The sequence below is a fragment of the Lactuca virosa genome, chromosome 4, assembly GCF_052849685.1.
Source record: "Lactuca virosa cultivar CGN04683 chromosome 4, Lactuca_virosa_CGN04683_v6, whole genome shotgun sequence".
Lineage (NCBI taxonomy): Eukaryota > Viridiplantae > Streptophyta > Magnoliopsida > Asterales > Asteraceae > Lactuca > Lactuca virosa.
Window position 1 is genome coordinate 183,421,808 of NC_136429.1, and position 72,089 is coordinate 183,493,896.

Sequence of the window (72,089 nt, forward strand, 5' to 3'; positions counted from 1 at the left end):
GCTATGGAACGGCATTCCATAATACGATCCATTGCAGATTAACAACGAAAATACGTTCCATAGCCACCTTCCCTACCAAAATCACGTTTTTCTTGTAGTGATATATATATATATATATATATATATATATATATATATATATATATATATATATATATATATATATATATATATATATGTTGAGAACTTAATGATTAATGAGAACCTGGGAACTATTTTCCACCCAATGTTTTTAAAAAAAATAACTTAATGGTTTAAGACGATATAAATTTAGCCTATTCTCAAAAGAAATTGATAAAAAAAAAACTTGTGTAGGCATATTAGATGTGAGTATATGCAAATTTGATGTTCATATGTGTAAATCAAGCTTTTTTGGCAAATTTTGTTCCATAGAATAAGGTTCTTAAACTGTGTTTGGATGGATTAGGTTACTTTTTGAAAAATGTTTGGTGGAAAAATAATTCCTAAGTTTTTATAAATCTTTCGGTTCTTATATATATATATATATATATATATATATATATATATATATATATATATATATATATATATATATATATATATATATATATATAGACACAGAGATCAAAGTTTTATTAAGATCCATAATTATTTTAAGATCATTAGGATCATTTTTTCACCACTTTCCTTAAAGCTTATCTTCTATCAAAAAATAACTGAAAATATGTAAATTCTTCATTTTAGCCTCTTTCCATATTAATAATCGAAAAAAATTGCATAGAACGAAAAATGTGCATCATATACACATTACTTGACCAAATGTTTTTTTTGTAATATTTTTCAACAAATTAACTTCTATAAGAACGATTTAGACAACTAAGACGTTTTTTAAATATCTACAAAAAAATATGCATATATACACAAACTCAAATATGCATATGTATATTTTGTGATGTAAACATATGCAAAATGTTGTTTATACACATTACAACAACATCAACAAAACTCTTAATCACAATTCAAATATATTAAATATTAAACAAAATAAACATTTTTTTATTGTCTGCATATATACAAATATGCATATATGCACATTAAGGAGCAGATGGAAAATATCTTAATAGGTTAAGAGACAACTGTACAAAGTGATTCGTTGAAAAAAGATCAAAACAACATTTATCTACTAATATGCATATGGTGCACATTGTGACAATCCCATTTTTATGGTCATTTTAAATCTTTTTGTTTATGCTTATTTAAAACAGAGTTTATTTGTAAATGCAGAATTTGGTCCCCTAACAGTACTTCCGAAGAAATGTTTTTCATTGTTTTATAAAAGCTTGGGATGTCATAACTGATACAAAACATAATCATAAATAGGCCTTACATTATCTTAGACTATCAGTCTACATCTCCTTGAATCTCTCATCATTCATGTACCTTAGTACTGCTACCTATGATAGAAAGAAAGTGAGTGAGTCTGGTTAGGAAACCTGGTGTGTGCATAGGGTTTTCAACCCATAATAACGAAGTTAATATATTTAATTATCAAACAATTAACTCGATTACCAATACCCATTTTCTTATTTATTCTTCCTTAAGGTTCTATACTAAGGGTCATCATAGTCATCGTTGCTGACATTATTGTTATAGGGATTTGTCTGCAACACATGCCAATAGGTTTGTTTCTATTTTCATTCCTGAAGATCTGTCCTAAGGATTATCTTAATCATCATTGCTGACAGTACTGTGATAGGGATTTCTCCGCAATACATGTCAGTAGGAAGTAGAGTACATCAAATGAGCATAAAGTCCATCACATACATGTTATAAACCTGCCTGTGTTCCATGGTGTAGGATCTCATGGAAATGATATTGCAGAATTAAGAACAATCAAACATGAATCAAACGATAAAGAAGTCAACACAAGGTGTAAATAATTTTATTTAAGCTCAATTAGTCTGGAAGGTAATCTTAAGTGTACAAATATGGAAATAAAGGAATTGTATCTCTCTAAGACGTAAGACTACAACACTATTTATTGAAATGCCCTCAACAGACTCAAAATACATAGTTACTAAGGCCTAAAGTACAACCTCAATGTTCACACTAAAATAGATAGATATATCAAGGGTTCTTAACCTTTGATATATACAACACAACTTATCTATCTATTTCTTCAACACCTTCTCCATAAGAAATGACACATCATTAGATTCAATATTTCTTAACTCACCATTCTCCCCCTAAATGTTGGATCTGATGAAGAACACACTTTTCTTCTGTGGAATTCTCCCCCTAAAAGTATGAGAATCATCAGCATTTGGGGATATAAAAGGGAGAGAAACAGATCTGAAAAATATCTCCATCAAAGCACATAAATCTAAAAACTCAAACTCCCCCTTGAACGAACAATTCTCCCTAATTAATCTTCGAGATAAGCATGAAAAAAAATCTCTAAATTCTTAAACATTTTCAAAAAAACTTCTCAGATCTGAAAACATCGACCCTCTTAATGGTTCAGAAGGAATGTCGAAAACGAGTCTAGCGAAGCTTTGAATATGAAAAGTAACTCCTAAATGAGTCAAGGGTGAGATTTGACCATTAAACTTCGATATTAAACATCAAATGGAAAGAGTTAATAGTAACTTCAGCATCAAACACGATAAATCTTCTTTGATATGAAAGCTTCGACTTCGTTATCAATGACAAAGAATGAATAGTACCTTCACTATCAAATGCGAAGAACAGACATTACCTTCTCTATCAATCGCAAAGAATGAACAGTACATCGACACTCAAGTCTTTAGAGTTTCGGCACTTCGAAATTCAAGTCGTCAAAGCTTTGGCACTCAAGACTTCAGAGCTTCGACACTCAAGACTTCAAAGCTTTGATATTGAGGTCTTCAAAGCTTCGATACGTCGACCTTTAAATCAAACACGAAGATACCTTCGATACTCAATATCATTGAGAAATGTTCAGCATTCAAAACCTCGAAGAACAAACTAAATCACAATAGTTTTGGTTTTTCAAGTTTTTTTAGGCTTCAAACAAAAAGACGATCAAAAGAAGATATTTTTGAGTTTTCTGGGTTTCTCTGAGGCTTCAAAGAATAAAGAACAAAGATGAAATTTTTTTTGTGTTTTTCAATTTTCTTGAGAATAAGACCAAAAGAAAGATAAGAAAAAAATAAGACGGAGGAAATGTTCTATGAGAAAGCTTCGATATCAAAATCGAAGGTCAAAGTAGAAGGTTTTAGATCAAATTCTAAGGTTTTGACAAACACATCTACCCAAACACCTTCCTGATAGGTTCGATTTGCACTCTGATATTGAAGAATAAACTTCGATATGCAAACACTTTGTCGAAGACATCGATTTACACACCATCCAAAGTGAAGGTTGAACAAAAACCCAACTCGTTCTCTTCCATGTCAAAAAAATTGATAATCAAAGTGTTTGTCAACCAAAAAAATATCCGTTGGAAAATTTTTCACCTAAATCCCATTTTCTCAATTGATACTTCGATAGGAACAGCGTCCAATATGTACAATACCCAACACATTGACAACTCATGCACTCTTCTCAAAATACACTTTTCAGCTGTAGATATGGTCTCTAATTCATTTTCTGATGGATGTGATTTTTCAAGGTGTCATGATTTTACTGGAAACGTGAACCAACACATAAGAAACGATTGGACATGTCTCTGTCATCTTTTTCTTTTTTAGACTAATCATTAATGCATGCGTCTTTCAAGGTTGTCGCTATCAACAAGAATTCTAATAACACGTTTTTTAGAGAGCCAAGAGCGGTCAACATCATGTGTAAACAATAACATCTTCAATGTATTGAAGATCAACGAATACAGTATATGAAACAACAAAGAGTTGTTGGTTTTTAAGAAATTAATTCACCATCATCATCTTGTTGTCATGTTGATCAGTTACCATCATCATCTTGTTGTCACTTTCCCATTTGATCATAAAATCAACAGATGTGCTTCCTGTTGTTGTGCTTTGATGAACCATGATTTTGGATGAGTCATACTCCCAATCAACATTGTCTTTTACTGTAGAGAAGAAAAAATAGCTCAAATTTTCAGACTCTATCATCTTTTCAGATGCTGTCAATTCATAGACCATCATAACAAGCTCCTGAATTATTGGAAATAAGTAAACACATCTCAACAGTTGCTTTTCAAATCTGTCGCTTTCATTTTTTCACATCGACTGTTGCTGGAAGAAAGGAGACCATCAACTTTTTTTTAGATATGTTACCGATGTGATGTCACTGTTTCCTCCATCCCTTTTCTTTTACTGAAATTCTGAAAGTCAAACAACTATGAGTTGTCGCTATTACACTCATTATCTTTAGCTCATCTATCACCATCAACCTCTTTTTTTGCATCTTTAATTATTTTTCAACTTAAAAACCCATGCTAGGAGACAAGTCACAATCAATTATTTTCTTCTCAATTTCCAACATATAACAACTCATGGTTTTCCATACACACTTTTGTAAGACTCGATGTATTGTTTTCTTTCATAATCAAACATGCGACTTTTTACAAGTCCTTTTAACCAGCTCGAAATTTCTTTTTCCAGACCAATAAACTCTATATCCAAACAAAGTTATTTTTCATTAAGCATGATATACAAGCAACAATGCATTTCCAAAATTCTATTATCATCAATTTGATATTCCAAACATCTCAAATCTCAAAATATGCATGTCGAAGTTATTTGCTCCCCCTCAAACATAACTTTGATTTTAACAAGACATTTTAGGAACCCACTTGAGATTGAGAAGTTGAGAAAATTCCTTGTAAATTTGTTACCCTTTTGAAAAATATGAATTGAATATAGAAGAATCATTTTCAGGAATCTGAGAGTAAAATGAACTTTTAGGCTCTTTGGTAGGAAGATAAAAATTATCAAACATCACATTATGCCAACCATAAGACTTTTTCACACTTCTCCATTATCGAACTTCATCATCATGAATTTAAGAACCTTCAACATTTTTGGCATTGAAATTCGATGTCATAGCAACATTAGAGGACTTTTGCTTAGGCACCTAAATTTTCTTGGATTTACTCTTCCTCTTCTTCTTCAACTTTTTCGAGCATGAAGTTTTGAAACCAAGAGACACATCATCTTGCTTTACAACTTCGACATTGCACTTTTGTATCATATCCTTTGGAGTTTGACATATTTGAACATCTTGAATTGTGGGTTTTTTGTAAGGCAACATTCCTTCAAATGAATCATAATAACATGGACAATCTTTAGTTTGAGTTCCAACAAAACAAAATACTTTCACAACTTCAGGAGATTTGCCTTGAAATTCTTCATTTGACACATCAGATTCGAAGTGTAAATCTTCTTAATCACAAGAATTTTCCAAAACACCTAACTCCCCCTCAACATGAGCATTTGGAGTTATCTCCTTTTCTGGAACATCAAGAACATGATGAACACTATTAAAATCTTTAGTAACACCATTATGAACTTCAATAACATCTTCAACACTTTCAGGAACACAAACATCTAATTTCCATTGTTTATTTTTGCAATCTAAATGATCTTTAATAACACAAAATTGCTCCATCAATCTCTTATTATCTCGTACACAACAAAGATACATATCACAAGATGTGTCATCATATATCTCTCCATCAACATAAAGATTATACATCTCACTACCATTCTTCAAATAATATCCACCAAAAAGTTGCCAATTATATCCCTTATCAACATTATAAATTGGATTTTTAACGTTTAATCCAAGTGATTTAATGGAGGATAACAACAAATCTATAGACTGCATTAAATCTTCGACAAGAAATTAGAATTTGAAGATAGAGAAAATAGATCTGAAGTGAGTTCTAGAGAGAGAAAGTAGACATGAAATGAATTTTTGAATAAGAAACAAGATCTGAACAAAGTTATAAAGAGAGAAAATCAAATATGGATGAATCAAAGAATTGAATTCGATTTCTAGAACAAGAATTCCTTCCAAAAATAGAATACTTGCAACACAGAAGAACAATGTAAGATTCACGAGATCAAATTTTTATTTCGGATCGTTGTTCTTGAAATAGTTGCTTAAACCTCCAAGATTAAGCTCTGATACCAGATATAGGATCCCATGGAAATGATATTGCGGAATTAAGAACAATCAAGTTGAATCAAACGATAAACCAACACAAGGTGTAAATAATTTTGTCTAAACTCAATCAGTCTGGAAGGTAATATCAAGTGTACAAATATGGAAATGTAAGAACTCTCTCACTCTAACACATAAGACTACAACACTATTTATAGTATTACCCTTAACAGACTCGAAATACATAGTGTGACTAAGTCCTAAAGTGCAATCTCAGTGTTCACACTATAATAGATAGATATATCAAAGTTTCTTCACCTTTGATATATACAACATAACTTCTCTATCTATTTCTTCAACACATTCTCTATCAGAAATGCCACGTCATCAGATTCAATATTTCTTGACTCACCACACAGGACTGTTATCAAATAGTTCGGTGGTCATCACTTATACTCTGTTAGGTGACTACATCATTGGTACACTAGTACCATTCCTACATCGTTAGTACACTAGTACCATTTCTATGTCGTTAGTACACTAGTACCACTTTTAAAGTCATGGGATCCTATCGCTTCCTACATCTTTCGTCATACTATGTCATCTTATCTTTCATCATACTATGACATCTTTCATTACCCTTTGTTACCCAATGTATTATATTTATAAAATACATAAACGATATATATCATATTAAACCTATATTTATAATATTTCATCTAACACAGAACATATTTGCACCTAAGCACCTACTTTATTCAATTATCTAAATACTTCATATCTATATGTAAGATGAAAGTAACTATGCAGTCACTTGATAAGGGTAGATGTATCAAAATTTGGACAGAACTTCACATTGGTGTCCTAGGTTCATATTACTAAGTCCTAGTCTTATACTCATGGCGACTAATGACAGTCTCGATTCCTCACTAATCCCAATGTCTACATGAAGATCTATCAAGTAAGGAACAACCAGGTAGGATCATATCGGAGGTAAGGTCTGTTTTGAATACATAGTATACTTTTTGGAAATCCCACTTTAAACACCTCACTAAATCCAGCCTAGACATCATCCCCATAAGTAGATCAATCAGTATAATGACTTGGAATTCCTAATAAATCTTATTTACAGGTTCATAATAACGACTATGAACATAAATATAAGTTACAGCTGAAAGAAAATAAATGTAGCTTAACTTACAGAGATTTTAGCGAAAACCGGGAAACTACGCTGGTAGAATTGTGAAACCGAAAGCTCTATTTGTTTACAGGCTCTTAGATACTTCAAAGACTAGCTAAAATACTCAAAAGTTCCAAAAATATTGAATTCAGAGAATGGGAGGTTTCAAGAGAAATTTGAATGATTTTTGAGTGGAAAATGAAGGTATTTTGAAGCATATATATGTATAGAGTCCATGTAGGGCGCGCCGCACCCAGAAAGGAGGCGTGTCCTGCCTCAAGAGTGAGGAGTCTCCATCAGCTTTGTACCACATGCAAGCCTCTCCTTCGTCCGTGTCATTTTCTTAGAACAATGCCACGTGTCACCATTTCATGGTGCCACGTGTCCAAATTTCATGGTTCCACTTTTCCTTGTCTATTGAAGGAGGGGGCGGACAACCATGCCACATGGCGCAATCTAGTGCCGCCACATCACCAGCCCAGGCGGTTTCATGCGGATCTTTGCAGAGCCAATACTTTCATATACGAGCTCTGTTTTCGATGTTATTTATATCCCTGGAATCCTCTCGGTGAGCTCTACAACTTTCATTAAGGTCTCAAAATCGAATTCTTTCTCTAACAAAAATTCATATTTAGACCGGTATATATAGTTAAAGTGCATGCGAAATTCATAACTTCTTCATACGAACTCCTTTCTCAATTTTATTTATATCGATGGGTTCATATTCACGAGATCTTCAATTCTCCTTTAGATTCTTTCGACTAATAATCAACCGATTTAAATTTCATTTATGTGCCCACACTTTTGCGTTGAAACTTCGAAAAATCATAACTTCCTCTCACGAAGTCAGATTTGAACGTTCTCTATATCCACGCTCTCGGTTTTACGACTACTACGACTTTCATTTAGATTACTTAGGCTAAAATTAATTTATCAAAATTTCAATTTTTACAATCCATAGAGTCACCGGTTTAATCACAAAACTTCAAAGAAGCATACCTTCTTCATACGATGTCGGATTTCAGCGTTCTTTATATGTTTGGAATCCTTGTCATATATACTACAACTCTGGTTAAGGCTATTTATCATATATAATCATCTATCAAAAATTTGTTTTATTGGTAATTATATATTAATCGTCTAGCCCGCATCAACGGGCATTACAATTATCTCCCCCTTAGGATGATTATATCCCATAATCATCAGCAAAACATGGCTTGTATAATGACTCCGCACGTTACCTTTCCATCCTAGGTATAATCATAATTCTTATGTCCTTTCAAATGAGTTTCTAACTTTTTGACTTATTGACTGTTGGCGGTGCTCAATCTTGCACCCACTCTCCATTCTAAATTTGATTTGCATCGGAGACTCTTGCTTCTTCTTGATAAAACTTAACCTAATAATAAGATCTTTACTTTGACTACTGTAACAAACTGATGAGTCATGTTCTAATGACCTTTCATCGTATGATGCAATGGCTAGACTCAGGTCTCTTTGAGTCAGACTATATCATGAAAGATACATTCTTTCATGTTCTAATGTGATATAATCACTTTCTAGAATGTAGCAGTTCTAGCTATGGGCGGCTTAATTTTAACGGTGATCGTGATGATTCTATTGATCACTTCGATTATCTTTTCCTTCAATCGAAAGTCGGATGTTATGTCGAACATACTTCGTAGATTAGTCTGACTCTATTGGATATGACCACTAAGGTCGGAATAGCATTTCATCTTCTTTGTCATCACCGAAACAAAGGTAATGATGGGAGTGAACAAAAATGAATTCAACTATTAGTGTCATGGGTAACCTTGTGACTCTCCCTGATCTAAGTCTGAGTCATCTGCTTCCGGTAGTATAGGCCTCTACTACCTTTCACACGTACTCATACTTGTCCTAAGAATTTCCTCACAGTCCCTAGGTCATCATACAATAAAATCACATAGCAACTTATCACATTGAGTTATATAACATAATTAGGAATTGTGTTACTTTTTGAAAGTGGTTACATGGTTATTCAAGTTCCTAATACATTATGCCTCTTTCATCAGGCTACATCACATAATACTATCTATATGACTACTTTATATCTTGAACTTCAAATATGTAGCTTCTTATTCTTGATTCCTTTCACCTTCATCTGCCTCATCAAGGATTATCTGGAATGCTCTTGCCTTTGGCTTTGGCGGAACATTTAGCATTTCTGCTTCATTTTTCTTTGGGCAATTTCCTCGAAAGATGTCCTTATCTCCACATTTTTAGCATACCCAATCATTTAACATACATCTTTGGAATAGTGACCAACCCTTCCACACTTGTAGCAGGTCACTTCTCCATTGCATCTCCCAAAAGTGCTTCTTCTTGCACTTCTCACACCACACGGCTTCACTGCTACCTCCAGGCTTCTTATCATTTGGGTTAGACTTGGAGAATCTTCCTTTCTTATTGGACCTTGAAGATTCCTCAAGCTTCCTTTTCTCTCCTGCCTTAGCTTTTTTCAGACCCGTCTCCCTTATCTAGGTCTCTAAATTCCTAGCCGCCCAGATGGCTGCTTTCAGAGTCGTTGCTAGCTTCACCGTTGGGCCAAAATCTACCAGGAAGTCCACTACCAAACTTATTTACCTTAGAAAGCTCGGTAGGAACCAGGTAAGGAACCAGGTAAGGAACCAACTTCATCTTCTCAGCAAAGGCTGTAACATACTCGTTGACACTCATCCTTCCCTTCTTCAGGTTCTGAAATTCATTGTTGATCTCCACAAGATCTTGTTCAGAGAAGTACTGCTTCTTCAGTTCTTCCAGAAATTTTTTCCAAGACATCTTTCCTGCTTCTCCCTTCAACATGGAGTCATCCATTAACTTCCACCAACTTAACACTCCAGTTTTTAGTTTTCTGACTGCTAAGATGGTCTTCTATCGATCGCTGCAATTACAACTTTCAACCACCATCTCCATCTTGGAGATCCATTCTATAAATTCTACTGGTGTCGGGCTACACAAAAGACTTGGTGGTTTGGCAGCCATAAAGTCCTTGTACTTGAATCTATCTCCTTCAATTTCTACTTCTGGTTTATTCCTCCTAACCACTTGGGGTTCCATATGACTCACTGTCCTACTGTAATTTCCTTCCTCAAAGTGCTCCTCATTGATCTCAGGCTGCATGACAGGCACATGGGGCTCTCTTTCATTTTTACGAATGAGATGTATCATTTCTTCTCTCTGTTCAGCTAACAGAGTCCTAATTATCGCCGTCATGACAGGTTCAACTATCGACACTGCTTCAGGTGCACGTTCATTCACCTGAGCCTCAACCTGACTGTTTCTGTTATCGTTTCCCGATTCGCTTTGTGTCCTTACCATAACGTTCTATACACAAAATCATGCATTCAGTGTATCGAGACGAGAATATAGATATGGAAGGTTAAGACGCGTAATTCTCCTTATCACTTTGAAAAGTTATATGCTAGTTCTAATACAATAATAAAACATTTAGAAACCTTAACACAAAATTTCATAAGTCTAGGTCGGCAAATAAATTAATAGAAATCTAGGTAACCTATAGCATGCTATAAATCATTTAGCACATAACAACAAATTAAGCATCTTATCCGAAAGTAAGCTAGTGCTTGTGTCATTTTAGGTATACTACCTAAAATAAAATAGAGACACATCTCACCATCATCACTTAGCATTCTAAGTTCAAGTCTAGAAATCCTCAAATATTCCTAGTTCGCTTAAACTAATGCTCTGATACCAACTGTGACATCCATATTTTTACGGCCATTGCAAAACTTTTTATTTATGCTTATTTAAAACAGAGTTTATTTGTAAATGCAGAATTTGGTCCCGTAACAGTATTTCTGAAGAAATGTTTTTCATTGATTTTTAAAAGCTTGGGATGTCATAACTGATACAATACATAAGCATAAGCATGCCTTATAGTATCTTAGACAATCAGTCTACATGTCCGTGAATCTCTCATCATTCATGTACCTATGTACTGCTACAAGTGATACAAAGAAGCTGAGTGGGTCAAGTTGGGAAACTTGGTGAGTACATAGGGTTTTCAACCCACAATAATGTAGTTAATATATTTAATTATCCAAAAATTAACCCAATTACCCATCCCCGTTTTCTTCTTTATTCTTCCTTAAGGTTCTATGTGACATCCCATTTTCACGGCCAGAAAAGACCGATTTTGTTTATGCTTTATAAAAATCAGAGTACTTCCTTTAATAAAAATGTTGCGGAATTTGTTCCCAGAAAAACGTGATAAATGCATTATCAAAGCATTTCCGAAGAAATGTACCTTTATTCATTTTAAAACCTTAGGATGTCATCGTCAATACAGAAACATAAGCATAAACAGAACTTACATTCATTATCACTAGTGATTTATATCTCCTTAATCTCTCAGTGTAATGTGACTTCATATCAACACCTGTGATATAAATAAACTGAGTGGGTCAGGTTGGGAAACCTGGTGAGTACATAGGGTTTTCAACCCACAATAATATAATTATTATGTTTAATCATCAAACAGTTAACCCAATTACCCATCCCCCTTATCTTCTTTACTCTTAAGGATCTACCCTAAAAATCAGCTATTTCTCATTCATTCATTCCTAAGGATTATCCTAAGGAATAGGTACGAAGTCCATCGTTGTCAATGATACAGCTGCTAGTTCTATCACTTAGGCGCAGCTGCCAGAATTGTGACATTCTATGTGAGGCGCAGCTGCCAGTATTGTCCTTCGAGCACAGCTGCTAGGGTTATCTCGTTTATTGACAGTATCGTTTTCGAGAGTCCACTCGCAATACATGTCAATGGGTTTTTAGAGTACACCGGTGAACACATCGTTCACAACACCTACAGGTTGCGAGCCTGCTAGTGTTCCACTAGACTGTCTAGAATAGTCTGTGGTTGTCATCCATACTCTGCTAGATGACGGGGCCATCATTTAGGAAAGGCTTCTCACATCGTCCATCTCTCACACTCACCTCCTGGTCTATAACACCTCTCAACTCATCATCCAACTCATATTCCATCTATTACATCTACCCATGTTTTACCCAACATATTATCGTAGATATATATATACAGTTTAAATCATTTAAAACATGTATAAAATCGTTCATCCAGCATAAACAACAAGTACTCAGATAATATGAACACATAGCACGTCGTTTATATAAAATACTTCATATCTATGTGTAAGATGAAAGTAACTATGCACTCACCTGATTAGGTGGTGACTCGGTACTTGAACAGCGCTTCGTTATCTCAAAACAATTTTTCCTTGACCAAAACCTAGTATCAATACCACTAGGGTTTAGTTTTAACGTTAACCGTGACTAATTAATAGTCTAGCTATTATTATTTTTATATAAGCGTTAAATAACACTCAATATAACTCATAATAATAGCCCAAATAATTATTTTAAGGACCTAATAACATTACTATAATTATTTAAAAGTTATATTAAAAATTGCGTAGGCGTAGCTCACTTACAGCGGATTTTAAAGAAAACCGGGCTTTGCTCGGAGCAGCGTTTCGGAACCGAAAGACCCTTTTCTCGGGACTCCGGAAGCCTCGGGGCTTCCTTTGGGTGCTAGGGGTTTTTCCTAGGGTTTAGGGGTGGTTTGGTATCTTAGAGAGAGAAAGAAATTAGAGAGAGAATGAGAATTGGTGTGATTTCCTCGGCAGCCTACGCAGCCCTTTTATAGGCGCAGCTCCTCGGACGAACGCTGGGCGTTCAGCACAGCTACGCTGGGCGTAGCTTCGGATAGGGTCCAGCTGCGTCCAGCTGTCTCGCACTTCGGAAGAGGATAAGAGCCGGAGTACGCGGGGCGTACCCAACTTCGGACGCGGGGCGTAATGGCGAGTCGACGTGTCCGAATCCGAAGACCAGACCGTGATCAGCAAGCGACGGCCCTGATTGAGCCACGTCATCACCCCCTCATAGTTTCACATTTTTCTTTCCTAACTTCTAAAAATCATAACTTTCGCATACGAGCTCCGTTTTCGACGTTCTTTATATCCATGCGTAGGCGGGAACGTTCTCTACAACTTTCGTTTAGACTTCGTCGGCTAATTTTGACTTTATTTTAAATTTATATTTTTAACAGGCCGGGACAGGATTGGTCTGTTAAAAATTCATAACTTCTTCATCCGACGTCCGTTTTCGTCTGTCTTTTTATCTTTATGCTACTAATAACGAGATATTTGATTCTCGTTTAGGTTGTGTCGGCTAAAAACCGCTCGATCTAATATTCGAACTTCGGGTTGTACACTGCTAAGCCGAAACTTCGAAAAATCATAACTTCCTCATACGAAGTCAGATTTGGGCGTTCCTTTTTATGGACGCTCTCGGTTTAACGTATTCTATGACTTTCGTTTAGATCGCTAAGGCTAAAACTCGTTCTATCGTAAATTCACTATTTACGCTTCCCGGTGCCGTGCCGGTTTTGCCGTAAAACTTCGACGGGTCATAACTTCTTCGTTATAACTCGGATTTCGGTGTTCTTTATATGTACGGAACCCTTGAGACATATTCTACAACTTGGGTAAGATTATTTATTCTAAATAATCTTTTGTCGAAAAGTCGTTTTCGACCCCTATTATCTCTAATTTGACTAGCCCGGATCTACGGGCGTTACAATTATCCCCCCCTTAGGATGATTACGTCCCGGAATCATCAACGAAATAGGGCTCACATGATGACTCCATACGTTATCTCTTCATCCTAAGTGATAACCATAACTTTGATGTTTCTTCGAACGAGTATCTAACTCTTAGACTCCTTGACTACAGGCGGTGCTCGATCTTGCATCCGCTCTCTATCTCATGTTAGACTTCCAATCATGATCTTCATGTCACGATCTCGATCTTTATTGGAGACTCCTTATTTAACAAACTTGAGATAGGTTTCTTCCTTCGATTATCATAATAGACCGATGGGTCGTGTTCTAATGACTTATCATCGTGTGATGCAACGTTTAGACTCAGGTCTCTTAGAGTCAAATTCCAGAGCAGACTATACCTTCATTCATGCTCTTATGTGATTTAATCACGTCCTAGTACGTAGTACTTCTAACTACAAGTTTCTTACTTTAACAACGATCACAATCGCTTTGACTATCTTCAATCTTCTGGCTTAAGTCGGATGCTACATCAAACTTGGTTCTCTGAACCACATAACATACTCAGCGTAGTCGGACTCAATTTGATATGACCACTAGGGTCGGAATAACAATCATTTTCTTAGTCATTACCGAAACGATGGTAACGACATATTTGAATAAAACGAAATGAATTGCTAGCTCCTTGGTAACCTTGTGACTTTCCCTGATCCAAGCGTGAGTCATGTGCTTCCGGTAGTATATGCATCTACTACCTTTCACACCTACTCATACTCGTCCCAAGTATTGTCTCGCAGTTTTCCAAGTCACCATACAGAAATCACATAACAGTTTAACACATCAAATAACCAAACGAAGGTTTTATTATTTCTTGAAACTATTACATAGGTGTTCAAGTTCACCCTATACTATGCCTCTAATAGGCTACATTATACGGTACTATCCCTTGGTTACTTCATAACTCGATCTTTGGATATTAAGCCTTCACTCCTAAATCCTTGCATTGTTATTTGCTTCATCAAGGATCATTTGAAATGCTCTCGCCTTTGGCTTTGGCGGCACATTTGGCTTTGTAGCCCCTTCTCTCTTTGGGCAGTCTTGCTTGAAGTGCCCTTCCTCGTTATATCCGTAGCACACCGTTTTGTTGAATGTACACTCATTGGCATAATGCCCATGCTTCCCACACTTGAAACAAGTCACCTCCTCACCGCATTTTCCAGAGTGTTTCTTTTTGCACTTCTCGCACCATCTTGCTTCACTTCCTCTTCCTCCTCCAGACTTCAGGAATTTGGTCTCCTTGTTGGACCTTGAAGATCCTTCAAACTTCCTCTTTTCTCCTGCCTTGTCCTTTTCTAGACCCCTTTCTCTTATCTAGGTCTCTACATTCTTAGCTGCTCTAACAGCTGTTTTCAAGGTAGTTGCCATTTTGACCATTGGGCCAATGTCTATTGGCAGTCCGTTAGCAAACCTATCTATCTTGGAGAGTTCAGTAGGAACCAAGTAGGGAAATAGCTTCATCCTCTCAGTGAATGCGGTGGCATACTCATCGACACTCATATTCCCTTTCTTCAGGTTCTGAAACTCGTTGTTTAGGTCTATCAGATCTATCTCTGAGCAGTATTCCATTTTCAGCTGCTCCATGAAACCTTCCCAAGACATCTTGCTTGCTTCTCCTTTGGGCATCGTATCTGCCAATAACTTCCACCAGCTCAATACTTCGGTCTTCAGTTGTTTGACCGCAAAGACGGTTTTCTGCTTGTCGCTACAGTCACAGCTCTCAAACACCATCTCCATTTCGGAGATCCAGTCCATAATCTCAACCGGCTTCGGGCTTCCAGAAAGACTTGGTGGCTTGGCACCCAAGAAATTCTTATATATCCGCCCATCCTTGTCGTTTCCCCTCTCCGGGTCATTAATTAGTTCTCCTTGAGTCCCGGCTTTACTCACATGGTGGCTATAGTTCCCTTCCTCCGATTGCTCGGGACTCAGCTCGGGTTGCTCAACGGGCAAGGTAGGTCCGTCCCTATTCAACATCTGTCTCATTTCTTCCCTTTGTTTCGCTAACATATCCCGAATCATGGCTTGTACTCCAGCCATGGTGATTGGCTCGGGTGCAACTTCTACTACAACAGGTATTTGCTGAATTACTGGGGGTTGATTCCTATTCCCATTCGCATTCCCAGCTCCACTGTGGGTTCTTGCCATCTTGGTCTATACACCAAATACGATGAATTTAGATCTTTATTTAGGATAGTCGTTTAAACCGTCCTTATCACTCCGAAACGTTTACATGTTAGTTCTAATATCGTAGTCGTACGTTTAGAATCCTAAACACATAAGGTTTCCAGATCCGGTCGGCAACAGACCATAGATCCGAACAAATAACAGCATATCAGGCACAAAGCATTTAGCACATAAAAGCATTTTAGGCATAATTCCTAAAATAAGCTAGTGCTCACACCTCACAATCATCGCTTAGCATTCTAAGTTTAAGTCTAGAAATCCTACAAATTCCTAGTTCGCTTAAACTAATGCTCTGATACCAACTGTGACATCCCCATTTTCACGGCCAGAAAAGACCGATTTTGTTTATGCTTTATAAAAATCAGAGTACTTCCTTTAATAAAAATGTTGCGGAATTTGTTCCCAGAAAAACGTGATAAATGCATTATCAAAGCATTTCCGAAGAAATGTATCTTTATTCATTTTAAAACCTTGGGATGTCATCGTCAATACAGAAACATAAGCATAAAAAGAACTTACATTCATTATCACTAGTGATTTATATCTCCTTAATCTCTCAGTGTAATGTGACTTCATATCAACACCTGTGATATAAATAAACTGAGTGGGTCAGGTTGGGAAACCTGGTGAGTACATAGGGTTTTCAACCCACAATAATATAATTATTATGTTTAATCATCAAACAGTTAACCCAATTACCCATCCCCCTTATCTTCTTTACTCTTAAGGATCTACCCTAAAAATCAGCTATTTCTCATTTATTCATTCCTAAGGATTATCCTAAGGAATAGGCGACGTGTCCGAATCCGAAGACCAGACCGTGATCAGCAAGCGACGGCCCTGATTGAGCCACGTCATCACCCCCTCGCAGTTTCGCATTTTTCTTTCCCAACTTCTAAAAATCATAACTTTCGCATACGAGCTCCGTTTTCGACGTTCTTTATATCCACGCATAGGCTGGAACGTACTCTACAACTTTCGTTTAGACTTCGTCGTCTAATTTTGAATTTATTTTAAATTTATATTTTTAACAGGCCCGGACAGGATTGGTCAGTTAAAAATTCATAACTTCTTCATCCTACGTCCGTTTTCGTCTGTCTTTTTATCGTTATGCTACTAATAACGAGATATTTGATTCTCGTTTAGGTTGTGTTGGCTAAAAACCGCTCGATCTAATATTCGAACTTCGGGCTGCACACTGCTAAGCCGAAACTTCGAAAAATCATAACTTCCTCATACGAAGTCAGATTTGGGCGTTCCTTTTTATGGACGCTCTCAGTTTAACGTATTCTATGACTTTCGTTTAGATCGCTAAGGCTAAAACTCTCTCTATCGTAAATTCACTATTTACGCTTCCTGGTGCCGTGCCGGTTTTGCCGTAAAACTTCGACGGATCATAACTTCTTCGTTATAACTCGGATTTCGGCGTTCTTTATATGTACGGAACCCTTGAGACATATTCTACAACTTGGGTAAGATTATTTATTCTGAATAATCTTTTGTCGAAAAGTCGTTTTCGACCCCTATTATCTCTAATTTGACTAGCCCGGATCTACGGGCATTACATTCTATCCTAAGGGTGATCATAGCCATCGTTGCTGACAGTATTTTTACAAGGATTAGTACTGTTATAGGGATTTCTATGCAATACGTGTCAATAGAAACTAGAGTAAATAAAATGGGAACAAAGCCCATCACCTATAAGTTATAAACCTGGTTGTGTTCCACGGGACTGTCATCAAATAGTCTGGTGGTCGTCACCTATACTCCTTTAGGTGGCTACATCATTGGTAGACTAGTACCATACATTGCTAGTACACTAGTACCAGTCGTTAGTACACTAGTACCATTTATATAGTCATGGCATCCTATCATTGCCTACATCTTTCATCATACTATGATATCTTATTTTTCATCATACCATGGAATTTTTCATTACCCATTGTTACCCAATTTATTATATTTATAAAATACATATACAATATATATTATATAAAATTTATCTTTATAATATTTCATCTAACACATAACATCTTTGCACATAAGCACATACATAATTTAATTATCTAAATACTTCATATCTATGTGTAAGATGAAAGTAATTACGAATTCACTTGATAAAGGTGGTTGCCTCGGAATTTAGGTAGAACTTCGCCCCGGTATTCTAGCTTTTCGTATGACGTGTCCTTGGTTCATATGACTAAGTCTTAGTCTTATATTCTTAGCAACTAATGATAGTCTAGATTCCTCACTAATCCAAATGTCTGCATCAAGATCTATCAAGTAACGAACAACCAGGAATGATCATATCGGAGGTAGGGTCTGTTTGGTATACAAAGTATAATGTTTGGAAATCCCACTTTAAACACCTCACTAAATCCAGCCTAGACATTATCCCCGTAAGTATATCAATCGGTATAATGACTTGGAAAATACTGATAAATCTTATTTATAGGTTCATAATAACGGCTATGAACATAAATAGAAGTTACACTTTAAATAAAATAAGTGTTGCTTAACTTACATAGATTTTAGCAAAAACCGGGAAATTACGCGGGCATAATTTTGAAACCGAAGGCTATATTTTTTTTTTCCGGGCTCTTAGCTACTCCAAAGCGTTGCTAAATTACTCAAAAGTTCCAAAAATATTGAATATAAAGAACGAGAGGTTTCCAGAGAAATTGGAATGATTTTTGAGTGGAAAATGAAGGTATTTTGAAGCATATATAGGTTCCACGAGGGCGCGCTACGCCCAGACAGGAGGCGTTGTGCCTCAAGAGTGAGTTGTCTCCATTAGCTTCGAGCCACGTGTCAACCTCTCCTTCGTCCGCGTCATTTTCTAGAACAATGCCACATGTCACCATTTCGTGTTGCCACATGTCCAAATCTGGTGGTGCCACATCGCCTTGTCTCTTGGAGGAGGGGGCGGCTGACCATACCACATGGTGCACTCCGGTGCTGGCACGTCACCAGCCAAGGCGGTTTCTCGTAGATCTTCAAACGGTAATAACTTTCTCATACGAGCTCCGTTCATGACGTTCTTTATATCACCAGAATCCTCTAGATGAGCTCTACAACTTTCATTAAGGTTTAGACATCTAACTCTTACTCTAACAAAAATTCATATTTAGACCGGTTTAGACTGTTAAAGTCCGTGAGAAATTCATAAATTTTACATATGAACTCCGTTCTCGATTTTATTTATATCGATGGGTTCATATTCACAAGATCTTCAATTCTCATTTAGAATGTTTCGGCTAACAATCAACCGATTTGAATTTCGATTTCTATGCCCACAATGTTGCGCTGAAACTTCGAAAAATCATAACTTCCTCTCATTAAGTCAGATTTGGACGTTCTCTATATGCACACTCTTACGACTACAACAAATTTCATTTAGATTACTTAGGCTAAAAAGTAATTTATCAAAATTTTAGTTTTTACGATCCGCATAGTCGTGTCGATTGAATCGCGAAACTTCGAAGACTCGTAACTTCTTCATACGAAGTAGGATTTCAGTGTTCTTTATACGTTCAAAATTCATGTCAAATATACTGTAACTTTGGTTAAAATTATTTATCCAAAATAATCTTCTATCAAAAAGTCTTTTTATTGTTTATTATATATTAATCGTCCATCCCGAATCAGCGGGCGTTACACACATTTACGTTTGATAAAAAAAATTGAATATCAATATGTAAAAAGATTAAAAAAATGATAAATTTACATATTTTAGTTACATTTATATATATATATATATATATATATATATATATATTGAGATCCTAAGATTCAACATCGACCACATATTTCTTATTTGTCGCTCTAGCGTTCTGGCGTAGCGACACGACGAGAGAGTTATAATCATAAATGATTATCCAGCGCTGCCCGTTCCTTTTTTCCCCTGCCACCTTCCCCACTTCTACAACCCCCATCAGTCCTTCACCACCACCATTAGCACTACATTTGCCACCAACCGACCCCAACACTGACACATCTGTCCCCTATACCACCGCCACCTCTTCCTTCACTACCTTTTTTGCCACCAACCATCATATTCATATGCGATTATTCAATCTGTGAACAGACATATATATATATATATATATATATATATATATATATATATATATATATATAATCATTTATGATTATACCTGTTTGTTATAATCATGTATAATTAGGTATACTCCGCTATTACCAGTACGTTGAAACGTTAGAGTGGTAAATGACAAAATAAGTGGTTGAGATCAAATCTCAAAATTTTTTTTTTTTTTTTTAGAATTTCAAGTAAATCGTCCACTTGTATTTTTTTAATATTTTATCAAAAAACTTATGAGTTTATATATATATATATATATATATATATATATATATATATATATATATATATATATATATATATATATATATATACTCAAGTTTTTAGATTAAATATTAAAAAAATACAAAATCAAAATAAAATTATATTTTTCTTGCAAATTATATTAGATCCTTTATAATGAGTCCAACTGTCCAACATAGTCATACGCCTCTAGTATTTGTTTTATGCCAATTGTAATTAAGGTAATCACTAGTGGAGTTGTATGGATCACAAAGTAACTTAGGAGGGAAACTTATGAGTTGTCAAAATCTATACTTTTAACCGACTCAAGTGATGAATACTTTTAGTTTTTCTAATTTTCTTTTAAACTTGATTGAATTACATGAATCATAATGTATCAAAAAGATACGTTTAGTCTCTAATTTTGAAAAGTAACTAAGACCGTCCTTATTTGTTTTAAATTTACACATTTCATCAATATTGACATAAAAAGACTATTTTGATCTTATTATTATTATTTTTATTATTTTTATTTCTTTTATTATTTTCAAATTAAAAAATAAAATAAAAAGTAAATGAATATCCTTTCCATTTCCTCGTCATACCTCCATCCCCTATTTCTCATCCATTTTCGTCACTGTCGCCCCGTCATCACTATCATCTCGAAGCCTTCAAACCTGCAACAAGATTCAAACATACTCACACTCTTCTCCACATATTACCCATCCTACTAAACCACATGTTCATTACCATGGCTTCACCACCATTAGCGTTTCCTTGTTCTCTATTTGCAGCAAATCAGTAAATCAGAAGCCAATAATGAAGCTTTGATTAAGGTTGTTGTGGTTTGTCGATCCAAGTGATAAAAGGGAAGAAGATGGGGAGTTTTATTTTCTTTTTTATTTTGTAAATAACTTTAAAAAAATCGAAAAAGAATAAAAAGTATAGAATAACTTTTAACCAAACAACATATATTCGAAGTTAAAATTTTGAAATATGTCTTGATCCCTATTTAATTACGAACATGTAATTTACTCTTTACTTTAAAACTTTAAAACTATAAAACTTTAATTGCAATTTGACACATATGCTAAGAAATTTATGGACCTAGATGTGGCAGAAAGGTAAGGGTTCGGTAAAGGCCCAGGGTGTTGTTCAAACCACTAAAGCCGAATCTTTTAAGCCAAATCTTTTCTTGTATTTTGTGCATTTCGATTTATCACCCCATTAGAACATTTTATATATTTTTATTTAACTTAGTGAGAAATTACATTAATTATAGAAAAAATTGCAAATTTAGCCGAATACACTAACTTTGTGGAAAAATAGCAAAAAAAAATCAATATTACAAATTTAGCCATTAAAATCGCAGATGGAATAAAACCATCTGCGATTTCAAGAAGCCACCTGCAAATGTACAAGTGTGTGCTTTAGCCACTTGTACATTCGCAGGTGGGTTTAATTTTTTTAATTATTTGTTTATTTTTTTTATTACGAAATTGATGGGTGTGACTACGAAATAACCTTATTATATATAAAATTTTGAAAATAATTATCAGTTTAGTTGTTATTTCTTTGTAAAATTTGTTTAAAACCCCTCTAAAAAAATGATCGAATATTTGGTTTGCCTTGTAACTGGTGGGAGATGGCAAGTTATTGAAACAAATCTCGAATACGTATGTCCACAGGGAGGTATTTCTGAATTCACTTTGATATTTTCTGAGTATATTAGTTATAGTGAATTTGTTTCTTTGGCGAGAAGCAAAACCGATTTGTTAGACAAATATAAAATTAGTCTTCGTTTCCATCATACTGAATTGAATCATTATATAGCCATGGTTGAAGATATGGATATTAGAATGTTGATAAATGTAATCAAATGTAGTGGAGGAAGGGTTGTGAAAGTGTTTGTGGTGGCTGATGAAGGTGATGCGGTTACGGAGGATGGCTAGAGTTGAAATAAGCCGGTTGGTAATTTATGCAGCGATAAAGGGAGCAACAATCCAATAGGGACTTTCAATACTCCTAGTGTACCTCAATTTCATAGTGTTGCTGAAAATGTTAATGTTAGGTATTCACATATTCACTATGTGAATCCGGAGAATTGCAAGTATGTTGGTGATGATGATGTTGGTACATATCTTAATGACGTGGGTGGACGTTGTGTTGATGTTCCCGAACAATAAGTTAAAGTTATGAATAGGAGTGTAGTAGATAAAAGTAAAAAGAAAAAAGTTATGATTCAAAAAGATGAAAATGTGCATGTTTATCGGGATTATGTTGATGTAGCTGATGTAGCTTTAGATATAACCGACTTAGAAATCAATTCTGATGGAGATGAGTTGGGTGATGGAGTTAAAGCTAAGTTTCCCGATAACCTTTTTTACGGTATGACCGCTGTACCAGCATGTCTAGTTGATATTAATGAATATTTCCCAACACAGATGGTAGACATCAATTTTCAAAAGTTTGAATGCCTCAGTATATTTAAGAACAAAGACCTTCTAAAACGGGTTATTGGGAAAAAATGACTTCGAGAAGGTTTTCAAAAGAGGACAAGTAGATCCACCAAATCAAGGTATGAGGTTGTGTGTGTTGCGAAAAATTGTTCTTGGTTACTAAGAGCAAAAAGAATTAAAAATTTTGGCGGACTTTTCCAAGTGAATAAATATGTTGATGTACACACATGTTCTTCAACAATTTTGCAACCTAATCATCGACAAGCAAACAAATATGTTTTGGGTGAATATCTGTTGGGTTTTAGTTCAAAAATAGTTTCATAAACAAGAAAAATATGGCAACGGAAGACTTTAATTTTTGAAATAACATACACATTATATACCCACCAAGGATCTTCTTGCAAGTTATAGAAAGATTAAAATACCAACCAAAGAAGAGGTGAAGAAATAACAACCTTTGTAGTTCTTTGGGTCCTCTTGGGAGGCTTCGAAGTTGATGAAGAATGTGGAACCTTTTGTTGGATAAGGTGTCTAAGTCCATAACTATATTTGGTATGTACTTGACCCGAGCGTAGCATGGTCCATTTGGGTTGCATGACACCAGAACAATCTAAAGGATGGACATCTGAGAAGAGGTTATTTATGATTTATTAATATATTATAAGGTCTAATATATTAATATGAAATCATATTATTTAATTAGTATTGGTCAAGAATTAATTTGGAATTAATTTTGTGATCAAAAGAGACTAATTAAATATATGGGGATTGATTGTGTAAATCATTGATTCTTATAATGTGGGCCAATGATCCATAATTCTTTTAGTTGGGTTAAACCAATGTGACAACCCATAGATGCTCCATGGAGGTTAAACCTATGGATCCTAAGGAATATGGAAGGTCATGCACATTAGGGTTTACATGGTGTAACCCAAATTTTGCCACACTATATAAGAAGTCCCTAGGCTACTAAAATCGGCACCCTAGTGATCTTTGGAAGAGCATAGTCGATTTTTGTGTCCAATATATTCTCTCTCAAGTCCTCCGTTGTTGGTGGTGTTGTGTGAAGCATTTGAGGCATCACATTTAGGGTGCTAGGCTCTTAAAGGTCCAAGGAATCAAGCTACAAGAAAAGGTATGTCATCTAACTAGTTTTGTTATACAAGTACCCATGTTTTGTATGCTAGTTAGGATAATGCTTTGGAAATCAAATTGCATGTATAATTAGAGAAAACATAGATCCAAAGCATTTAGGGTTGTATGTGCACCTTAAGGTTGTTAGGATGCTCAAAACCCATCAGTGGCATCAGAGCCTAGGATTGTTTTCTGTTATACTTGATGTATTATTGGTTTTCAAAGTTGAAAAATCGAATTTCTGCATTATGTTCAGTGAACTCTCTGAGTCGACAGAGTGACTCGCCGAGTCCACTCATAAAATGGCCAACTCGACGCGTCGAGTTCATGTACTCGCCGAGTTGGTCCCCCTGTGTGCAGATTTTCGACTTTTTGCCACAAATTGGATTACGATCATTACCCCAAACTGTTTTTTAAACCATGAAATCTGTTTTTCATTTGTTAATGATCATGCTTGTCCAATTAAAAGATAATTGTCATAATTTCAAGATTTGTATTAGTTTATATGATTAGGCTAATTTCTTGAAGATTGATGATATGAATTATCTTATGCTTATGAGTTTAATTAGATCATGTATGAATTTTTTATTATTGTGTTAATTAAATTAATGATCTTAATGGTTTTAATGGACTCCATAACTTGTCGTCAAGTTATGGAAAACCAAAAGTCTTTTCCTTAAAAGTCATTAAACTCATAAGTTAGGAAATGAAAAGTTTTGAATAGTGTCAAAACTTGTCCTCAAGTTTTGGAATTTGTAAGGTCACACTTATGAATACTTTAATTCCAAACCCTAGAATTTTAAAATTTTAAAATTCAACCCTTATACTATTATAATATTATAAGTTTAATTATTAGATATATGTATAAGATAAATCAGTCTTACCGTTAGTAGGCCTCATTCACGAAGGCGGTCGATAAGGGGGGGGGGGGTATAAGGTTACTGCCTATAAAATGGCAGTTTAATGGGTGTCCACTGTCACCCACCGCTTCCTTGACTGGTGGAGGGTCGTTAGCCGAACGGGTAGCATAGGACATTAATTCTTGATAAAAATATAATGATAATTATAAAGTAACTAAACTTTTATTAAATTCCCAATCTTAGTTACTTTAGGAAAATGTGAATTTGATGCTAATCCATGAATTTGCACTTTGCACCTTGCCAAGTTGTTAGTGGAGCATGTGTGGTTAACCGGCACACTAACATGGACTAGTAAGGGTGGCAAAGGGTAGCTTGGTGTTTGTCATAGATCGGTGGAGCGTGTGTGGTTAACCGACACATCGATTAGGTGATAAATGACATCAAGTGTACCAAGTTAATTTGCATGGTTATTCACACCTTGTTTGTGATCCTCGGTATCCCAGTCACAAACTTGAAGGGCATAATCGATATTTAAACATGCCATTGAAAAGTTTAATGAATCTCAAAGGAATCTAGGAATTTCAATCCAATTAAAACTTAATAATCTATTTCGTTTTTCATGGTGGAAATTGCTAAATCGTCATTTACCTACCTTCAAATATTTTGCAAGTTGGATTACGACATCCCTTTTTTAAATTGTAAAATATTGTGTTGGGTCCTAGCTTTAATATTTCATTTGGGTGTTATATTAAGGACTCTTATCTAATCTAAACTTTGTCTTTCTTACTTTTTAGATGTCTTCCAATACTGCTTCTGGCTCAAACCCTACTGGCTCCTTCTCTCTCATGAACCTTTGTGGGAGAGTCATCTTTGATGGCACAAATTTCAATGACTAGATTAGGAACATCAGGATGGTCACTCGCTATGAGGAAAAGGAATATGTCCTAGAAAAGGAGATTAAGGATATCGATGAGTCTTCTGCTACTCCTCAGGAGATTGCTGAGTTTAGGTCACATGAGAAGGATGCCACCAAGGTAGCTTGTATCATGCTTGTCACTATGTCAGCTGAACTCCAAAAGTCCTATGAGGACTTGTACCCTTTTGAGATGTACCAAGACCTGATGGAAAGATACCATCAGAGTGCTCGTCAAGAGAGGTATGAAATTATCTGCTCCATGATTACAACAAAGATGAAGGATGGTGAACCCATCACGACCCACTTGCAGAAAATGCAAAGGTTTGTGGACCGTTTTCTCAAATTGAATGTTAACTTCGATGAAGAGTTGGCCATAGATATCATTCTACACTCTCTATCTCCCTGTTATGATCAGTTTCACATGACTTATCATATGAACAAGGTGGAGGTCACTCTGAGCAAACTTCAAGGCCTTTCGGTCTCAAAGGAAAATCTGTTGTAACCACTCCTACATCTACTGCCCCTGTTCTGGAAATTGGACAAGGGAAAGGGAAGAAGAGGAAGGCTCCCTCCAAGAGCCGCAAGGGAATGTCTCTTGATGGATCCTCTTCAAGTGGGACCAAGGCTGGTTCTGCTGCTCCGTCTTCCATTCCTAAGGAAGCCGAGTGTTTTTATTGTCATGATAAAGGGCACTGGAAGTGAAGCTGCCCCAAATACTTGCAGGATGTCAAAGATGGGAAGGTTAAGGCCACCCATGCAGGTATTTATACTATTCTGTCTAATAACTCATCACATTCTTAGTTCTTGGGTCCTTGATACAGGTTGTGGAATTCACATTTGTTCTGATTTGCAGGGACTAAAAAGAAGTAAGGATGTGGAGCACGGGAATATAAACTTGATCATGGGGAATAGGAAGCTTTCACCTGTCACTAAGATTGGAGTTTATTCTTTATTGCTGAGTATTGGGTTAGAATTAGATTTGAATAATTGTTGCTACTCGTCTGAAATGGCGACAAATGTTATTTCCTTTCATGGTTTGTACAAACAAGGTTTTAGTTTTTCATTTGATAATGAAATTGGTGCTATTAATGCTTATTATAATGGTGTCTTTTATTTTAAAGCATTACCTTGTAATGGTGTATATGAAACTGTGATGATTGTAGAAAACTTAAGAAATAATGTGTTGCACATTGATTCTTCCAATGAATTGGATAAGGCATGCTTGTGGCATTGTCGTCTTGGACATGTCAGCAAGAAGTGCATAGGCCAACTCCAAAAGCCTAGAGTTTTGGAGTCATTCGACTTAAGTTCGGATGACACTTGCGAATCTTGCTTGCTTGGAAAGATGACCAAGTCACCCTTCACTGGTACTTGTGAAAGGGGTGAAGGTTTGTTGGATCTCATACACCCATATGTGTGTGGGCCCTTCAGAACCGCCACAAGGGATGCTAACCGCTTCTATGTGACTTTTACTGTTGATTACATTAGATATTGCTATGCCTACTTAATCAAGCACAAGTCAGAAACCTTTGAGAAATTCAAAGACTTTAAACAAGAAATGGAGAATCAGCTGGGCAGGAAGATAAAGATGCTCCGATCCGATCGAGGTGGTGAGTATCTTAGTATCGAGTTCCTAGACTATCTTAAGGAATGTGGGATTGTTTCATAATTGATGCCACCTAGGACACCACAACTTAATGGTGTGGCTGAGAGGCGCAATCGAACCTTGTCAGACATGGTTCGTTCCATGATGAGTCGAGCTTCGTTACCTATCTCATTCTGGGGGTATGCGTTAGAGACTGCCGCCCATATCCTTAATCGAGTTCCAACTAAGAAGGTTGCAAAAACACCTCACGAGATGTGTACATGGAAGGTTCCCTCGTTAGCACACTTCCAGGTTTGGGGTTGCGAGGCTTTCGTGAGGCTTGAGACCTACGACAAGCTCGAACCTCGAAGTGAGCGGTGTATTTTCATCGGCTACCCACATAAATCCTTTGGTTATCTCTTCTACAGACCGGATGACAATGTTGTCTTCGTTGCGAGGAGAGGAGTCTTTCACGAGAGAGAGCTCATAGGCCAAGGAGACAGTGGGAGGAAAATTGACCTTGAAGAATTTCAAGAGTCAAGTGGTGAAGGAACCTCAAAAACTAGCAATCAACCTGAGGAGGAAACTCCAGTTGATCCAATTGACAAGTCCTTACCTCTAAGGCATTCCAGTAGATTTAGAAACACATCTGAGTTTTATGGTTTCCATATTACTATTAAAGGTGATACATTTATCAGTGATAGCACACTGGTAAATTTGGATGAACCTAACAACTACAAGTAAGCCATGGCAGGACCCGAGTCTGCTAAATGGAAAGAGGATATGGACATCGAGATTCAGTCCATGTATGACAATCAAGTTTGGAACTTGGTTGACAATGTACCGGGTCGTAAGACAGTCGGGTGCAAATGGATCTTCAAGAAGAAGACCGACATGGATGGAAAGGTACACACTTATAAGGCACGACTGGTTACGAAGGGCTTTACTCAAACTCTGGGAGTTGACTATGATGAGACCTTCTCACCAGTAGCGAAAATTATGTCTATTAGGGTTATGCTAGCCATAGCTGCATTTCATGACTATGAAATATGGCAAATGGATGTCAAAACCGCTTTCCTTAATGGAAAGTTGGCTGAGGATGTTTACATGAGTCAGCCAAAGGGTTTTGTCGATGCAAAGCACCCAATAGAGTGTGTAAGCTTGAGAAATCCATCTATGGATTGAAACAAGCATCTCGCAGATGGAATCTTTGTTTCGATGAAAAAGTCAAAGAGTTTGGTTTTTCGAGGAGCGAAGATGAGTCTTGCGTATATGTTAAGGCTAGTGGGAGTATAGTTAGCTTTTTGGTATTGTATGTGGATGACATACTACTCATAGGAAATGACATCCCAACCCTGCAGGAAGTTAACTCCTGGCTTGGGAAGTGTTTCACTATGAAGGACCTTGGAGAAGCTGCTTACATCATTGGGATAAGGATATTGAGAGACAGGAGTAAGAGACTAATTGGACTTAGTCAAAGTACCTACTTGGAAAAGGTGTTGAAAAGATTCAACATGATGGATTCCAAGAAAGGTGACTTACCGATCCAGAGCAATGCCAAACCGAGTAAAACTCAGAGTCCGAGTACAGAGGCTGATATAGCTAAGATGAGTCGAATACCATATGCTTCCGCGGTTGGCTCGATCATGTATGCTATGAATTGTACTCGCCCTGATGTGGCCTTTGCTTTGAGCATGGTCAACAGATATCAAAGGAATCTTGGCAAGGCTCACTGGACTGCGGTTAAGAACATTCTCAAGTACCTGCGGAGGACTAAGGACTGGGTCCTTACCCTCGGTGGGAGTGATGAATTGAGAGTGGTGGGGTATAGTGACGCCATCTTTCAGACCGATAGAGATAATTTCCGCTCTCATTCGAGCTGGGTCTTTACCCTGAATGGAGGAGCAATTACTTGGAAAAGTTCCAAGCAGGAGACGGTAGCTGATTCAACGTGCAAATCAGAGTACATAGCAGCAAGCGAGGCGACGAAAGAGGAAATATGGATGAAGAACTTCATCGGAGACCTTGGAGTTGTACCAGCTATAAAGGAGCCTATGTAGATTTTCTGTGATAGCGAGAGTGCGGTTGCCTTAGCCAAGGAACCAAGGGATCATGGCAGATCCAGGCACATTGACAGGAAATATCACTTCATAAGACATCGAATAGAAGAAGGACTCCTCGTAGCAAAGATGGCATCGTCAGAGGAGAACCTAATAGATCCCCTCACGAAGGGACTGAGTAGGGTTAAGCACTTACAACATGCGACGCGCATCGGGCTGAAGGACGATATTAGTTTTAATGATTAGATAGTTTTGAAACTTGTAATAGTTGAAATGTAATTGACATTTGATGATTAAATAAAAGGTGTTTTTTATTTATAAGTAATGTTACTATCTTGTGTCAATCATTTACTATTGTTTCATTTTGCATGTTTTAACTTCCAGAATAATTATATTATTCAAACAATCCACATTTGATCATACTTTGAAAGTAGGTATTGAGGCAAGATTGTCATGAATTTGGCTTGTAGATTGTCTGAAGTGTATCAGACATAGCAAAGTTTGCTACAACATTCATGAGTGCTCATAAGGTCTCAGTATTGGATTAAACCAACGCTCACTTGTATCACTTCATGGAATCTATCTCGAGTGATCATGAGACGATAATATCATATAAGTCTTCAAACCAAGATGTTGGGTCAAAACTATGGTTTATACTTTTCTTTTCTAGGAAAATATATTTTTCTATAATGTAATATGTAATTTTGTGGCTGTGTACGGCCGTACTCGTGTGTACGACCGCACACCTGTGTACGGCCGTACACGAGCGTACGGCTGGTGTCTCATATATATAGGGTGAGGAGTGCATGCAAGTGTACGGCCAGAAGAGAGAGAAAGGAGAGCATATTGTAGAGAGAGAAGAAGTGAGTGTGTTAGTGTGTGTAAATCTTGTATTTGGATCTACATTCTAATCATCAAATAATACAAGATTCATCATCTTCTTCTTCTCCTTCTCTTCTTATTGTGATCTGGCATCATCCGTTTGATTGGGATTCCGCACCATCAAACGGATTTGATTGATACTCAAGCATTAGGGGACTTACAAGTGGTATCAGAGCTTGGATTGTATCAATCAATTTTGTCAGATCTGGAGCTTATTTGATCTTATTTTTGAAGGATTTATGTGTTTTTGGATAGATCTCTGAAAATTAGGGGGGGGGGGTTTGTTCTTCGCGTTTTTCATAAAAACGAGTTTTTGATCGAGTTTTGGAGCAAAAAGGGTGAAAAACGTCGTTTTTTCTTCGCATCTGTTGAAGGTGTGCGGCTGGTTGAAGGTGTACGGCTCGGAGTGTGCGGCTCGGAGTGTACGGCTCGGGGTGTGCGGCTCGGTGTACGGCTCGGAGTGTGCGGCTCGGTGTACGGCTCGGTGGTTTGCGCTCCTGCAGCGTTTCCGGTTCGCACCTCGGTCTCGGTCAGCAGCGTGTGCGAGCCTTCGGTCGGAGGTCCTGATCAGCTCAAACTTCGCAGCATTTATTTAAAAAAATTCGGAGGGAGTTTTGGGGTTGCCAGGGATCGAACCCGGGTCCCTTGAGTTATCATCACACGCATCAAACCAGTTGAACTACCAAGACTCTTGTTCCATTGCTTCCGATTTTAATTGAAAAACACTCCTTTTCGAACCTAGTTTCGCAACTTTGTCACTTTTAGCCCAAAAATTCAATTTCTTTTATTTTAAAATTCCATTTTCAACCAAAAATTTTAGTTTTTAAATTTTGAATTTTATTTTTGATTTTTTACTTAAAATTTTGACTTTGACTTTTTAAGTTTGTCCTTTGACTTTAAACTTTGACTTTCTCGTTTAACGTTTAAATTTTCAAATTTAGCTTTTCGGTTTAACTTTTAAGTTTGACTTTTCAAGTTTGACTTTTGAGTTAGACTTTTTTAAATTTAAGTTTAACTTTTAAGTTTGATTTTGGCTTCTAGTTGTGTTTTTAATGGCTATTGAAGTCAACAAGGGAAATGAAGACATGAAAGAGAGTCAGGATATGTTAAGACAAAGTTTCAACATGTTCAACTATATCCCTGGAGAAACCCTGGAAGCTCAGTTGCAACGATTTACTACACTTACTACTGAGATGAGTATAACTGGGATTTTCTTGACTAAATCTGAGATAAATAAAAAGCTGCTGAATGCATTTCCAAAGTCGTGGGGATATGAACGTGGATGTCATCAAGAAGACAAAAGATCTCAATCGTCTTAGTCTTGCTGCTGTAACTGAAGAACTTGATGCTTTGAAGTGTGGAAAAACAATGAGTTCCGCAAACCTTCCGGTCAATGAAGTTTCATGTTCTCAATCTTGTGAAGCTACGATTAAATTTCTTTAGGAACAAATTGATTTATTAAAAAGAGAAGTTGAGGACCTGAGATATGAAGGATATCAACTTAGAAAGGGACAAAAACCCCTAAAGGCCAAGTTAGAAACAAAAATAATGGACTTTAAGAGAATTCAGGAAGACTACAGTGAAAAATGTGAAAATTATGATTATATCAAGAGACAGAATGATGAGTTAATTACTGAGCTTGATACATTAAAGATACAATTTTAAACTGCTAATTTTGATTTTAAAAGGTTTGATGTATCAAGCGAGGTAGTTGCCAACATGATTGACCATTGACTGCATTTCAAACGAAACCAGCAAAAGGGTTTAGGATACGATAATGTACCTCCTCCTTTTAATCATACATATTAGTATCAACCTTTGTCTAAAGAGGAGATTGCCAACGAACCATTCATGGTTTATGGCAAGCCATCTGGTTTTGTTTCAGGAGGATTTATTAATGTTGAAAGTACTAATGTTTCTACTTCCCCTACAGATCAATCCTTAGATCAGTCAAAGCACGAAGCTGAAGGATCTGTTTCTGATAACAAAACTGAGTCTGAACTTGCTGTTTCTGTTTCGAATGAAAACTCTATTGTTTCCGATGTTAAAATCAATGATACATCTTGTGATGCTTCTGCTCCGGATCATGTTGAGTTAATTTTTTTTGACATATTTGATGATTTCTTTGAAAATACTGATGTTCCTGTTTCTAGCACATCTACTTCATGTGCAGGTAAAGTAGTAGAGGATGAGAACAATGAAGGGTCTAGTTAATGGTTTGGTCTAGGCTTTAATTGTAATAGTTCAGTATGAGTCTTTAATACATTTTGTGATTTGTTTAGGTGTTTACGGTCAGGAAGTGAGTTTACGGCCGTAAACACGTTTACGGCCGTAAACCCAGTTTGCGGCCCAGACGGGTATATATAGTGGAGGTGTAGGTCTTTGTCTGGTTGTTGATGCCATAGTGTTTACAGTTTATTCCATCGAGTTGTACCTGACGTTTTTATGATATAAACGAGTGCAAGCTTGATTTCATTTCTTTTTCTACTTCTATTGTGATTGTTTGTTGCTTGATCATTGGTAAAGATCCTTTCCAGGACCTTACAATTGGTATCAGAGCAAAAACCGGTGTCAAAGCTTCATTCAATCGAGTTTTCGGCTGTTTAGACTGACATTCTTCATTGTTCGAGTTTGGTTTTAGTGTTTTCGTGGTTAAAGGGACTGAATCTACTGCAAAAACGCGTTTTTGAAGAACTTCTGGGAGCTTACTGTTGACCGTAAACCCTGTTTACGGTTGTAAACTCAAGAACTTGAACAACCGTAAACTGTGAATCTTCATTAACCGTAAACTAAGCTTCAATAACCGTAAACGCTTAAACCGTAAACGTTCAAACCGTAATCATCCAAACCGTAAACACAGTTTACGGTCGTAAACACTTCAACCGTAAACCAAGTTTACAGTTATAAACTCATTAACCGTAAACATAGTTTACGGTCGTAATCTCATCATCATCAACCGTAAACTATTTTGTCACTTTAATTTGCTTTAATTTCAAATGGAATCTCAAAGTCAAACTCATTTTCACGAACTTGATACTGTCATGGGCACAACTACGCGCATTCCAAGATTAATGTCTGCAGATGGTTTTCCTGAGTGGAAATACAGGATTGAAAAATACATTAAAATGAAGGACTTTAAAGTCTGGAGAAGCATTCTTAGAGGCCATGTTAGAATCACTATGACAGTTGGAGGACAAGTGATTGACAAGGCTGTTGAAAACTACACAGATGAGGAGTTTGAGAAAGTTGAAGAGCAGGAAAGGGCTTTAGCCACTCTAACCATGACATTATCTCCTGATATTGCTCAAGGTTTCCGAGAGTACACTTCAGCTAAAGATTTGTGGGAAGCCCTAATTGAGGTATATGAGGGCAATGAAGATATGAAGGAGAGTCGCCAGGACATGTTGTGACAAAAGTTCAATATGTTCAACTACATTCCCGGAGAGACTCTTGAGGCACAGCTGCAGCGGTTCACAACTCTCACCACTGACATGAATATATCTGGGATTTTCTTGACCAAGTCAGAGATTAACAAGAAGCTTCTGAATGCTCTTCCCAGGTCATAGGACATGAATGTTGCTGTGATTAAGAAGACCAAGGATCTAAATCGCCTCAATCTTGCTGAAATCATGGCGATCATCAAAGCTTGTGATATTGATGACAAACAGAGAGAAATTAACCATGTGAACTCGTACTCTACTGCAAATCTTGGAATCTCATCCAACAATGCTCTCTCCTCAATCATGTCTTCCTCAGGTCAAGCTTTTGCTGCTCAACAACCTCAGATTCAGACCATCACTGCTGCATCATCCATTCCTTATTCTCAAAGCCAGCCATTTGTCACTCCACAAGCTGTTCCCCCTCCAAATGTGCCAGTTGTAGCCTCTTCCTCAAACACGAAAGATACTGATGATAATCTGGCTCTAGCCACTGGGCTTGTTAACTGCTACAATGCCTTTGTAGCTGGAGATCTTCCACCTCAGCTGTCATTTGCTGACCTGGATCTGATTCATCCAGAAGACGTGGAACAGATGGACATTACATGGCAGATTGCTATGGCTGTTTTCAGGGCCAAGCAGTTTGCTAAGAAGACAGGGAAGAACAACTGGGGCATGAATGCAGACAAGAAGGTGGGATTCAATAAGGGCATGCTGCGATGTTTCAACTGTCACGAGCCGGGTCACTTTGCTCGTGAGTGTCCAAAACCAGATCGTAGGATGAACAACAACAAGACGATGGTTGCAGTGGGAAACAACCGTGCAGGTGCTGCGGTTAATGGTGAGACTACTATGGTCGCTCAGTCCTTTGACTGGGAGGACCAGATGCAGGCTTTGAATATTTCAGGGCCAGAAAACGCTCACCTAGCTCAAATTGATGATGATCCCATGAAGAATGATGCAGCTGATCGTGAAGCAGAAATGATGGAGCTGCAGTTTGCTCTGATGGTGTCTTCTACTTCTGAGCCCAGGAAGAATGAGGTAAATCTACCTTCTTGCTCTCAGTCATGTAATGAGTATGTTAAACTTCTTCGTGATGAAATTCAATTATTACGTAGAGAAGTAGAGGACCTTAGATATGAGGGCTATCAGCTTAGGAAAGGACAGAAACCCCTTAAGGCCCAGTTAGAGACAAAAATAAAAGATTTTAAAAGAATTCAGACAGAATACTGTGAAAAATGTGAGCTTTATGATTATGTTAAGAGACAAAATGATGAGTTAATTACCGAGCTTGATACATTAAAAGGACAATTTGAAACTACAAATTTTGATTTTAAAAAATTTGATGGATCAAGTGAGGTAGTTGCCAACATGATTGATCACTGTATGTAGTTCAAACGAAATCAACAAAAGGGTTTAGGATATGATAGTGTACCTCCTCCATATAATCATACATATCAGTAGCAACCCCTATCCACGGATGAGATTGCCACCGAACCATTTATGGTTTATGGCAAGCCATCTGGTTTCGTTTCAGGCGGATTTATTAATGTTGAAAGTACTAACATTTCTACTTCCCCTGCAGATCAACCCTTAGATCAGGCCAAGCATGAAGTTGGAGATTCTGTTTCTGTTTCTGATTCTGATATTTTTGTTTTAAATGAAAAAGTTTTTGTTTCTGATGTTAAGACTGAGAATGTTTTGTGTGATGTTTCCACATCTGCTACTGTTGAACTTAATTTCTTTGATATGTTTGATGAATTGTTTGGTAATTCTGATGCTTGTGATTCTCGTGAAAATCCATCAATTCCACAAGTCACACCATCTGAGGCACCCTCACTTATCTCACAACCTATTTCTCATGCATGTTCTTCTGAGAAGAGTAAGAGTGTCTGTCAAGAAAATAAATCTGAAAAATGCTGTACAAGTTCAAATAATAAACAGATTTGTTTTAATTGTGGTGTTGGTGGTCATATAGCTAGGAATTGTCAAAATAGGATCTTTGTGAACTATATGTCACCAAGAGGAGAGAACGAATCTCGAGGACGGTCTTTAATTAGAAAATCCTCAAGAACTCGTTCTCGAAATGATGATTGGAAAGATGATCGAAGCAGAAAAAGGGCTGTTTTTCAAAAGAATAAAAAGGTTTTTAATAACAAAGCTCCAAATAGTTTGCCAAAACCGAACAAGGCTCCGCCAAGATCGGTTTCATCAAAGAGCAATTCTGGATCTTCAACCACTTCTGGTAGAACATCCAGAGGCTCAGTGCAAACTAATAAGAAACTTATTTCAAAACCACCTGAGAATGTTATAAAACCTAAATATCATTGGATGCCCAAATCAATTTCCAATCCATCATCACCATCCTCTGAAGTGATTAGGAATGAGGATCCTAATTTGAAAACATTAAAAGATAAATCAGAGAAAGCGAAAAGGAAACCCAGGACAGTGATGACCTGGGTTCCCAAATCTAAATGATCCCGCTCATTTTGCAGGGACAGTTGCGGAGGAATGTCGTCCGTCCTTGGTACGTCGACAGCGGCTGCTCCCGACATATGACAGGAGACATCTCCCAATTGAGCGACATTCAATCTTTTAATGGGGGGTATGTTTCCTTCGCGGGCGGAGACGGTGGCAAGATCACTCAAAGAGGAACCGTTACAAATGGAGTGCTAAGCTTTGAAAATGTCAACTTTGCTCCCGAGTTAAAGCATAGCTTGTTGAGTGTTTCCCAAATTTGCGACAAAGGCTATTCTACACATTTTACCGATAAAGAATGCATGATTCTCAAGCCAGGCATTGTCATCCCGGAAGAGTGGATTCTCGTCAAATCTAAGCGGGATGGGAATGCTTACATTATTGACATGAACAGTAACATACCAGAACAAGTCACTTGCTTATTTTCAAAAGTGTCCGAACAAAATGCAATGATGTGGCACCGACGAATCGGTCATGCTAACGCGAAAAACCTGAATCGCCTTGCTAAGAATGAGATGGTCCAAGGCTTACCTGTCAGAGACTTTATTACATTTGAGAAGTGTGTGTCCTGTGCCCAAGGAAAACATCATAGAAAACTACACCTGCTAAAGCAAGTTAACTCAATCAGTCAGGTGCTCCAATTATTGCATATGAACTTATTTGGTCCGGTCAACGTCCTGAGCATCAACAGAAGTTCGTAATGTCTAGTTGTGATCGATGATTTCTCTCGTTTTACGTGGGTCTTCTTCTTATCCAACAAAGCTGGGGTTGCTGATCTGATAAAGAAGTTCATTGTGATGATTGAGAATCAAACCAACAACCAGGTGAAGGCACTTCGTACTGACAATGGAACTGAGTTCAAGAATGCGGTTCTTGACCATTTTTGCGCAGAAAGGGGGATCGTGCGTCAATACAGCTCTGCTCACACGCCTCAACAAAACGGCATTGCTGAAAGGAGAAATAGAACTTTAAAAGACGCTGCAAGGACAATGCTTTGTGATTCAAAATTACCTGTTTTCTTTTGGGCCGAGGCGATTAACACTGCTTGCTACGTGCAAAATCGTGTTCTAATCAACAAAGCACAGATGAAGACACGGTACGAGATTCTCTATGGACACAAGCCTTCAGTCAGCCATTTCCGTATATTTGGCTGCCCTTGCACCCTTCTTCACTTGGAATCCAACCCTAAATTCAATGCCAAAGTCGATGATTGTTATTTCATAGGATATGCTGCGCGCACCGCGTATAGGGTTTACAACAAGAAGACTAAGCAGATTGTCGAATCCTATGACGTGCGCTGGTTGGAGGAGAATGAAACAGACGCTCGAGTGGGTCCTGACTGGTTATTTGATTACACATCGCTTTTCAAATCCTTAAATGTGTCTTCAGATGGCTCAAATGGATCCTCTTCTGGTTCGAAGATTGTTTCTGAAGACGAAGACGAAGAAGTTGTTTATAGACCTCCAACGGTTGAGGGGAAGTCCTCTGCTCCATCTGAGGGGGAGTCCTCTGCTCCACCTGAGGGGGAGTCATCTGATCGACTTAATAGTCCAGAGTCTAAAGTTCAAAATGGAACTCCTGATGCTGATGCTACACCTCTTACCCCTATTGAAAGAGAGTTCATGTCTAGAGATACTTTTGCTGTCACTCCAACTTTTATGGAACTACTCTTTCCTGAAGAAATTGCTAATGAGTTTGTAGCAGATTCATCTAATGTGGATCAATCAGCAAATGATGGAGGTTTCAACATTCACACTCTTCCTGTTTCACTTAATGATATCGGCCAAGACATACCTTCGAGAATTCAACGCGATCATCCTATTGATAACATCATTGGCCACCTGGGTGATGGAGTTAAAACCAGAAGTCAGAGTGGAGATGTCAATGCATGTCTCTACTCTTGCTTTATATCTCAAATAGAGCCCAAGAACGTTGACATGGCTTTGAATGAGCCCAGCTAGGTAGATGTGATGCATGAAGAGCTAAATCAGTTTGAAAAGCTCGGGGTTTGGAAATTGGTTGAGTTACCAAAGGGCAAAAGGTCTCTTGACACACGCTGGGTCTATCGAAACAAGCAGGATGATTCTGGTGTAATAGTGCGCAATAAAGCAAGGTTGGTGGTTCGCGGGTTTCGACAAGTTGAGGGTCTTGATTATACTGAGGTTTATGCTCCCGTGGCTCGCTTGGAGGCTATTCGTATCTTCCTTGCATATGCTTCCTACATGAAGTTCACGGTTTACCAAATGGATGTTAAGACTGCCTTCTTGTATGGCAAGGTGAAGGAAGAAATCTACGTTGATCAACCTCCTGGGTTCGTTAACTCAAAGTTTCCTAATCATGTCTACAAGTTGGACAAGGCGTTGTATGGGTTACATCAAGCTCCTCGAGCGTGGTATGTGACTCTAACAAAGCACTTGCTCGAGCATGGATACTCTCGCGGCACTATTGATCAAACTTTATTCATCAAGCATGTTGGTAATGATCAGATTCTAGGCCAGATCTACGTTGACGACATTATCTTCGGGTCTACCAGTCAACAGCTATGCAAAGAGTTTGAAGGCGTGATGAAAAAACGGTTTGAGATGAGTTCACTGGGTGAAATGACCATGTTTCTGGGGCTTCAGGTCAAACAAAATTCAACCGGAATCCTGCTATGTCAAGCTAAGTTTGTGGAGGATATTCTTGAGAAGTTCGGGTTTCAAGACCCAAAACCTGCATCGACACCAATGGCTGAAAGACCCCTGCTGAATCCAGATATTGATGGCGAATCCGTAGATCAGACACACTACAGATCGATAATCGGATCGTTGATGTATCTTACTGCAAGTCGTCCCGACATCATGTTTGCAGTTTGTCAATGTGCTCGCTATCAGGCTAATCCTAAAATTTCTCATCTTATTGCTGTCAAAAGGATTTTTCGGTATATCAAAGGAAGCCCAAAATTGGGTCTTTGATATATGAAGAATTCTAAATTTGATTTATATGCTTTTGCTGACAGTAATTATGGAGGTTGTGAGCTTGACAGGAAATCTACTTTAGGAGGGTGCCAATTCCTTGGAGATAGGCTGGTGTCGTGGCAGTGCAAGAAACAGCATACCGTCTCGACCTCAACAGCAGAAGCGGAATACGTGGCTGCATCTGCTTGCTGTTCTCAAGTTATCTGGATCCAACATCAGCTGTTGGACTACGGTTTAAATTATCTAGAAACCCCCATTCACTGTGATAATGAGGCCGCAATTCAAATTACAAAAAATCCTGTCCAACATTCCAAAACCAAGCACATTGATATCAAAATTGATTTTATCAGAGATTGTTATGAGCGCTCGCTCATCAGGCTAGAACAGGTTCCCACTGCCAATAATGTGGCGGATCTGTTCACCAAGCCTTTTAACAAAGCTCGATTCGATGTGCTTGTGGGATTTTTAAAAATGATTCGTTTTGAGGATTAAATTTTTGTTATTGGTTAGGTTAGTTAAATTTGCGTATTTTCGTATTTCATTCTCACCCATGCACAAATTTAGGGGGAGAAATAAACAAAAATCCAAAAATATTTTATTTCTGTATTATTTTTTCAGAAAATATGAAAAATCCAAAAACATTTTGTTTCTGTTTTATTTTTTTCAGAAAACATTCAAAAATCCAAAAACATTAAAAATTCAGAAAAATCAAAAATATTGTCGCTTACAGTTTTGCTTGTAGATGTAGTACTGGGAAGTGATATTATCAAGTGATAACAGGCAATCTGAGTCTGCGTAACGTACCCAAAATTAAATTGTCTATGCTCTGTGTTTGATGCGCTGGTAGGCACGAAAGATTCTAAAAGGACTTGACTAGGCATAGTTGAACTTAAGGAATTCATAGACTTGACAAATCTTGACCTAGTTAGATCCGTTTAGCCTGACAATACGACGCTTGGATAGGTTGAGCAGGGAGATATATATGGGAATCTACTGGTCACATTAAAAGAACCTGTATCTGGAACCGTGGATTAACTTTTCCTCGATGTGCGGATTCTATCCTTAATTCCGGTGTTGATGGGGTGACTGGTGAATTCCGATAAATTAGGTCTGTAGAAAATTGTTTTCTCTCTATCTGTCTGTTAGTCATATGTTGCTCCCTTTGCGTGATCGAGAGATCCGACCTAGACTGTAGCATATGCAACTCTATTTCTCTGCATCTTCTATCTATGCAATTCTTTCTATCTGTTAGCCATATACTGTCTCCTTTGCGTGACTCATAATCCGACCTGATACACAGTATATGCATCATTCTTTTTCTCAATCCCTCTAAAACTTCAGTTAGTCATATGTTTCACCCTCTGCATGATTGGAAGAGATCCGATCTGGGTGTATAGCATATGCATTCTAAATCTATCTTCTCTCTTAATAATTGTCTGCTCACCCGATGTAAGGAGTATTCTGGAAGTTCTTGATTACTGGAGCATATCAGGAAGCGGGAAACATGTTTCAGTACAATTAAAATTGAACACTTACAAGATTGTCTATAGATCTCGCTGCTCAATTTAGGTGGACAACAATATCCCTGGTCGTCGTCAGCTGAATGGTCCTTAAGAAATATTATCTAGGAACTTAGGATCACCTTGTCTTGTAACTAATGGTATGTCCTAATTCTGTCACAATTTCTCGTGTTTAAGTGGACCACAATACCGGCGATCGACCAGACAAAGACGTGAAGATAAAGATACCGACAAGTGGATTAAGGCTGTCTAACAACTTTGATCCCAGTATCTCAAGATTAATTTCAGTGACGGTTGAGATAAATTTTGTCTATACTTATTTTATCTCAATTTTATTTTTACTTTTAATTTTATTTTACTTTTATTTTATTTTTATAATTTTCAAAATTTAATCTTTTAAATTCGTAATTCTTAAATTTTAGAAATTATTTTATTTTATTTTTAGTTTAATTTTAATTTTACTTTAATTTTAAAATCCTCAAAAGGTTTTATTTTTGAAAATTTAATCGGGATTTGGACTGTGCCTTATACTGTGTGGGAGTCAGGTAAAATTCTAAAGGGGTATAAAAGGTGGGGTTTACTGCTGTAAACTCTTTCCACCTCACTGTTCATCCTTCCACACTCTCTCTCATCTTTCCGGTCGCAAACTCTCTCCACACTCTCTCATCCTCGAAATTTTTGTGAGATTTTACGAAATCGTTTAGTCCACAGCAAAGGTATGCTAAAACCGACTGTGGATATGTGGTCTGTTCATCGATTCGACTGAAACTGGAGGATTAATCGAGGTTTTTGTGTTCGTCGGCGTTTACAGTTTAGGGATGGCTTACGACCGTAAACGGTCTGAGCTTATGGTCTAGTAGCTTACGACCGTAAACTCCTTTTGGGGCTTACGACCATAAACTCCCTTTTGAGCTTACGACCGTAAACTCAGTTTACGGTCAGGAGACTACTGCAGCGGGTTTACGGCCGTAAACCCTATTTGGACCGTAAACCCAACATTGACCATGTTTGACCGTAAACTTCAAATTTTTGATCAAAATAATTCTTTTTAAGGCCAAAATGAAATTGATTAATTAAGGAAAACTTAAAGCTTTAATTGTTTAAATACTTTGTTTTCTTACTTGGTCTGGTTTAGTGCAGATAAATGGCAAGTCTTAAGTTTGCTGACATGCATAACCTGGCAATTGTACTGGATGACCCTCCTTTTGCTCATGGAGATTTCAGGTCGATGATATACAGACTGAGAGAATGCTGCCTGGCCGTTGCCATTACTGTGAATCCAGTCACCTATCAGAAGATTATCAGGGAGTTCTTGCAGACTGCTAAGATGAAATCAGACAAAGGAGCAGTTACCATTGAAGCTATTGTGAAAGGATGCAAGATCACGATCACTGAGCAGTTCATCAGAGACACATTGCTGATTAATGATCAACCTGGTTTTCCTACTGAAATTGGGATTGATGATGTACAAAAGATTCTCAAGAAGATGGGGTATGAAGGCATCTACCCTCCCACAGTGAAAAAGCTTCTGCCACCCTACTGGAGATTCTTGGCGCATGTGTTCGTGAGCTGTATCTCGGGCAGAAGATCAGGTGCTGATGAAATCTCACTCAGGAACACAGGGGCAATTGTTTCACTGGCTGCTGGCATCAAATTCAACTTTTCAAAGTTTATACTGGATGAGTTCTTAGTAAACATCAATGCTATAATACGAGAGACCAGAGATGCCTTCTTGCTATATCCTAGGTTTATTCAGATGTTCATTGACACCCAATTTCCTGAGATGGTCAAAGAGGGAGACACACTAGATATAAAGTCGTTAAGCCCACACACGATTGGTCTTATTAAGAAGAATCAAAAGGGCAAAGTCGTCTTCCAAGGATTAAATCCTCTTGTGAAATTCGGAAAATTTACTGAGATAAATGAATCCTCCGAATCTCATGGAACGTCAGACAAAATGTCATCTGAGCCCACTTCTTCTGAGAGAGTCGTTTCGGAAGATGATGTTATTACCGTGTCAGATCGCGCTGAAGAAGAAGACACTCCAGCTCCTAATGCACAAGTAGCTGAGGAACATGAAATGACATCTGTTCAGGTCCAAAGCGATTATAACGAGGGGTCTTCTAAAACTGGAACAAAAACTGATTTGTATGAAGACCTTGATCTCACAGGGTTCGATAATGATGAGATCCCTCTCAACTTTGGTAGTAATGAAGACTTCATGACCGGTGAAAACCTCAACACGCTCCTTGACAATGTCGATGAAGTTGCTCATACAACAACAGAGACAAGGGATAATGAAGACGTTCTCGAAGCCACGCCTCCTCCTACCAATCCAACGGCGGAAATAGCAATTCCTATGGTGATAGTGTCAGAGATTCCTCCCCTTGATGTTGTTTTACCTACATCTGAGCCATTGGAAAGTGATCGCACAACTTCACAAGCCTCTCAACCTTCAACAAAAAGACGAAGACTTGACCTTAGACAGGGAATTCCTGATTTGGGAATATTTCAAAGCCTTACAACTCCACTAACAACAACTCCTGTTATCGTTTCATTTGAACCTGTCATTGAAGGTCCTAGTACCTTCCATGAAGCTGGTGGCTCTTCCTTCCCCACAGGTTTCTCTCCTCCCAGGCCAGACCATGATGCTGCTTCTGTGAGGCTAGCCAGGTTTTTGGCCGAAGAACAATTCACAACGCCTCCTTCACGTGGCAAAGGAATTTCTATTGGGGTGGCAGCTCAGGGAAGAGAATCCTTCAATACTTGGACTTCAGAAGGAGATTGATGCTCTGAATCAGAAAAAATATTGATTTAGATCAGAAAAATATTGAGTTGGATATCAAGGTTGCAGACCTTCGGACCGAAAATGCAAAGCTCAATATTCAAGTTGCCGAACTTATCGAAGACAAAGCTCTGAAGACGAAGCAAATTACTGATCTTCAGACGCATTTCGGCTTATTGACCGCGAGCTACTACGATCTTAAGAAGAAGCTGGAAGAAGATTTTGGCGACAAATTCAAGTCATCTGTTGACGAGCCAAAGATCTATCTTCCTGATAAAGATACTCCCATAGTTCCACCACCTACAAGAACAACCACCATTGTTGACCATTTTGACAAGGAACCGGCTCAAGCTCCAAGTGTAATGGCATTGAAACGTGCTAAATTGGCCAAGTCAGCTGAAAAGGGTCAATTTCTATTCAAAAGGAGCGCAGATCATAATGCTCCCTGGGATCAATCAAAGATCACTTTTACGGATCTGGGAGAACATCGTTTCAGAGACGTTTACGGTGATAGGTCAGGAATCATTTCGTGGGGATTCCATGACACTATGAATATGTGGATGGTGAGAAGAAAGAGCGGCAATACTGAAATGTACAAGGATGCTCATGATTTTCACTCCTTTACTAGGGTTGATCTTACGGAGCTGTCTAATGCTCCTTTCTCAAATCCATCAAACAATCCCATGGCGACTCAGTTCAAAACATTTTTGGAGGATCAAGTAGCTAAGGGCTTTCCTTCAATGAAGACTACTGAGTCTATAATCAAGGTTTACCCTAGCGTCATTGATCCCAAAACAAACCAGCCACTTTGGTCAGTGATGTGGCCCGCTACTGCTCAAGTAAAGTAGATTCCCGTTCTTCAGAATCATCTAGATGGTTCTCTCGCATCCATGCAATACTGGGTGTTTGATGAAACTACAGCTTCTGCTGTCATCAAGCTTAAAGACGATTGTATCCGCTTGTATGACAAGAGGGATTTGCTTCAATTTGGTAAGTGGGATATACATCAGCTCTCCATTCATCAAATCAAGGTGGCTGAAGACCTTTTTGAGTCCGCTGCAAAGGAGTACACTTCAATGGTTGCTGAGATTATCGAGAAAGAGATGTGGAACGGAGCTATGGGAAAATCTGATGTGCTGGTGATCGACAAAAACTGAGTCCAAGCTAGCACCAAACCAAGGGGGAGATTGAAGGGTCTAGTTAATGGTTTGGTCTAGGCTTTAATTGTAATAGTTCAGTATGAGTCTTTAATACATTTTGTGAGTTGTTTAGGTGTTTACGGTCAGGAAGTGAGTTTACGGCCGTAAACACGTTTACGGCCGTAAACCCAGTTTGCGGCCCAGACGGGTATATATAGTGGAGGTGTAGGTCTTTGTCTGGTTGTTGATGCCATAGTGTTTACAGTTTATTCCATCGAGTTGTACCTGACGTTTTTATGATATAAACGTGTGCAAGCTTGATTTCTTTTCTTCTTCTACTTCTATTGTAGATTGTTTGTTGCTTGATCATTGGTAAAGATCCTTTCCAGGACCTTACAAACAAGGAGAACACCATTGAACAAACCAACATCTCCTTGAACTTTGAATTTGTTGCTTCGAACTCAGCTGCTTCTTATCAACCTGCTATTGAGAAATACAGGCCACTAATTCCAGTGAAACAGAGTGCTTGTTGTAATTGTGCTTGTGGGAAAAATAAGAGACAAGGCAAGGATACGCCACCAGGGGCAGGAAGAAACAACTTCATAGTGAAGAAAAAGACATGTTTTCACTGTGGAACACCTGGACACATTGCCAGAAATTGTCCTAATCGCGCACACGTTCCATACTATGCACAAGGGTGGCAGAACGCGCCAAGAGGGAGATACTCCAAAAGAAACCCCTCAAGGTCATGTTCAGACCATGGTGACTGGAACGCGCAGAAGGCCAAGAATCAAACCCATAAGGCCAAGAATCCGAATCCCAAGAACAAGAAAGGAATGTCGGCCAAGAAGCCAAATCCAAGAGATGCTCCCGTGAAACCAAAATCAAAGTCATCTCAACGACCGACATCAAAATCAAAAGCAAGTACTGAGCCACCCATCGGATCGAAAAAGAAATGGGTCAAACCCAACTACAAATGGGTTCCAAAGGCTCACTCTCCCAAATCTTCTAACGATTCTAATTTTTCTTCATCTTCTGTTTGTGATAAACAGGATATGTCATGGGAGAGAGTACCGTGCAAGGATGAAAAAGGTCAACCCAGTTTCAAAATGGACTGGTTTCCAAAGACCAACTGATCCCGCTCTGTGTCAGAACAGCTATGGAGGCATATCATCAGACTTCGGTTTGTTGGTAGTGGCTGTTCCAGGCACATGATAGGGGACATCTCTCAACTGTACAACATTCATAACTTTGTTTGGGAGTATGTGTCCTTTACGAGAAAGGAAGAAAAGAAGAGATCACAAACGGGGTTAGTGCTTAATGACATGAAGAATTTTCGGATCTGTTCTGAGATTACGCGTGCTGTTCTCAGACCTTCTGGATGCAAATTCAATCGGTGACTTACGGTTTGAGTTTTCTTCTCGATACTCATGAGTTTTTCTTAAGCTGATTCACTTTAAAGACTAATTTTTGTTTTAGGATAGTTTAAATTTGTGCATTTACTTTCATTTCTCTCCTATGCACAAATTTAGGGGGAGAAATAAAAACAAAACAAAAATTAGAAAATTTTAAAAAATCCAAAAACATTAGAAAATCAGAAAATCCAAAAATATGTTGGTTATGGAATGTGCTTGTAGGTGATGTGATGGGAAGTGATATAATTATGTGATAACAGGCAATCTGAATCTGTGTAAGGGACTAAATCTGAATTGTCTAGGCTCTGTGTTCGATGCGCTGGTAGGCACGAGAGATTAAAATGGACTTGACTAGGCATTAATGAACTTAAGGAATCTAGAGACTTGAAAAATCTTGACCTAGATAGATCCATTTAGCCTGACAATACGACGCTCAGATAGGTTGAGCAGGGAGATATACATGATAATCCACCGGTCACACTAAAATAATCTGTATCTAGAACCGTGGTTTAACTCTTCCTCGATGTACAGACTTTTTCCTTAATTCCGGTATTGATGGGGCGACTAGGGAATTCCAATAAAGTAGGTATGTAGGAAATTATTTTCTTGCTTTCTTTCTGTTAGTCATATGTTGCCTCCTCTGCGTGATTGAAATACATCCGACCTGGACTGCAACATATGCAATTCTATTTCTCTGCATCTTCTATCTATGCAATTCTTCATGTCTGTTAGTCATATGCTGTCTCCTTTGCGTGATTGAAATACATTCGACCTGGTACACAACATATGCATCATTCTACTTCTCAATCCCTCTAAATCTGGTTAGTCATATGTTTCACCCTCTGCGTGATCGGAAGATCCGACCTGGGTGTACAGCATATGCATTCTAAATCTGACTTCTCTCATAATAATTGTCTGCTCACCTAAAGTAAGGAGTACTTTGGAAGTTCCTGATTATTGGGGTATGTCAGGAAGTGGGAAACATGTTCTAGTACATTTAAAATTGAACAATCACTAGGTTGTCTGTAGATCTCACTACTCAATTTAGGTGGACAGCAATATCTTTGGTCGTCGTCAGCTGAATGGTCCTTAAGGAATATTATCTAGGAACATAGGATCACATTGTCTTGTCACTTATAGTATGTCCTAATTTTGTCACAATCTCTCGTGTTTAAGTGGACCACAATACCGGCGATTGACCAGATCTATTCATGAAGGGAGAGGTACTGATAAACCGATAAAGGCTGTCTAAAAACTTTGATCCCAAATCACTCTTAAAGTTAGATATCATTTTTTATTTTTGTTAAATTTGTTCATAGTTTTCTTCTAATTTAAATATCAGGGGAGAATTAAAAATTTTAAAAATAAACCAAACAAAAATAAGAAAATTAAAAAAAATCCAAAAATAGTGTTATTTCTGTTTTATTTCTTTTTCAGAAAATATGAAAAATCCAAAAATATTGTGTGTTAAGTTTTCTTTTAGTTTTGTTTTGTCTTGAAAGGTGAATTCAGGTGTAGATGAGACTCATGGAGTTTGAATCGAAAATTTCTGAGCCAAGGCTTCATCCGTGAGCATCGAAGAATTCTCATTCGAAGGAGCAAGAAATGAAGATTATTCTTTCAAACATTCAATCCTTCAACCCCAGAAGCAAGGTGAAGCTGACTTGAAGATTATGTGACAGATTGCATTGAACCCTCCTCAATCAATTTGCTGTTATCTTGTACCTGCTGAAGTGATCCACAAGATTAGTTCTCTCTGATGTTCTCTCTGAAGATTCTCAAGCTGAAAGCGCTATCTTTCAAGAATCAGTACAAGAAGCCTCCTCACCCAATGTGCGTTCAATGTCAAATTCTGAAGAAAAGCCCAACTGCTCAATATGAAGTCATTTATTGAAGATTCATCAAGATCGTCTTGAAGCTGTGAAGAAATTGAAGATAAACGTTAAAGCCAAGCTCCCAATGAAGATTGACAAGAAGAGCTAGCTACTTTTTAGGGGGAGCTTCTTGGGTCAATTAGAAAAGAAAGCTATAAACCAAGGGGGAGATTTTTGGGTCAAAAATATGGTTTATACTTTGCTTTTCTAGGAAAATATATTTTTCTATAATGTAATATGTAATTTTGTGGCTGTGTACGGCCGTACTCGTGTGTACGGCCGCACACCTGTGTACGGCCGTACACAGGTGTACGGCTGGTGTCTCATATATATAGGGTGAGGAGTGCATGCAAGTGTACGGCCAGAAGAGAGAGAAAGGAGAGCATATTATAGAGAGAGAAAGTTAGAGAGAAGAAGTGAGTGTGTTAGTGTGTGTGAATCTTGTATTTGGATCTACATTTTAATCATCAAATAATACAAGATTCATCATCATCATCTTCTTCTTCTTCTCCTTCTCTTCTTATTGTGATCTGGCATCATCCGTTTGATTGGGATTCCGCATTATCAAACGGATCTGATTGATACTCAAGCATTAGGGGACTTACACAAGATATATGAGTTGTTGACTATGAGTTGGTTGTACATTGATAGTGTGAAACCGCATTAGTAACTTGATGTTATAAAACACACTATTGTGTATGATTTAACAAGTAGTTAGTACAAGCATATACTGTCGAAGTTTATCTATTCCTTTTAGTCCTTGGAGGATTAAAATCGATATCTTGGGCCCCTCGATGATTTTGTTTTGACTTATGTGTCGGGCCCGGTCAGAACTCAATTGATGTGTTCGATTAAGTTCTATGTCAAACAAATCGGAAATCGGGAAACAAACTGCTGGAAAATAAGTATGACATTGTTCCATGTATTTGTACGACTGATATCTTGAGAACAGAGGATTATATGATCACTTATCTAAAATGGTACGTCACGGTTCGACAGATGCTTTTAAGAGCTACGATTGCTAGTCGGTGTTTGAGGTCATACTTGCAACTATAGTTATTAGACTTATCCAAGTGGGAGACTGTTGGATAAGGTGTCTAAGTCCATAACTATATTTGGTATGTACTTGACCCGAGAGTAGCATGGTCCATTTGGGTTGCATGGCGCCAGAACAATATGAAGGATGGACATCTGAGAAGAGGTTATTTATGATTTATTGATATATTATAAGTTCTAATATATTAATATGAAATCATATTATTTAATTAGTATTGGTCAAGAATTAATTTGGAATTAATCTTGTGATCAAAAGAGACTAATTAAATATATGGGGATTGATTGTGTAAATCATTGATTCTTATAACGTGGGCCAATGATCCATAATTCTTTAGGTTGGGTTAAACCAATGTGACAACCCATGGATGCTCCATTGCCACACTATATAAGAAGTCCCTAGGCTACTAAAATCGGCACCCTAGTGATCTTTGTAAGAGCATAGTCGATTTTTGTGTGCAATATTTTCTCTCTCAAGTCCTCCATTGTTGGTGGTGTTGTGTGAAGCATTTGAGGCATCACATTTGGGGTGCTAGACTCTTAAAGGTCCAAGGAATCAAGCTACAAGAAAAGGTATGTCATCTAACTAGTTTTGTTATACAAGTACCCATGTTTTGTATGCTAGTTAGGATAATGCTTTGGAAAATCAAATTGCATGTATAATTAGAGAAAACATAGATCCAAAGCATTTAGGGTTGTATGTGCACCTTAAGGTTGTTAGGATGCTCAAAACCCATCACCTTTGAGACACCAACAATGACTCAACTTGATGTAGATGCTAGTCCAAAACTCTTAAACCCTTAAGCTTTAAGTTCATAACCAGTATGAACTTAAAGAAGGCTTGAAGATGCAAGTGTTCTTGAAGAAATGAAGAACAAAAGGGAGAGAGTAACCTCCTCTAAGGAGGTTACGGTTTTAAGATGAAGGAAATGAGCAAACCATTCTCTAATGCAAGCCTCTTATTTATATGCATAAAGTGAGGTTAATAACCATTAGTCCTTAGCACTTTAAGCAAACTTGTCCCCATTGTCATAAGCATGTCTCCCATGCCATTAAAGCATGATTTAGACAAGTCATACACTTCTTTTTTATGCATATCTCGAAAATTGCATAAAAAAGATGAAAGAAAGTCAAACTTTTATAAACTCTTTTATAAAATATAAACCTTGCCTTTTAGGAAAAAGACAAAAGTATTCAACTAGTCCAAAAGTCTGTACATGATTTATAAATCATACCATATGATATATATGTAATTTATTATTTCCATTAAATAAATAATTTCCAATTTAATTATAAGAGTTTTATTGAATATTTATTAAAATCAATTTCTAATAAATAATCAATTATATCAAGTTGTTGTTAGTGTTATGTAACACCCCGACTCCCAGGTATAAAATATTAAAGCAAAAAGTCATATTCTTGGACCTACTCGGAGGACCTCGACTCGACGAGTAGGAGCTGGAGAATGAAACCCTAATTTTTAGGGTTTGCACCCTATTTAAAGGACCTTAAGTCCTTTCCTCTAGCCCCTTACTACCATTGTGACGGCCAAAAGAACCCTAATCGCTATTAACCTTGTTCTTGAGTGTTTGTGGGGCTTAAAGAGTGATTTTGGTGCATTTTGTGAAGAAGGTGTGAAGTATAAGAAGCTTAGAGCAAAGAGGAGCTTGTAGATCTGACTCTACTTCATCTTGGCATCATTTGGAAGGTATCAAGTCGTTACATTGGCTTATCTTTAATTAGATCTCTTCATGTCTAGTTTTAGTTCCATCTTTAGGATATTTGGAAGTCATTTCGGGTAGTGGGGCAAGATCTGAAGTTGTAACTTCAGATCTGGACTCCCCTTGGTCCCTATAGCCATAAAGTTATGAGATTTGGCAAGCTTGGGCCTTTCCCTTTGAGTTAACCTTTTCCTTAGTCTAGTTTTGGCATTTAGGACCATGCATGTACGTATAGTTTGCAACTTTATGTGGAAACCATGCCCTAGGAGGTTGGATATGCAATATGAAGCTTTGGAGGGGCTTCAAAACATCTGTATAATAAATGGACTGCATGAACTCGACGAGTCGTTTAGCTGACTCGGCGAGTCGGATGAAAGTTGTCCGTGTCTGTTTCTGCATGTACTCGACGAGTCAGTAAGAGTACTCGGCGAGTCAGTTAGGGTTTATGACTTTCTAAGTTCTTAAGGAACTCGACGAGTTGCTAGTTGCACTCGACGAGTTGGGTCAACATGGACTGTTGACTTTGACCGATTGACTTTGACTTTGACCAAGGGTTGAGCAGTTTGACTTCTGGGGGTATTTTTGGTAATTTGAGAAGTTATGGAAATGGATCATTGGTGGATGTAGGTGTTGGACTTGGAGCTGCATTTGGTGGAGTTTGATCTTATCACTTCGAGCCACTTGTGAGGTGAGTTCTTCTCACTATATCAACAGGGTCTACGACACCAAGGCCGGCCCTTTATGATTTGTATCCTAGTTTTAGGATGGTTGCTATGTTAGTGATCTGTTAGATCGATATCCTGGTTATAGGATGGTTGCTATGTTACTGATCGGTTAGATAGGTATCCTGGTTATAGGATGGTTGCTATGTTAGAGATCAGTTAGATCGGTATCCTGGTTATAGGATGGTTGCTATGTTATTGATCGGTTAGATCGGTATCCTGGTTATAGGATGGTTGCCATGTTAGTGATCTGTTAGATATGTATGACTATCTGTACTTGCATGCTAGCGTATGATATTTATGTGCACATGTTTGTTGGTTTGGGCAATTGGGTTGAGGCAGGTCCTGCTTTGTGCTGTAGGACAAGATACCCAGGGCGGACCGGATAGACTGTAGACCCGGTTAGGGCACACTAGTCAGGCCGTAGGCCCGGCGAGCGGTCAAGATAAGCTGAAGGCCCTGAGAGGCAGTCCAGACGTACCGATGGCTCGGAGAGCGGTCCAGATAGACTGATGGCCTGTGAGGTGATCCAGTCAGACTAATGGCTCATTATGCATGCTGTGTTTGTTTATATGATATGGTTATATCTGTATGGCCTTGGTATTTTGGGGGAACTCACTAAGCTTCGGGCTTACAGTTGTTGATTTTGTTTCAGGTACTTCTAATGATCGCGGGAAGGTGAAGGCGTGATCGTACACCTCCTATTGTTTATGACTTCATTTTGGGATACTCTGACACTGAACTATTTTGAAAACAAGTTTTGTAACAATCGTTGGTTTCGAAATGTTTTAAAAAGTTTAAATTTGGCATGACTTTTATGGATGTTACAAGTTGGTATCAGAGCCTTGGTTTGAGTGAATTGGAGGAAACACTCGCATGTCTCCAGTCTCAAACTGAGGACAAGATTTTAAAACGATTTTCTTAAAATGTTTTCAAAATATTAAAGGAGGATGCAAGTGTACGATCAGCAGGAGCTCGCGGATAGACCACGAAATACCTTACGAATTATTTGATTTATGTGATATGTTAGAACAACATGCTAGTACTAGGCTAGGGATCTTCAGGAATTGCATGATAGAATTGCTTGATTATATAAGGCGTGATAGCCTAGGGTTTTTCCGTATATGAAATTGACATCATTACTGTAGTTGCTTAGTGTATGCATCACGACCATACATAATTAAGATCTTATAGCCTGAGAATGTTTGGTTTGGCCTTATTTCCTGTTCTTGTTTGATGAAGGACTTAGGGTAGGATCATATATTCGAAAGTCTATAGGGTCCAGCATTATGTATCGCTAGCATACACGAGTGCTACAGGGTTGGTGGAAGTTTTGTGGATGGGTAGTTTGGGATGAGTCCGCCAGTTATGAGATATTTAGCCTTCCTCTAGGAGTGAGGATTGAGCGCGTGCCATGCTTACATATAGTTTTAGGGCGCTGTGATGATACTTGCGACAAATATGGGTAGGTGTGGAAGGTAGTATGGGCCCGTACTACTGAAAGCACAGGACCCATACGCGTAGCAAGGAAGTCACAACCCCTAGGGTTTTGTTGGGAGTTGGTTCCCGGATTGTTATGTGGAATATCTGATATCTTCCTGGTATGTTTTCAGCATGGTGGTTACTCGACGATTTGTGACTGGATCTGGGTCAGGATCAGGAGGCGGCGAACAGGAGGCACCCACAGTGCCCGAGACTATCGGCCATATGGTGCCAGACGAGATGGACGCTAGGATCCGGGAGATCCTACATGATGAGGTGGCTACGATGTTTCGGGTTCAGTTACAAGAGATGTTTGGGTCTATCAAGACCGCCATGGTAGAGTATTACGATGATCACTATGCAGACCTCACTGAGGCGGCTGCCACGGCAGCCACATCTGCTGTAACGGCGGCAGGGGGAGGAGCCAGTCGGGCTTTTTAGTATTGGGACTTCGACAACACGAAGCCCCCTACTTTTGATGGGACTTAGGACCCCATCAAAGCCATGAGGTGGCTTTATGACGTGGATGGGTGTTTCTTCACGTCTTCATGTCGCACTGACCAAAAGGTCAGGTGTGCCTTGAACCTGCTGAGGTCTGGGGCAAAGGACTGGTGGAGGTTGATAACTGGATCGTATTTTGATGATCAGAGAGCTGCGGTTACTTGGGAGCAGTTCATGTATATGTTCCACGCTCGCTACATTCCATGAGTCGAGAGGGAACGGTTAGCTCATGAGTTTCTATATTTGAGACAGGATGGTGAGACGGTGCCGAAGATCACCCGCATGTTCACAGAGAGGGCGATGTTCTGCCCAGAGTTTGCTTCTGAGCAAGCTCAGATGACATGTTATATGAGCATGCTCAAGAATAATATTCGACATTTTGTGGCGACCCGGAATTGTGATACGCTTTTGGATTTACAGGAGGCCGCTAGGCGGCGTGAGTTGGAGATTGAATTGCAGTTGAGGGAGAAGCGGCAGGCCCCTGCACAGTCACAGCCGACGCCAAAGCGGTCTAAGACCGCTGATTCCAGGTCGGGGGGATAGCAGGGCCGCACTTGTGGCAAGTGTGGGAAGGGTCACTCGGGGGTTTGCAGGTCGGGTAGCGCGTGCCGCAAATGCGGAAAAGAGGGGCACTTTGCGCGGGATTGTCGCCAGACCGCCCCGGTTCAGGATATGAGGATATGCTACCACTGTCATCAGATTGGTCACGTGAAGACCAACTGTCCACAGCTCGCTGCCAGGCCGGTGCAGGCTCCAGCACCGGATACACTGAGGATTACTGATGGGGGTCAGGGTAGAGCAGCGCCCCCGAGGGCCCAGGGATGCGCCTTCCAACTTACAGCAGAGGAGGCTAGAGGAGCACCAGACGTGGTTGCTGGTATGTTTCTATCTCTGATTTTGCTGATGATATCTGTTTTATACTTATATGTTTGTACCTGTGATTAGGTACGTTTTTAGTAAACTCCTTACCTACTTTGGTATTATTTGACGCGGGGGCGAGTCGGTCGTTTGTCTCTCAGACTTTTAGGAGGGAGTTCAGTTTGCCAGTAGGAGAGCTAGAGTGTCCGTTGCGAGTCTCTATCGCCAACAAACACGAGATTTTTGCTTCTTCGGTCTATCGGGGTTATGTATTGGAGATCTTTGCGGTATCTTTCCCGATAGACCTGATTCCGATTCCCATGGGGGACGTATGTGTGATTGTGGGTATGGACTGGCTTACTCGCTTCGGTGTCATGATTGATTGCGAGGGTCAACGGGTGGTAGTTTGAACCCCAAGTGGGGGAGAGCTGATGAATCGGGTCTGCAGACCGATACTCGATCGCTCGGTCATCGTGTTCATAAACGATATCTTGGTATACTCCAAGACCCGAGAGCAGCATGAGGAGCATCTACAGATGTTATTGGTAGTTCTGAGGTGAGAACGGCTTTATGCTAAGTTTTCAAAGTGCGAGTTTTGGTTACGAGAGGTTCAGTTCCTTGGACATCTCGTTAACCAGGAGGGGATTTTGGTGGATCCGGCCAAAATCGAGGCGGTTATGCAGTGGGAGGTTCCAAAATCTCCCTCGAAATATCAGGAGCTTCTTGGGATTGGCAGGGTACTACCGGAGATTCATACATGATTTCTCCAAGATTGCAGTACCCCTCACTCGTCTGACGAGGAAGGGGGTGGATTTCCGGTGGGGCCCCGATCAGCAAAGAAGGTTTGATACCCTCACATAGCGACTATGCGAGGCTCTAGTCTCGACTCTTCTGGAAGGAGTCGAGCATTTTGTGGTATTTTGTGATGCATCCATCACAGGACTGGGAACGATCCTCATGTAGAGGACGCGAGTGATAGCCTACGCATCGCGGCAATTGAAGCCGCATGAGACGAGATACCTTACTCATGATTTGGAGTTGGGAGCGGTGGTATTCGCTCTCAAGATTTGGGGACATTACCTCTATGGGGTCCGCTGTACCACATACACGGACCACAAGATTTTGAGGCACATCATGGATCAGCCGAACCTAAACATGAGGCAGCACAGGTGGCTTGGCGTGGTCAAGGATTATGACTGCAAGATCCTTTACCATCCTACTAAAGTAAACGTGGTTGCGGACGCTCTGAGCCGCAAGTCAGCTGGATCTTCTACCCCAGTGACATGTATGAGGATATCAGTGGATTCTCCACTTGTGAGCCTGATTAGAGAAGCTCAGGCAGAGGGTATGCGTCAGGAGAACTGGAAGCTTGAGAGGATTAGGGGTAATTGACCCGTTGTGGTCGGGTCTGGGTTTCGATGTTTGGTGGGGTCAGACATACTATATTGGAGGAGGCTCATAAGTCTCGTTTCTTTATTCACCCGAGGGCCACCAAAATGTACCGGGATTTACGATTGAGTTACTGGTGGCCGTACATGAAGCGAGAGATCGCTTGGTACGTTGAGAGGTGCCTGGCCTGTAGGATGGTCAAGGTCGAGCACCATAGGCCGCATGGCAAGCTGCAGCCTCTAGAGACTCCCATGTGGAAGTGGGAGCAGATCACGATGGACTTCATCACCAAATTGCCGAGAACGACAAAGGGGTTCGACGCTATATGGGTCATCGTGGATCGATTGACCAAGAGTGCTCATTTTCTGCCCATTCGGGAGAGCTCATCGGCCGAGAAACTGGCCGATGTGTATATACGCGAGATTGTCACTCGCCATGGGGTTCCGGTCTCTATCGTGTCAGACTGTGATGTTCTGTTCACCTCCCGTTTCTGGCAGAAGTTCCACGAGGAACTGGGCACGCGGCTGCACTTCAGTACAGCCTATCATCCACAGACGGACGGTCAGAGTGGGCGGACCATACAGACTCTCAAGGATATGCTGAGAGCCTGCGTTATTGATTTTGGTGGGAGCCGGGACTCCTACCTACCCGTTGCAGAGTTCTCCTATAATAACAACTTTCATTCCAGTATAGGTGCTCCACCTTATGAGCTGTTGTATGGACGAAGATGTCGTACCCCAGTCTTTTGGGGCGAGGTTGGTCACAGGGTGATGGATCGAACCGAAGTAGTCCTGCAGACTACCGAGATGATTCAACAGATTAGACAGCGGTTGCAGACCGCACAGAGGCGGCAGAAGAGCTACGCCGACCGGCGCCGATCTGAGTTGGAATTTTAGGTCGGTGAGATGGTACTCCTGAAGGTCTCACCCTGGAAGGGTGTGATTCGCTTTAGGAAGAGGAGGAAGTTGGGTCCCCGATACATTGGACCATTCAGGATTACTGACAGGGTTGGCAAGGTGGTGTATGTTGCGTGCTCCAACGATACTATGATAAACATTAAGTTACCCTTTGCCTACCTTGTTAAATCCAGGTTAGTGTGCCGGTTAACCACACACGCTCCACTAACGACTTAAGCAAAGTGCAAAGTGTAATTTCATGGGTTAGGACCAAATTCACATTTTCCTAAGTAACTAAGATTGGGAATTTATAAAAAAGGTTAGTTACTTAGTATTTATCATTAATACTTTTAATGAAGGGAAAATTATAGTCCTTGTCCTACCTGTTCGGCTAACGACCCTCCACCAGTCAAGGAAGCGGTGGGTGAGAGTGGACACCCATTAAACTGCCATTTTATAGGCAGTAACCTTATACCCCCCTTATAAACCGACTTCGTGAATGAGGCCCACTAATGGTAAGACGACTTGCTTTTATACATATAATATATTAAACTTTTAATATTATAATAGTATAAGGGTGTATTTTAGATATTTAACATACTTGGTGGTTTAATCTATTAATTAAACTAAACTTTTAATTTAATTAAACTCAAACCATATCTTTATTTATGGATTTAATAATACTCTTTTAATTAAATGCTTTAATTAACTATTAATAACGTCCATAAGAGTTAATTTGAACTATTCAACAAAACATCATAATTCCAATTATTAAATTCAAAATTAAAACCATTTAATTAATTGTTTAAGTTATGAACCCAAGAGTCTTAAAATTCAATTCTTTTTTTTCATAAGAAGCTTTTTCCAAATTCCAAAACTTGAGGGCAAGTTTTGTAACTCTTGAAAACCTTTGGATTCCATAACTTATGGAGTTAAATACTTGTTTTATGATGAAACTTTTCATGTTCCATAACTTAAGAACAAGTTATGGAATTCTTTAAAACATTAACTCCAAATTTTGTAACTCCATAAAAACTTTACATCAATTTTTTTTATTTAAAAAAAAAACTTTCATATCCATAACTTATGGAAGTTTCAAAACTCTTAAGATCACAACTTTAAAAAAAAACTTTTGAGCTCCAAAATTTTATGACAAAATTTGTAACTCCTTAAAACATTTAGATCAAACTTTTAAAACTAATAAAATAATCACATCATTTTATCTTTTACTAAATTTGACCTAATTCAACTCATATAGCAAATGATTCAAATTTTACAAATAATTAGATTTTCACAAAACAAGTAATTATCTTAAAATTTGACCAACTTCATGTTTTTTTCCTTTTTTTTCCAACTTTGAAAATCAAACATTTGCATGAATATAACAGAAAACAACCCATGGATCTGATACCACTTTTGGGTTTTGAGCATTCTAACACTCCTATGGTGTACATGCAACCCTATAAACCTTGGATCTATGTTTTCTCTATTATACATAGATCCAAGGTTTATAGGGTTGCATGTACACCATAGGAGTGTTAGAATGCTCAAAACTCAACAGTGGTATCAGAGCCATGGGTTGTTTTCTGTTATATTCATGCAAATGTTTGATTTTCAAAGTTGGAAAAAAAGGAAAAAAACATGAAGTTTGTCAAATTTTAAGATAATTACTTGTTTTGTGAAAATCTAATTAAATTATTTCATTTTCATGGTGGAAATTGGTGAATCGTCATTCGCCTACCTTCAAATATTTTATAGCTTGGATTACGACATCCCTCTTCCAACTTATAAAACTATTGTGTTGGGTTCTAGCCTTAATATTTCATATTGGGTGTTATATTAAGGACTTTAGATCAACTATCTTGAAATTCTCCCAAAAGATGTCTAGTTCAGACATCTATGATCTTCCCAAATCTTTTGGAACTTCACTTCCGCCACCTCCTCCAATTATTCTCCCTAACCCACAAGTTCAAGGTCACTCAAGCCCTATTGGCAAGCAAGGTCTATGTGTGATCTATCTTGGAGATGAAGTCACATATTGACAAGCCGGGAGAGTTGGGTGTCAAAGTCTTAAGAAGGTTGGATGTTCAATCACTTTCTAAGTCACATAGTGAGTTCCTTTGGGACTACTATGAAACAGACTATGACATGACCCTTAATGATCTTATCTATTTGCTTGGTCAGCAATGATTTGAGGACTAGTAAAGCAAATTGATTAGGAGATCAACTTCCCAATGGACATTGACAATGGTAACATTGGATATCTAGAAAAGCCTTCTCATCCCAAAGAAAGGGTTTGACCATAGTCAACTAGGTTGACCAAATGGTAAAGAGAAAGACTAAGTCTGCGATAGTCCCATGTACCATTCCCAGTGAGTCCATATGTTTCTCTTGCCAAAGGAAGGGGCATTGATCGTGAAGCTGCCTATTTACCTAAAAGATCATAAGGTTGATCAAGTCAAGAAGTTTGACTCTGCTTCAGGTAAAGTCCACTATCTAACTCTGTTAAGTTTCTATTCTGAGATTCTTGTTACATGATGTGACTTGGAAAATGGATTTGATTCCTTCATTTGTGGTAGTGTCATAATTTACCAAATCAGGAAAGTTCCTCATCACCCAAGTTTCAATTGGACCGAAACTTGGAATCATGCAAGTTGAATAGTATGATGAATGAGAACTTTCAAGCATTGGAAAATCAAGACTAATTACTTGTTCACATGGATGTGTGAGTCAAGTGAAGGACTAAAGGGATCGAGTACACATTCTTGTGCACTGGTCATGTCCACCACAAAGCTCGTTAAGACTATTTGATTTACTAAAGTTTAGTAAATATGGTTATACTTACAAGTTTAAGTATAATTCTGAAACATTGGAAAAGTCTCAATGTATGGCAGAACGAATGGGAAGAATCAAATTAGGCAGAAAGATAAAAGTTTCTCAAATCTGAAAAGATGGGAGAGTACTTTAGTATCATGTTTGTGATCATCTTAATGATTTAGAAATCATATCACAATTAGTCCTCTAAAGGTCATCTTAGTGCATTCTTATGACTAAGAAGAGGAGTCATGAATTGTTGAAATGGTTAGATCAGGAAGATGAGTCATACTTCGTTCCAAGACAATTCTTAGAGTCATACTCCAAGATTGTAACTTGAGTGACATATCTTAAAGAAAGGTTTAAAACACTTGTCAAATGTAAGAGTAAAAGTGTCCTACTCTTGTACATTTGAAATTGGTAAGTTGTGATGTTTTGGATAAAACAAAGACCAACTAAGGCCAATTGTGTGAAGTGTTTATCTTGATAAAGAATCCGCACTATCTCTTGAATATTTGGCAAGATAGTCTTATATGTCAAGAAGATAGTGGGAGTCTTAAAGATCCTAAAAAGAATTTCAAGAACTAATCAAGAATAAAACCTGAGGTTCTTCACTAGCACACGACTTGAGGTTTATAACCTATCGTGTTGACATATGCTGTGCCCATTCCAGTTAAAGTTGGCTTTGCATAGGAGTTCTGAAAGTTCTCAATTGGTTGCATAACAACTTGGAAGCAATGGCAGGCCCTGTACTGCCAGGTGGCAAGAGGTTAAGATTGCACAAGTTCAATCCATATGAGTTAGGATTTGTCACTAACCTAGTCTTGTGATTATGGTTTTGACAAATTCACGTGGATAAGAACACATACACCATAAAATCTAAGGGTCATAAGGTTTCTCTCCGATTCATGAAAATGAGGGTGAGGAAACACTTCCACCAAGTAGATTTTAAGTAAGATAGCAATTGTAATCTTTGCTTTCTCAAAGTCGTTAGTGGAGCGTGCGTGGTTAACCGGCACACTAACAGAGACTTATGAGAAATAGCAAAGATCTAAACAATTGAGACTATGATTACGACATCCCATTTCATAGTTTTGAAATTGTTTAGACACACCTGTAAGCTATCTAAGAGAAGGTGTATGATTTTGATAAAGTCTTATCAAAGCAATCTAGTATCAGAAATCTGAACTTTGGTAAGGGAGTCAATACAGTGTTGATTTCTAGAAGTCCAACTGTTTTCTGGATACATGTCAAAGTTAGTGGGAGCATGATAATTATGACAAGTATTGCAAGATTAGCAATGTTAATTATAGAAAACAAAAGACTTTCAAATCGTGAAGTTGCAAGGGTTGGAAAAGTTGTTTTTCTATAATTAAGGGAGAGGAAATTATACTTCATTTCAATTCTAAAAGGCTTAGATTGAGTTTTTTAATCATTCTAAAAGGTTTAGATTGAGATTTTAATCATTTTAGTCAAGAATATATATATGAATTTCAAGTTGGGTTGGTTTAACTTAAGGAAATTCTATATATGGCGTTCTCAAAATTCGATTATGATTACGGAATCCCTCTTCATAGTCAAATTTTGAGAAACATGGCAAATAAAATATTGTAGCAAAAGACTGGTCTAGAATCATGTCTTTATGTGAGACATCATGTATCGTGTCCCATTTGCTTTCGGTACAAGATTGATTACATGTGCTATAATATTTATCCTTTCTAAGTTTTCCAAATGCCTTGGGGCATTAAGGAGGGAAAAGGTCTAGAATTAGATATGACTAAAGTGATTAAGCAATTGTCGAGGACAATCTAAGGTTCTACCAAAGATTGGTTGCTCAGGGACAGTTGGAAGTATAGTGTTAACTCTGGGAGGACTATATTGACATAGTCTGAAAAGAGGCAACTCTTGTTCAGAAGTAGTAGTCAAAATGGGAATATGGAGTTGTCTCCATAGGTGGAAGCAATCTGTGTAAGATTAGAAAAAAAAACTTAATGCAAGAAGCATGTTCAAAGCAATGGACTTTGAATATGAGACATAGTTTCCATGGAGTAGAACTTCATTGGAATACCCTTAATGATTGTTGACAAGTCTTTGTGACTTTGTACATATTCATTACAAGAGGGTCAGTGTATATAAGTTTAAAATCTAACAGATTTTGATAAATGATAGGAATTTGGAATTCTTACATTTAAGACAAGGATTTGGGAGTGTGAAAAGAGAATCATTGAAAGTATGTTCAATCGATCTAGTTCACAAAGTAAAGATCATAGAAAAACATAGAGTGCTTACTTGGTGTATGGCAAAGCTATTGTTTAGAAAAACATAGTGTACATGCTTGGAGCATGGGACAACTAGTGTTTTTAATTCAAGTATAAAGTTGATAAAACTGAAACAATGAATAATGAGTAATCAGTATGGTGATAAATAAAAGTGGTCTATTTATATTCATAGGGCTTGATATCATATTTGATTCATTTATTCGTGTGTTTCATTTTGCATGTTTTGACTTCCAGAATAAAGTAGGTCAGTCTTTCCGAATGACTAAGTTATTCAAACCATCCACAGTCGGTCATATGTTGGAAGTAGATATGAATCAAGACTGTCATGAGTTGGCTTGTAGAGGTCCAAGCTGGTGGACAAAGTGGTGCTACAACACTCATGAGTGCTCATAAGTTCTGAGTATTGGATTCAACCCGCGCTCATTTGAAACACTTCATGGATTTTATCACGAGTGATCATGAGACGATAATATCGTATATTCTTCAAACCTAGAGATATGAGTTGTTACTATGAGTTGGTTATACATTGATTGCACGAAACCGCATTCCGTAACTCGATGTTATAAAACGTGCCTTTGTGTATGATTCAACAAGTAGTAGGACAAGCCATATGAGTCGAAGTTTATCCATTCCTTTTACCTTCGGGATAAAAGCGATATCTGTGGGCCCCTCGATGATTTAGTGATGACACATGTGAGTGCTTGGCCAATCCAGGACTGATTTGATTTGTTCAATTAGTCAGTCGTCATAAATCGGAAATCGGAAAACAACAAATGGACAGAGAGAATGATTATAATCCATGTCTCAGTCCATATGATATCTAGAATGGAGGAATATATGATCCCTTATCTAATGGACAAGTCGTTGACAAGGACAGAGTTCGACAGCGGCTTTAAGAGCTACGATTGCCAGTTAGGTTTTGAAGTCATACTCAATAATAGTTTTAGACTTATCCAAGTGGGAGACTGTTGGATTAATTTCTAAGTCCATAACTATATTTAGTATGTACTTGACCCGACCCGGCATGGTCCATTTGGGTTGCACTTCACCGGCACAATTTATATGGATAGTCTTTTGAGAATAGTATATTTATGATTTATATTAATATATTATAAGTTCTAATATATTAATATGGAATCATATTATTTAATTAGTATTGATCAAGAATTAATTTAGAATTAATTAAGTGATCAAAAGGAACTAATTAAATATGGACTCTTATATATATGGAATGGGCCAAGTTCATTGAGGTTGGGCTAAGCTTTCATGGATAGTCCACGAGCTTTTAACCCATGGATCCTATGTAAATGAAAGGTCATGGGTATTAGCGTTTACATGGATGTAACCCTAATCCTCCATAATATATAAAGGGGTCCTTGGCTCACAAAATTGGCACTAAGTGTGTGAAAAAAGAGTGTGGGCCGATTTTAGTGAGCATATATATTCTCTCAAGTTCTTCCAAGGTGTTTTGGTGATTGGTGATTCCACTTGAGGCTTCCACACTATTGGGGCTAAGCTCTTAAAGTTCAAGACTTCAAGCAACATCAAATGTACGTCATCTTACTAGAACTTTGTAGTATAGTTGCTTCATAATATGCTAGTTAGGATGAAACCTTGGAATATTAATTATTTGCATGTATAATAGAGAAAACATAGATCCAAGGTTTATAGGGTTGCATGTACACCATAGGAGTGTTAGATTGTTCAAAACCCAATAGTGTATAGACTAGATCTCCCTGAGGAGCTTGGTCAGATCCACAACACTTTCCATGTCTCACAGTTGTGTAAGTGCATTCAGGATGAGGAGGCAGTAGTATCCCTATATGATATTCAGGTCGATGAGCGCCTGAATTATGTGGAGAGGCCAGTGGCTATTCTTGAGAAGAAAGTGAAGGTTCTATGGAACAAGGAATTACCCTTGGTAAAGGTACGGTGGGAGCACAGGAGGGGATCAGACTGGACGTGGGAGCCGGAGACAGAGACGCGGGCGCACTATCCAGAATTGTTCGCCGCAGCAGACTTCGAGGACGAATTCTAGTTCAAGTGGGGGATAACTGTAACACCCCGACTCCCATGTATAAAATATTAGAGAAAATAGTCATATTATTGGACTTACTCGACGAGTTGGTTGCCCCCAACTCGTCTTGTAGAAGTGGGTCAGGCCGTGTATTTTATGAGGTCTAGTCGACGAGTCGGAGGACCTCGACTCGACGAGTAGGAGCTGGAGAATGAAACCCTTATTTTTAGGGTTTGCACCCTATTTAAAGGACCTTAAGTCCTTTCTTCCAGCCCCTAACTACCCTTGTGATGGCCAGAAGAACCCTAATCGCTATTAACCTTGTTCTTGAGTGTTTGTGGGGCTTAAAGAGTGATTTTGGTGCATTTTTTAAAGAAGGTGTGAAGTATAATAAGCTTGGAGCAAAGAGGAGCTTGTAGATCTGACTATACTTCATCTTGGCATCATTTGGAAGGTATCAAGTCGTTACCTTGGCTTATATTTAATTAGATCTCTTCATGTATAGTTTTAGTTCCATCTTTAGGATATTTGGAAGCCATTTCGGGTATTGGGCAAGATCTGAAGTTGTAACTTCAGATCTGGACTCCCCTTGGTCCCTATAGCCATAAAGTTATAAGATTTGGCAAGCTTGGGCCTTTCCCTTTGAGTTAACCTTTCCCTTAGTCTAGTTTTGGCATTTAGGACCATGCATGTACGTAAAGTTTGCAACTTTACGTGGAAACCATGCCCTAGGAGGTTGGATCTGCAATATGGAGCTTTGGGGTGGCTTAAAAACATTTGTATAAGAAATGGACTGCATGAACTCGACAAATCGTTTAGCTGACTCGGCGAGTCGGATGAAGGTTGTCCGTGTCTGTTTCTACATGAACTCGGCGAGTCAGTAAGAGGACTCGATGAGTCAGTTAGGGTTTATGACTTTCTGAGTTCTTAAAGAACTCGACGAGTTGCTAGCTGCACTCGATGAGTTGGGTCAACATGGACTGTTGACTTTGACCGATTGACTTTGATTTTGACCAAGGGTTGATCAGTTTGACTTTGATACGATGGATATTTGAGTAAGAAGTTATATGTGATTTTTTAATATATTATAAGTATAATATATTAATTGAGGAATCATATTATTTAATTACTATTGATCAAGAATTATTTTGGAATTAATTTAGTGATCAAAAGAGACTTATTAAATATATGAGGATTGATTTGGTAAATCAATGATTCTTATAGCGTAGGCCAATTGTTATTTAGGATTGGCTAAACCAATATGGTGGTCCATGGATAGTCCATGGAGGCTTAAGCCATGGAGCCTAAGTAATATGACAGGTCATGGAGCATTAGGGTTTGCATGGTTGTAACCCTAGTTATGCCACACTATAAAAGGAGTCCCTAAATCACCAAATCGGTACCCTAGTGTTCTAAGAGTTCATTGATCCGATTTTTGTGCTTCATAACTTCTCTCTCAATATTCTCCATTTGTTCATGATGTTTGTGACTTGTTTAAGGCACAACACTTGAGTTGCTAAGCTCTTAAGAGGCCAATGTCTACAAGCTACAACAAAGAGGTAATCTTCTAACTTACTTTTATGATTGATATGTCAAATTGTATGATAATTGTAGGCTTAATGCTTTGGCAACAATATTGCATGTATAATTAGAGAAAACATAGATCCATAGCATTTAGGGTTGTATGTGCACCATAGGATGTTTTAGTATACCAAAACCCAACAGAGGTATCAGAGCCATGGGTTGTTTTCTATTATACTTGATGTTTATTGGTTTTCAAAGATGAAAAAAATCGTTTTTCTGCATTCTGACTGATGAACTCGCCGATTCCACTGGGTGACTTGACGAATCCACTTATTAAAACATGAACTCAGCAAGTCCAGTTCATGAACTCATCGAGTAGGTGCTTCAGGGTGCAGAATTTCCAGTTTTGGCCAGAAATTGGATTAGGATCATTACTCCAAACTGTTTTTTGAACCATGAAATCTGTTTTTACATAAGGTAATGATCATGATTGTACAATTTAAAGATAATTGTCATAATTTCAAGATTTGTATTAGTTTATATGATTAGGCTAATTTGTTGAAGATTGATGATATGAATTATCTTATTCTTATGAGTTTAACTATATCATGTATGTATTATTTGATTATTGTGTTAATTAAAAGAATGATCTATATGATTTTAATGAAATCCATAACTTGTCATCAAGTTATGGAAAATGAAAAGTTTTTTCATTTAAAAGAGTCATTAAACTCATAGGTTATAGAAAATGAAAAGTCTCATTTTTTAAATGGTTTTAAAGTCTTCCGTAACTTGTCCTCAAGTTTTGGAACTTGAAAAGTTTTTCATAAAAACTATATTAAACTCATAAGTTATGGAAACCAAAAGTTTTGACAAGTTTCAAAACTTTCCCTCAACTTTTGGAATTTGTAAAGTGTCACTTTTGAATACTTTAATTCCAAACCCTAGAATTTTAAAAGTTAAAATTCAACCCTTATACTATTATATTATCATAAGTTTAATAATTATATATATGTATAAGACAAGTCAGTCTTACCGTTAGTAGGGATCATTCACGAAGCCGGTCTATAAGGGGGGTATAAGGTTACAGCCTATAAAATGGCAGTTTAATGGGTGACCACTCTCACCCACCGCTTCCTTGACTGGTGGAGGGTCGTTAGCAGAACGGGTAGGATAGGACATTAATTCTCCCTCATTAAAAGTATAATGATAAAAAATAAAGTAACTAAACTTTTATTAAATACCCAAATCTTAGTTACTTTAGGAAAAATGTGAAATGGTGCTAATCCATGAAATTACACTTTGCTCCTTGTTAAGTCGTTAGTGGAACGTGTGTGGTTAACCGACACACTAATATAGGACCGACAATGTGTGGCAAAGGGTAACTCGATGTTAATCATAGATCAATGGAGTGTGTGTGGTTAACCGGCACATTGATTAGGTGATTTGTAACATTGGGTGTACCAGGCTAATTTGCATGGTTATTCACACCTTTATTGTGATCCTCGGCATCCCAGTCACAAACTTGAAGGGCACAATCGAGATTTAAAGATGCCATTGAAAAGTTCAATGAATCTCAAAGGATCTAGGAATTTCAAATCTAATTAAAACTTAATGATTTATTTTGTTTTTCATGGTGGAAATTGATAAATCGTCATTTGCCTACCTTCAAATATTCCACAATTGGATTACGACATCCCTTTTCGCAATTGTAGAATATTGTGTTGGGTCCTAGCCTTAATATTTCATTTTGGGTGTTATATTAAGGACTTAAATCTACTAACTTGAATTTCTCCCTCATAGATGTCTAGTTCTGACAACTATGGTCTTCCTTATCCTTTTGGATAAAGCTTTCTAATGAAGATGATATCCCACATGGCGATCAAGGTGAAAGATTAATCCCTTTGTCGTGTATTAATGGGACTGGAAATCATACTTCATTTCCTCCACCTCCTCTAATTATTCTCCCTAACCAACAAGTTCAAAGACTTGAAAAGTTCTAGGTCACTCAAGCCCTATTGGCAAGCAAATACAAAGATGGAAGTATGTATGTGCCAACATCTTGGAGATGAAGTTACATATTGACAGGCTGGGAGAGTTGGGTGTCGAAGTCTCAAGGAAGTTGGCTGTTGACTGGGTTCTTTAATCACTTCCTGAGTCATATAGCGGGTTCATTAAGGACTACTATATGACAGACCACGACATGCCCCTTATCGATCTTACCTATTTGCTTGTTGCTGCTGAATCAGCAATGATTTGGTGCACTGGTAAAGCAAATTTGATTGGAAGGTCTACTCCCCAAACTTCAATGGACATTGACAATGGTAACATTGGAAATCCAGAAAAGCTTTCTCTTCCCAATGGAAAGGGATCGGCCATGGTAAAGTTAATTGACCAAATGGTAAAGAGAAAGGCTAAGTCTGAGATAGTCCAGTATACTATTCCCAAAAGGTCCATATGTTTCTATTGCCAAAAGAAGGGGCATTGGTTGCGAAGCTGCTCTATTTACCTGAAAGATTATAAGGATGGTAAAGTCAAAAAGTTTGACTCTACTTCAGGTAAGTCCAATATCTAACTCTATTAAGTTCCTATTTGGAGATTCTTAATACATGATGTAATGTAATTACATTTTGATGTTTTGGATAATCGAAGGAAAAAAAGGAAACTTAAAGGAAGAATAAGCTGATTCTGATCGCGAAGAGATGGATTTCGATCGCATGGTTCAGTGATCAGAACTTTGAGCTGTTGCTTAAGAGTTGTGATAGATTTCTTAGGAATAGATAACAACATGGTTTTCATTTGTAATTGCATTGTAAGGAAAAGTTTTTTCGCAGTTTTATAAATAAAGAAAAGTTTTTTTTTATTTTATCTTATTTTAAGTTTCCTTACAACGGCATTTGTTAAAATTGTTGTTTATATGATTCCATTAATAGCAATATTGGAAAACGGAATTGATTCTTTCGTTTGTGGCAACGTCAAAATTTACCAAATAAGGAAAGATTCTCATCACCCCAAGTTTCAGTTGGATAGAAACTTAGAATCATGCGAGTTGTATTATGTGATGAATGAGAATTTTCATCTTTAGGAAAATAAGACTAATTCCTTGTTCACATGTATATGTGAGTTAAGTGAAGGACTAGGGGATTGGGTACACTTGGTTGTGCGCTAATCATGTCCACCACAAAGAACTATAAGACTATTCCTTATGATTTACAAAAGTTTAGTAAATATGGTTATGCTTACAAGATTAAGTGTAATTCTGAATCATTGGAAAAGTTTCAATGTATGGCAGAACGAATGAGAAGAATCAAATTAGGCAGAAAGATAAAAGTTTATCCGATCTGAGAAGATGGGAGAGTACTTGAGTGTTGTGTTTTATGATCATCTTAATGATTATGGAAAACCATATCATAATTGATCCTCTAAGGATATCTTAGTGCATTTGTATGGCTAAGAAGATGAATCGTGAATTGTTAAAATGGTTAAGTCAAGAGGATGAGTCATACTTCGTTCCAAAAAAGAAGTCTTAGAGTCATACTCCAAGATTGTGCCTTGAGTGACATAATATTAAGAAAGGTTTATAACACTTATGAAATGTAGAGTCTAATGTTTTCTACTTTTGTACATTTGAAATTGGTAGGTTGTGATGTCTTGGATAAGACAAAGACCAACTAAGACCAATTGTGTGAAGTGTTTGTCTTGATAAGAAATCGAACTAACTCTTGAATATTTTTTGTCAAGTAATTGTTCTTAACAAAGAGAGTTGTATATTTCAAGAGGTCAGTGGGAGTCTTAAGGATCTTGACAAGTTTCAAGAACTAATCAAGAGTAAACCTATTGTTAATCACTAGCACACGACCTGAGGTTTGTAACCTATCGTGTTGACATATTCTTGGTTCTATGCCCATTCCAGTTAAAGTTGATTATGCATGAGAGTTCTATGAGTGCTCAATTGTTTGCATAACAACTTGGAAGCAATGGTAGGCCCTTGTGCTACCATGTGGCAAGAAATTAAGATTGAACAAGTTCAGTCCATATGAGTTTGGATTTGTCACTAACCTTGTCTTTTGATTATGGTTATGAAAAATTCACATGGATAGGAACACATACACCATAAAAATCTAAGTGTCATAAGATTTCTCTCCAATTCTTGAAAATGATTGTGAGGAAACACTTTCACTAAGTAGATTTTAAGGAGATAGCAATTGTGTTATTTGCATTCTCAAATTCGATTATGATTACGAAATTCCTCTTCATAGTCTGAATTGTGAGAAATGGCAAAGGTTTAAACATTTGGGACTTATTGCTGTAAGTTCTAAAATTGTTTAGACACACGTGTGAACTATCTAAGGAAAGGTGTATGAATTTGAGAAGCCTAGATAAAGTCTTATCGAAGCATCGCGTATCAGAAATTTGAACTTTGGTAAGAAAGTCAATAAGTATTGATTTCTAGAAGTCCAGCTGATTTCTGGGTACATATCAAAGCTAGTGGGAGCATAAGTATTATGCTAATAAGAATGTAATTATTATGCTAGTGGGAGCACAACTATTACGCTAAGTGTTCCAAGTTAGCAATGTTAATTATAGAAAATAAAAAGTTTCAATTTGCAAAGTTGCAGGGTTTGAAAAGTTGTTTTGCTATAATTAAGGGAGAGGAATTTATACTTCATTTCAAATCTAAAAGCTTAGATTCAGATTTTTATCAAATTTAGTCAAGGATATATATGAATGCTATGTTGGAATGGTTCAACATAAGGAAATTATATATATATATATATATATATATATATATATATATATATATATATATATATATATGGAAATGTTAATTGCGTTCTCAAAATCAATTATGATTGGCATCCCTCTTCATAGTTCGATTTGTGAGAATATGGCAAATAGAAATAATTTAGCAAAAGACTGATCAAGTATCATGTCTTTATGAAAGACATTATGAATCGTGTCCCATATGCTTCGGGTGTAGGATTGATTGTATATGCTATAATATTAATCTGATATGACTAAAGTGATTAAGCAATTGTTGAGGACAATCTGAGGTTTACCAAAGATTGGTTCCTCATGGACAGCTGGAAGTATAGTGAAGATTTTGGAAGGACCATATTGACATATTCTGAAAAGATGTGACTCTTGTTCTGAAGTGATAGTCAAAATGGGAATATGGAAATGTTTCCATAAGTGGAAGTTATTCTTTAAATCTGTGTAAGATTAGAAAACTTAATGCGAGAAGGATATTCAAAGGAATGTACTTTGAATGTGAGACTTCGTTTCCATGGAATTGCTCTCCATTGGAATACTTTGCAATGTCTGTTGCCAAGTCTTTGTGACTTTTGTGCATAGTCATTACAAGAGGATCATTGCATATAAGTTTAAAATCTAACAGATTATAGAAAATGGCAAGAATTCCGTATTCTTACATTTACGATAAGGATTTGGAATTGTGAAATGAGTGTCATTGAAATGCTTTCAATTGATCTATTTCACAAAGAACGGACCATAGGCAAACATAGTGTGCATGCTTGGGGCATGGCATAACTATTGCTTTAATTCAAGTATTAAGTTGATTATTCGAAACATTATACAATGAATAATGAGTAATCAATATGGCAATTAGATAAAAGGTGTTTTATTTACACTCAAAAGTTTTGGGGCCATATAGGATTAGTATTATTCTTGTGTTTCACTTTGCATGTTTTGACTTACCGAATAACTACGTTATTCAAACCGTCCACAATCGATCATACTTTGGAAGTAGGTATTGAGGCAAGACTGTCATGAATGGGTCTGTAGGATTGTCTAAGGTGTTAGACATAACACAAGTTTGCTGCAGTATTCATGAGTACTTCTGTAATAAGATTTGAGTATTGGATTCAACCACACTCATTTGTATCACTTCATGGATCTTATCAAGAGTGATCATGAGAAGATAATATCTTATATTCTTGAAACAGAGAGATATGAGTTGCAGTTTACAAGTCGGTTGCACATTGATAATGTGAAAACGCACCAGTAACTTGGTGTTATAAAACATATTGTTGTGTGTGATTTGATGAGTAAATAGAGCAAGCATATGAGTCGAAGTTTATCTGTTCCTTTTACCCTAAGGGGATAAAAGCTATATCTGTGGGCCCCTCGATGATTTAGTGATGACAAACCTAAGTGCTTGGCCAAGCCTGGACTGATTTTATTTGTTCAATTAGTCGTTCGTCACAAATCAAAAATCGGGAAACAACACATGAACAGAGAGAATGATTATAATCCATGTCTCAGTTCATATGATATCTAGAACGGAGGAAGATATGATCCCTTATTTAATGGATGCTTCATTTGATTTGTTCAGAGTTCGACAACGGCTTTTGAGATCTACGATTGCTAGTCGGGTTTTGGAGTCGTACTTGGTATGTACTTGACCGAGTGTAGCATGGTCTATTTCGGGTTGCCTTCATAAGGACAATTTGATAGGATGGATATTTGAGTAAGAAGTTATATGTGATTTATAAGTATAATATATTAATTGAAGAATCATATTATTTAATTAGTATTGATCAAGAATTAATTTGGAATTAATTTATTGATAAAAAGAGACTAATTAAATATATGGGGATGGATTTGGTAAACAATGATTCTTATAGTGTGGGCCAAATGTTATTTAGGATGGGCTAAACCAATATGGTGGTCCATGGATAGTCCATGGAGGTTTAACCCATGGAGCCTAAGTAATATGAAACGTCATGGAGCATTAGGGTTTGCATGGTTGTAACCCTAGTTATGCCACACTATAAAAGGAGTCCCTAAATCACCAAATTGGCACCCTAGTGTTATAAGAGTTCATTGAGCCAATTTTTGCTCTTCAT